Genomic DNA, 64,740 nt, shown 5'->3' with positions numbered 1-64,740 from the left:
TTATACAGTACAGTTGAGTGGGTCTCTTTCTAATTCTGCTTTATTCAAATGAGAGAAGTATTTGTGTCAGATTTAGAGATGGGCCCAACTTGGGGCAGGGCCAAAATTGGGTTTATGGTGGTGGGTGGTTTCAAAATCTGAACCCAGATCAGAATTTTCCAGAAAGCCCTTATCTTTATAATGGATCAAACTAAAGCCCGAGATTTGATCACTCCTGGGTTGGGGGAAGCCCTGTATATCAGAAACCTGACATAGCTGGCTTTATGCCATCTACTTGGCCTCTTGCCAGAGTAGGCGGCATGTTGGAGATCAAAAGAGGAGTTGCTGAAGCCCCTTGGAAACTGTTACTGTTGGCATAAAATTTAGGCAGGTCTAAATCATGCCAAGGACCAAACCAACTCCCAGTCAGCCCCTGGATTGGGAAGTGAAAAGTGACTTCAAGCCACCTTCCTCTCCTCCACAGGCCCTGCAGATTAGCCAGATGTGAGAATCCTACCCACAGTCTTCATGATGGGTAGTGAGCCCCAACTTGTGCCAATCTAGCTTCTGAGGGGTCCTTCTGTACACAGCATTGGCTTGTCTCTATCTAGAAAAACATTTCTGTTTAACTGGAGTGAAAGGTTCCATGGATAGCGGTCTAAGCACACGATTGGGGCCAGAAACTAGTTGTAATTGCATTTCTCACATTGACTCGCTGTGACACCTTGGTTTGGTCACAAGTTAATTTCTATTTCAGTTTCCCCATCAATAAAATGGGGCTAATATTACAGTTCACAGGGGTTCTATGAAAATTAATTAGCTCATGTTTATAAAGCACTGTGAAGATGAGGAATGCTAGTAATTATTTATCTGCTGCAGCATTGTGCATGTTTAGCACTCAGGATAAAAGTTCTTTTCTTCTGTACTTAACCGAAATATTTAAAGAGTAACAGTTTTCAGCTGGCTAAAGCCATATGGAAAATATTTTATAAGCTGATGTTTTCAGCAATGTGGCCACCAGCAGAGGGCTCTCAAATACCCATTTTAATTAACTGCAATTTCACATTCACTTGAGCAGAGTTTAGAAAGCTGCTTTCAGTAACATGGGTGCTGGCTTCTTTTTAACATCCTCTGTGAGTAAGAAAGACCAAGACATTCAAATGCTGAGGTTATCCTGTAGACTACTGACCTTTCTGAAGATGGTCAGTAGCCAATATAAATTGTGAGTTTGATTCCCCAGCCCTCACTTGCTCTTCAGTTCTATGGTGTAATGCTGAGCATGTGTCTGCATATATTTGTTGACTAGTAGCTAGAAATGAAGGGACACACCTAGCTACATTACTATTAGACAAAGGGATTTGGGGATTTCCTCCTGTGCTCCCCACTCCCATTTTCCATCCAGCTCAGCAGTTCACCTGAATCCCTGCCTGTGTTATGCCTTCCTCCAAAAGGGTGTCAGTCATCTGCTGCAGGCATCCTGAACTCTTAAATGTGGCCCAGAATCCTGTGATGCTGCAAAGGAGATTAGAGGTAGCCCTCAATCCCAGCTGTTTTTCTGTCATTTTCTCATTGCTCAGTTCAAGGGGGAAGCTCTTGTTTGATCTCTAGTCTACACCTCTGCTGGCAAGATTGTAAATGGGCATATGGCATGGAACTGCTCAAAGGAGAATGCCGACTTTCACTGTTACTGGTTATTACTGCGATTAGATCATAGGAGAACAGATTTGGATGTCAGTATACAGTGTGGTGGTCTAAAGAGATAAACTGCAGGACCTACTGAATTCTGAAGATCCCCCACATCCCATGGCAACTATTTGGACCATGGTATATGGCAACCAAGGAATTTTGAGCTAGGCTGAGAATCATTCTGGAGAGCTTCTGTGTTACTTCTGTGAAGAGGAACGGTCAGCTCAAGCAGAGACTCTGGAGCTGTGAGGGATCTTTACATCTAATCTACAGGCATTTCTAAGGCACTATGCCAGCACCAGTTCTATTTTAACTCCATCCCACATACTGCACATGCTGTATTAGATTTGGATTTGGGTGGGAGGACTACATTTAATATCAACTGTCTCCAACATGACAACACTGCCTCCTCAATCATCATGATGAACTGAGTACCCACTGGATGACATCTGGGCTACCCTGGCACTGCAGCAGCATCCAACCAGGTTCCAGCTGCAACATCAGACGCCTTATCCATAATCAAATAATGGACTATGTTAACCTCATTAGCCTCTGATCACCCACTGAACAGCATGAAATGGAGAGCAGGGTCTTTATCAGCTGACACCCAGAACTGTTGAGAAGACACTTCAGCTGTGACTAAAGGAATCAGTAACAAAATATCTTGGGCCTGTCCAACTCCCAAAGAACAATGTGTTCCTACTCCTACCTACAACTGGAACTGACAGAGTCAAATTGTAGTAATTAGTCCCCCTTGAACCTTTATATCCCCAAGCCACAGCAGTGTCACTCAACCCTCTCAGACATAGTAAGCTGTCCAGTAAAAGGTCACAGTACAACAAATGGGTTCTCAGGTGTAGACCTCCATGGCAGATTGCATGGATCTGCAGGAAGATGCAACATTTGATTTTGCAGACTCCCCTCAATTACCTAGATTAAAAAACCTCCCCAGAGTCATCTACTCTCAACTGTTCAACTCTCATGAGTCTCTCAAACTCTATGGAGTTGACGTCCAAAACTGCAGGAGCCCTGACTCCTAATTTTCTGGCTATTACCACTAGACCATACCTTCTCTCTTACATTAGGAGACGTGGAAGAAACACTGAGCAGGATACCTTTTTTAAAAGCAATTCTCATGTGAGGGTTGTTAGCTAACCCCACTGATGTTTTCCTTCGGCTTCTTAAGGCTAATACTACTGGCTCCACAGTGACGCATGGAATTGAACAGACAGACTGAATTCTGAAAATAAACAGTAGTAACTTAAGTTTGACATTGTAAATGATGCTTATTGAACCCATGTCCTGATGAAAAGGCTAGGGGCAGGCAACATGGTACAAGGAAGACAAAATAGAAGCTTAATTAATTTAACAGGAAAGCAAAAAGCTTTTATATAAAAGGGAGCGGGCCAATTCTCAGCCAAGAGTTTAGAGGGTTCTCAGACCTTCCAAGAGCAAACAGTAACATGTGTGTAATGCTGACTTCCTTCCAGCTCTCTCAGTGCCAGAAATAACTTCAACAGTTAAGGAAATTGGTTAGGGAAGTGGATTGGACTGAAGCACTTATGCATCTAAAGGCAGAGGAGGCCTGGGATTACTTCAAGTCAAAGTTGCAGAAGCTATCAGAAGCCTGCATCCCAAGAAAGGGGAAAAAATTCGTAGGCAGGAGTTGTAGACCAAGCTGGATGAGCAAGCATCTCAGAGAGGTGATTAAGAAAAAGCAGAAAGCATACAAGAAGTGGAAGATGGGAGGGATCAGCAAGGAAAGCTACCTTATTGAGGTCAGAACATGTAGAGATAAAGTGAGAAAGGCTAAAAGTCATGTAGAGTTGAACCTTGCAAAGGGAATTAAAACCAATAGTAAAAGGTTCCATAGCCATATAAATAAGAAGGAAAAAAAGGAAAGAAGAGGTGGGACTGCTAAACACTGAGGATGGAGTGGAGGTTAAGGATAATCCACGCATGACCGAATATCTAAACAAATACTTTGCCTCAGTCTTTAATGAGGAGCTTAGGGATAATGGTAGCATGACAAATGGGAATGAGGCTATGGAGGTAGATATTACTATATCCGAGGTAGAAGCCAAACTCAAACAGCTTAATGGGACTAAATTGGGGGGCCCAGATAATCTTCATCCGAGAATATTAAAGAAACTGGCACATGAAATTGCAAGCTCATTAGCAAGAATTTTTAATGAATCTGTAAACTCAGGGGTTGTACCATATGACTGGAGAATTGCTAACACAGTTCCTATTTTTAAGAAAGGAAAAAACATGTTATCCAGGTAACTACAGGCCTGTTAGTTTGACATCTGTAGTATGCAAGCTTCTGGAAAAAATTTGAAGGAGAAAGTAGTTAAGGACATTGAGGTCAATGGTAATTGGGACAAAATACAACATGGTTTTACAAAAGGTAGATCGTGCCAAACCAACCTGATCTCCTTCTTTGAGAAAAAAGAACAGGAGTACTTGTGGCACCTTAGAGATGAACAAATTTATTAGAGCATAAGCTTTCCTGGGCTACAGCCCACTTCATTGAATGCATAGAATGGAACATATCGTAAGAAGAGATATATATACATACAGAGAGAAGGTGGAAGTTGCCATACAAACTGTAAGAGGCTAATTAATTAAGATGTAACTGTACGCCTCTTACAGTTTGTATGGCAACTTCCACCTTCTCTGTATGTATATATATATATAGATATATATATGTTCCATTCTATGCATCCGATGAAGTGGGCTGTAGCCCACGAAAGCTTATGCTCTAATAAATTTGTTAGTCTCTAAGGTGCCACAAGTAGTCCTGTTCTTTTTTGCGGGTACAGACTAACACGGCTGCTACTCTGAAACCTGTTCTTTGAGAAAGTAACAGATTTTTTAGGCACAAGAACAAATGGATATAAACTGGCCATCAGGAAGTTTAGACTTGAAATTAGACAAAGGTTTCTTACCATCAGAGGAATGAAGTTCTGGAACAGCCTTTCAAGGGAAGCAGTGGGGGCAAAAGACCTATCTGGCTTCAAGATTAAGCTCGATAAGTTTATGGAGGAGATGGTATGATGGGATAACATGATTTTGGTAATTTATTGATCTTTGACTATTAGTGGTAAATAGGCCCAATGGCCTGTGATGGGATGTTCGATGGGGTGGGATCTGAGTTACTACAGAGAATTCTTTCCTGGGTATCTGGCTGGTGAGTCTTGCCCACATGCTCAGGGTTTAGCTGATCACCATATTTGGGTCAGGAAGGAATTTTCCTCCAGGGGCCCTGGGGGGTTTTCACCTTCCCCTGCAGCGTGGGGCATGGGTCACTTGTTAGAGGATTCTCTGCACCTTGAAGTCTTTAAACCATGATTTGAGGACTTCAGTAGCTCAGACATAGGTGAGCGGTTTATTGCAGGAGTGGGTGGGGAAGATTGTGTGGCCTGCATTGTGCAGGAGGTCAGACTAAATGATCATAATGGTCCCTTCTGACCTTAAAGTCTATGAAGAGAGTGAATTCCATCAATGTACCTTTTACACAAAGCCAGTTCCTCAAAAGAAAGCAGCACATGCTGCTAAACTGAAAGGTAAATGAGGAACAGGAAAGGAAACTCCATTTGTGAAAGTGTGACACTCTCCCCACACTTCTGCCCCAGCACATGAGAACGGCTGCCACCTTGTAAGGACATGAGCTAACCAGGGGGAAATGAGACCCAGGGGGATGAACCTATAGCCAACAAGCAGCATGGAAAGGGGAAAAGGGTGAGATTGGCCTCTCTGTGGTCCTGGGCTGGAACATGTTGGCATCTTACATCATTGGCATTGTCGTTAATTTCTTGTCATTGTTCCAGATTGTTGTCTCAACTACAGAGGTGTAAATTTAGAGTTATTTAATATGTATGCCATGCAGCTGAGATTGGAATCTGGCCAGTTAGAGCAGAAAGCTAAAAGCAGTTACAGTCACCACCCAGGAGCCGGCCTGTTATCTGAAGGAACCATACATGGGGCCCTGGGCTGATAAAACCACGAGAGACTCACATTGCCCAGAGGGTCAAGCATTCAGACACCAGTTGTATCTATGTTGCCTCCAGGACTTCAGCTTTCATTTAAAGAGAAAAGTTTCTAGCCATCATGGTTCCAAAGACAACCTGCCAAACGTGACCCAAGCATAACTAATGCAGTGCTGTCTGCCTGAGTCAGTAGCCAACTTGAAACAAATCCTCTGGGAGGAGTGAATTCCCCAACCCAGAAATCTCACCAGGGTCCTAACTCTAAAAGATGATAATGACACTTTCAAATACCAGCATTAATTTCTTCATTGTTGGAAGGAAGCCTATGGGGGCAGGAACTGGAACTAGCTGCAGAGGGAAGAAAAGAGGAGACACAAAAAGATGAAGGGAAATAGAAGCACAGAAAGGAGAGTGGGGACAGAGAGAAACAAAGGCCAGAGATAGCCCTGGGCTTAAAGAGGAGGATATTTTCAAATGATACTTAAGGTGCCAGTAAGGTTCTGAACAAATGATTAAGGATAATAATAACTAAAGGTTTAGCTGCTAACTAGATTCTACTCTTGATCTTTGTGCAGACCTCCCATTGCCATCAGTGGGAATTCTGCTATGGGTCCAGAGGAGAATATAGCCCTAAATTTATAGCCTGCCATTAAAAATGGAATTTGGTCTTCTCCACAGAATGAGTTTGACATCCCTGATATGGCTGAATAGAATGGGTTTTGTTCTTTATATATAAATCACCCCCTCCCTCCTATGCACTGCGCTGCTTCCTGAAACATTTAAAATTTGTTTTCCTTTGGTTATTTGTGGTTGTAGCCACCAGCTGGCCTGTCTCAATGCTGAAATGCTCTGCATATTATTCCATTATCCCATTAGGTTGAACATGTCCTTCCTCCCTCAAGAGCTGTTAAGACATCAATCGTACTGGAGAGAGACAGTCCTAGTCACAGGCAAAGAAAGCCCTGCGTCCAACAGGCACTGCCACCCCTTCCCCTTCTCCTTGGGGAAGACCCACTGCCTGTAGACAACCAGCTGGGTGATCCTGTATCTCAAGGGGCACAGGTGACTTCTCACTCCATGCCAATGTCTTGTGCTCGTGCCTTAAGAGGCGATACTCTGGTCATTTGGTGCCAGGCTCCCTGACTAAGTAGGTCACATTTATGTTATTTCTCATTTATGTATAAAATCTTATGAATACTACTAGTTGGTTTGAAGCCTGCTGCTTTATCTTTTCAGATGGCCATTTGCTAACGCTGCATTATTTCAAGGTCTCGCCCTATCCCTCCCATCAGGACTGGAAACTATATTCTAGAACTGCTGCCTCCGTTGCACAGAATCTTGGGAAACGGCCCTGACTCAGGGCAATGACTTTTAAATTGGGGTAACGGTCACCTTTATTTCCCCTCTGAACCCACACTGTCCTCCTGGGTAGTGTGAGAGAGAACATTCCTGGCTGGCTTCCCTGACCCTGAAACTGGGCTTAACAGATCATTCCTTGTTCGTGGAATTCTCTTTGCCCCTGCACCAAATGACAATGATGCAGCTGGTGTCAGCAGAGGAGATCATTCAGACAAAGCCACTTAAACTCGTAAGTGGGTCTGTCCACCTGGCCACACTTTCCTGTCCTGCCTTCCACATTAGGGAATTGGCAGTTGACCATGTCTCCACCCACAAACACAATGACATTAAATTAAACTCCCCCTGGCCCCAGCATAATGAGAACTAGCAGCATCAGCTCAGCTCTAGACACTGAGCAACATAAATCATCTTCCTGATGCTTCCATGAAGCCAGCCTGGGCTTGGAGGCAGGGGTGGAGAGGAGCCTTCTGACATAATTAGACAGTCATTGAAGGACAAAAACAACCCATCTCCACACAAGCCCAGTTCTCCCACCTCACCCCAGCACATCACTTCACTGGCAGAGCACCGTCTGATGCTCAGAGACAGGGGGTGGGGGTGGAGAAGCAAGACACACGCGCACACACGGCTTCTGCCAGGAGGACCAAGAGGTTGGAATGTCTCAAGAGGACAGAGCTGCTGGTCTCTGCTGCTGGACTCACTCCAGATGGAATTTTTCATGGCCCTGACAGGCAGGGGATTGCATGGTTCCCCCAGAGAGGGATGTGATGGGTAAAAGTTAACAAACGTGCATCTAACGGGTGAGCGTGGGAAGTTAATGAATTAGCAGAAACCAGTGGCAAGGGAAAGAGTTTACTATTGGCAGCTCCCAGTGCAGGAGAGGTGAATGGATTATCGTTTACAGATGATCCCGTAGCTGGCTGTGTCTGGGAATCTAGCTTTGGAACAGCCAAGATGTTTTACACTGAGCAGCCGCTGCCCACAAGAAACAATTCCTAACACAGCCAATCAGCAACATTGGTGTCGTTGTCGTTAGGGGATGCCAGAATGCATCTCGCAGTGCTCTGCAACTCGGCTCATGCCCAACCTCAGTTCTTATACGCAGGGTACTATTTTTCCTCTCCATCACTGTTTGGCTCCCTTCATTACTGTATGTCCAGATACAGGCCTTGGGAAGGAAATTATAACAATGATAATCCAGCTATCTATTTGCAGTGTTCATTCACCCCCTTCATGTTTTGGCGTGGGCCCACATTTTCTAGTCTTCTGTAGAATATTTTTCATAACAAAGGGCTGGTCAATACCGGAAAATTACATCATGTTGATCATAAGAAACTTTGGCAGCTAAAATAAGGTGAAATATGATTTAGCTCTCAGTTTAGACAGGAACTGTCATATTTAACATCATGTCAGCTGGTCATGGTTAACCCTATTTTCTTAGTCTACACTGAGTGTTTAACATGTTATCAGAATTCCTCAACATTGCTTTGTAACACAATTGAATTTTCCAGTGTAAACAAGCCCTCTATGGTAGTAATCTCAAAAAACTATACAGAATAGTTTTCTTTGCATGATACTTCAGTTTTGAGTTAGAAATGTGCCTTACCCAGGCTTGAAGCAAAGAAGTCTTATATCATTGAAAGGGGTGACTTCCTGGCTGAGGGTATAAAAAGCACATTTCTAGCCCTGATGAATCACAAGATATCAGACTTTGAATTAGTGGACCAAGATTGAAAATTGCCCATCCTGCACCTCAGCCCTGTGCAATGTTTTAGATAAGGGAAAGGAGTAGAGATGGGGGTAGAAATTCACTGCTGAGAAAGAAAGAAGGAACCCTTTAATTCATTTTAAAATAGCAGCTGTTTGAATCTGGTCAGAGAGTTTTGGAATGTTAGAATAAGTTCCAGGGGAGATGGAATAGAGGTCAGTGCCTAGGGGAGGAAGTCAAAGGTGCCTGTAAATGCTGTGTACCACGTGGCAGTGTAATTCATCACAACTGTCAGCACCATGTACGTGAATATAGTGTGTGTGTACAGTTTACTGATTGCATCAAACACATTGACTATTTATGTAGTATTCAGACTTGGGGGTGGGGGACACTTTTTTTTTTTAAAAAATCCAATGGTAAATATACCCACATGGCCTTTCTACAGGATCTCTCCATTTGTCAAAGCTGCAGCTCATGCCTCCTCAGGATGGCAGAGCCTCTCAGTCTTGGGCTTCTGATGCATTAGAAGCCCATGAAATCCTCCTGGCAGAGAAATGCAGGGGAGAGGACAGTGATGGACATACAAGTTCTTTAAAGGTGGAATTTTCAAAAGTGCTCACTGTTGACCTAACTCTGCTTCCATTGAAATCAACGCATGTTTTACTATGGACGTCAGTGGGACCAGAGTTAGGCCAAGGATGAGCCCTTTTGATAACCCCACCCTAAGTCCCTTCATTGGCTCCCTTACTCTCCACAGTTTAGCCCTGCCCTATCTTCCCATCCCACTGCAAGGGTAACTCCTGCCTTTGCTCTGCCAGCTTCAAATCACTTCTTTGGCTGCTTCACCCACAAGCCCCTTTGTACTTGCTCCCACATTCCCGTCAAAATCCACAAAGCCACCACCTTATCTTCCCCCTAGTCCCTCCTCAGAGCTCACACCTTCCGTAATGCATACAGGGAATTACTGCTCCTGACTGGCTACGAACTGTACACAGCTAGTCTGGGCTAAAATATCCCAGCACTTGTTACCCGTACTCCCCCATCCCTCCTCCTGCTTGTCTATCTCAGCGACCATGTCTGATCTCTATCCTCTAAGCTCTTTTACTGTGTGTTTATGCCACATCTGGCACTATGGGGACCGAGACTGTTGAGGCCTTCAGGTGCTACCACAATACAAGTGTTTAATACATTCACTTCCCTTCTTACACACACAGCTTGGATTAACCAGTAAAGACTCTCTCCCTTTATTAGTTCAGCAACAATCAGATATATGCAAGAACCCAGGGCATTTTTCTCAGACCCATTTAGACCCATTTACAGGACTGGAATCTGGCGTTTTCTATTTATGTATTGGGCTGGCCTGCAATGACACCTTATTGTCCAGTCTATGACAAAAGATGGGGAAAGGCACTGAAAACCATCCAGTGCCAGACCTATTAGGGTGATTTACCCTATTTAATTAGCAGCCCTTTGGGTCTGTTAAGCCTCCAGGTAAAAATATCACAACGTGTGCATGTTATGACATGTTAGCAACTGTACTGATGGGAAGAAAATGGCACCTTTATGAGCTGCAAGGTAAGTGAGCAGAGTCACACCAGGTGTCAGGAAGCTGTAGAGAATGCCCTTTTGCTCTCAGAACTACTTAGACTGCAGAGGCCCAGCCTAAGTGAGAGAGATTTGAATGTATTATAGGAGAGATGGAAACTTCTCACTGATCATGCCCCAGAGTGCTGCCTTGCCAGAGAAAGATCTGGAAAAACTGCCCACAACTGAGACCAGAATGAAGGAGGAACCTCTCCCAAGGAGGGAGGTGGCAAGGTAAACATGCAGCTACCTCAAAGAGAAAAGGACACACTGGCTTTCCCAAGGCAAAGAAGGAGAACGGCTCACCCCTTAAGATAACATAAGTGCCACCGGGAGAGACTGACCAGTTGAATTACAGGGAACTTCTTCTAAATTTTCAGTTAAACTCAGACAAGTGAGGCCACAATGACTAGCTAGGAATCTAAAAGGGCCCAATGTTCAGAGTAAAGTTGGGGCATTAGGTTTTCAAAAGTGCCTATGTCAATGGGATTTGTTCTCCTAAATCACTTAGGAACTTTTGAAAACCCCTGCAGGAAGAGCCAGAGCAGGTTCAGACAGCTCTTTTCCGCTGTTCCTGACAATGCACATCAAACGGGCACATCAAAGCAGTGGCAGACTCACTGCTGCTGATGGAGGGATGATTGGTAAGTGTCCAAATGAGCGCGCCCTCCAGCAAATTAAGAGTCTGTTTCATTGCTCTGTTTACATAAGGAAAAGATTCCTGAAGATAACTATTAAAATAAGAGTCAGGACCAGGGGACTGCAGCTTTAGGCCAGTAGTTCTCCTTCAGGACTCAGAGAGAAGCAGGCTGAGCCCAGGAGGGTCTGGGGTGGAGGGTTTCTGGTGGCAGACATTGGTCAGAGGGAATGTTCCACTAACACCACTCCTGACCTTTTGTGAAATCCTACAAGAGATTTCTAGCTGAAGGAGCCCTGCCAAAAGGACATGGGATTTGCCTTCGCTGAACAGATGCACGGTTCTCTAGTCTGGCATTCTGTCTCCGGCACCACATGCTATACTGGAGGCTTCAGAGAAAGGAGCTAATGGTGGTTTTAAACTTTTCGGAAATAAGGCACTAAACAGAGGAACAGAGTAACCGGCACAGGAGTGATGAGCTGATCGCCCCCTAACTACTGGGGAAAGGGAGTGAGTCCTGTCTCAGATCCCTGCCACGACCAACTTTTTGACCATGATTCATGTTCCTCTGAAAAAAAGAAACCTCAGGGGTTTTAAATACACAAACTCTACTTGGGCTGGGTTTTGTGCATGTTTTATCTTCTGTGCACTAGTGTCCGTGTCTTAGTCTATACAAGTATGATCTGGGGCGTGTGTGTGTGTGTGGCCTATAGATTCTTCACAGGTCAAACTCAACTGGGTGTGTAAGAAGGAAAATGAATTTGTTAAACATTTATGTTGTGGTAGCACCTAGAGGCTTCATGGGAGTAAGTCCCATTCCTGTCTCATGTTCCTGGTCAAATTTTCAAACAAGGTTCCAGTCGGGGGGCAGGGATAGCTCAGTGGTTTGAGCACTGGCCTACACCCAGGGTTGTGAGTTCAATCCTTGAGGGGGCCATTTTAGGGATCTGGGGCAAAAATTGGGGATTGGTCCTGCTTGAGCAGGGGGTTGGACTAGATGACCTCCTGAGGTCCCTTCCAACCCTGATAGTCTATGATTCTATGATGCTGTCATGTGCTGACAGGACAGGCACAGCTGTGGTGAGAGCAGGTGGAAGGGAAGGCAGAGATGGCAACTGGCAAACAATCCTGAAGGAGCAAGTGAGAATGGTGCTGTGGAGAGGAGAGGATATGGCGGCGGGCATGTAAAAAAGGAACTTGTAAGCAGCGACAGACAAGAGCTATAAAAAGTGTCAGAGGAGAAGATCTTCAGAGTATAAGTCCTGGGAGGAATGCAAGAAAGATGGGGGGCAGGGGAGTAGGTGACAAGGAAGTGGAATGAACAGGAGAGCAGACTGGTGAATGCAGAGAATGTGGGTGGGATGTTGGGGACTATGAGACCTTGTACATTAAAGAGTTAACAGGAACACAACTATCATTGCTGTGCTTAAAGCACAAGAGTGAGAATCAGGCGCTCCGGGTTCTATGTCAATTTCTGCCACAACGGGGGGTAGTTCTCTCTTCTGGGGGCAGCAGCAAGGCTGTCTGTTGCTGTCTGTAAAACACGGTGAGCTCTTTGGACAGAAGGCGCCATTCTAGTACAAAGCAACCGGTGGTGACTTTGACATTTGACCTCAGCTGTGATGAATGAGGAAGCACAAAGCACTAAGAGGAGCACTAAACAAGTAGAAACGTACCCAGACCAGTCTGACTCAAAGGCTCAAGACAAATGTGTGTGCACTTGACAAACATGCACTCTGGTGGTCAGCTTCTGCACTGACTTCCACAGTGAACAGCCTCCTGGAGCCAGTGGGGTTCCCCTTAACTTATCTAAGGCTGCCCGAGGGACGCTTTCCCCCAGGATTAACAGCAGGCCCTGGAATGTGGATGTTTACTGCCAAGATGGCATCCTCCCAGTCTGTGCTCCCTGTTCTCATTCTCCCTGCTTTCCATTCAGGTGACCCTATTTCTCTCCATTCAGGTCTCTTCTCTCTCCACTGGGAGTAGAGGGGAACAGCACGGGAATGGAAGTTGCAGGCCCCCTGATCCAGCCCTACATAAGCACGCTCACTCGCTGCTGAGTCTGCAGGTAAAACCATGCATCTTCCCACCCTGCTCCCACTGTGGTCCTTAAGGAAAGCAGCTGTGGAGTCAGTTCACACGTCCAGGCGTGCAGGCTCCAGCAGAGCCCACCTAGTTCAAGCTTCTGTCCTCTGCTCAGCCCAGTCTTGGGCAACCTTCACAGACACCCTCACCTCCCGTAGCATGAAGCTTTCTGGGAAGTGGGAGAATGGGGAGAGGGAAGAGGACAAATGGCGGCAAAACACAATGTAAACGGGAAAGGGGGAGAAGAAGAAAAGAAAAAAACAAGAGAGGAAAAGAGTGACAGCAGCCACTGTCAGGATCTGGTATGAGGGGACAACACACACCTGTCCACTAATTTACGCCAAAATTTAGTTCTCTCCCCTTCTCCCCTTCATGCAGATCCCCCCAGCTCTCTACTTTCCCTGCCATCCCCTCCCCAGCCCCCTGACTTCACATTCAATTAGCTTCAGGAACATTTGCTACAGGAAGATGCTCAGAATGTATCAAATTAACGCATTATGAAAATACAGTCAGGAAATGTCCATCTGATCCTTATTCAGTTAACAGGAGATGATAGAGTGTGGATGTCAAGCTAGAAGCAGGGGACAGTGTTCTACCTAGACATATGTTTTCTGGGCCACGGTGTCATATCATCTTCCAAACGCTTCTGCTGCCAATCTCCATCACCTCTTTCTGCTTTCACCCTTGTTTATACCTTCAGAGAGGGGATAGGAGGGAGATAAGAGACAGTGAAAGTACTCCTCCCTATTACTCTTAAAGAACATGCTCGTTCTTGGCATGACAAGGCCAGCATAGACCAATGAAATTTTTTTCTCCAGGATAGCTACAAATGGCCTGTGGCTCCTATTACATCACTTTCCTTTCCCAGCTGTTTTCATAGCGACCCCTTCCTTTACTGACACTTTTCTACTATCTGAGACCTTACTGGGATCCCAAGGAGAAAGGCCAAAAGTCACTATTATTAGAAGGGTGGATTAATTACTGTGAATTAAGGGCTAGATTTTCAAAACTGACTAATGATTTTGGGTACCCAACCTGAGACACCTCAAAAGGGCCTGATTTCCAGAGGGTGAGTGGCTCACACATCCTGAAAATCAGACCTCTTTCAGGTGTCCATTTGGGCCCTCAAAAATCCAGGCACTGGAAATGAGTAGTCACTTTTGAAAATGTAGGCCTTAGCCCTTGTTTCTGTTCATGAACAGATCCTAAGCTCCAAGAACACAGTAGTTATTTATAAATATTCCCCAGATCGTTTGGAGAAACAATTTTCAGCTCACTAACTCCATTTGCTAATCTTTATTCACATACTATTATTTCTGTTCCTTGATTAGATGAAAGAAAAGGAGTACTTGTGGCACCTTAGAGACTAACCAATTTATTTGAGCATAAGCTTTCGTGAGCTACAGCTCACTGCATCCAGATACATGCAAATAATAAACACTGATTCTAATTTAACTGTCTAAAACTATGCCCATGTTGTGGCTGAAAGAACACTAGCATCAACAGTCTTTAGCAGGGCACTAACACTGTTTCCCTAGCTGATGTGCATGAAGTTATCATCCTGAGATCCATGCTACAGTCTAACCCCACTGGTGCATAGGTAGGATATGTTTAGCACAGTTTAGTAATGGAGTCTCCGGGGGAAAAACACCACAGCCGTCCATGATGCACCGCGGAAGCTGAGCTGGCATGTGTTCAATGCGTCAGCTGTGGTGTGGACAGGCCCTAATAGAGATGGAGTCCATAAGTCCAACAAGGGCTGAATGTGCTCCAGATAATGAGCTGCACATCACCCAGCTCTCCACTCTTGCTCATTTAAGCAGAGAACCTCTGAGATTCCACTTTGAGCAAGCGAGGGAAAGTAGCTGAGCGAGCCTGCTTAGATCTATTTTTATATACCTTCTCCATCTGTTCCTCTCCACAGCTGGCAGAGCCTGGGACTGCAGCGTTAGATCTTCATAACAAAAGCTTCCTTATGAAACATGGGGCACTCCTCTCTCCCCACCGGGTTTGGTTGGCTGGGGCAATCTATTTTGGGAGACACAGATGGCATACCCATCTTCTCACTGAGCAGCAGAGAAGAACAAGCAAATGCTAGCCAGTGATAAATGCTCAGCCAAATACAACATTTTCACCACATCAAGGGTCTGACAAACCCACAGAGCCTGGGGGCGGAGTTCATGGCTTGGGCTGACACACAGGTCCCATCAAGGGGAATGGGATTCATGGGTGAGTCTGAGTTACTGGACAGTTTTCACTAGTATAAAGGCTTTTGAAAGGCATAAAGACATAGCGGAACGCTCCCTGCCATGGTACCTTCATAGCACAGAGCTGAATGTCCCAGCTCCATCCTGTCTGTTATTTGATTCTGCTGATGCTATGTCCTGTGTTTATTTCTTTTGTGCAAATATCCAGGCGGGGGGTGGGGGGACCAGGTTTGACCTGCTGGAAAGCCATTGCATCCCTAACTGCAGCACTGACCAAAAATCAGTGAAGAACTACATGAGGCAGCTTCTACCTACCTTAGGATGCGCAGAAGCAAGGGGAAGTCAAAGGCTGTGGATCTTGAACGAAAACAGGTTCCTGTGCATCTCATCTTGAAGGTGATGTCAGCAGCTGTGTCTATTCAGGGAGAAAAACAGGGACACACATTTTAACACTGAGATATCTGACACACAGAGCATCGGATCAAATTGAAAAACAGCAAATGAATTGCTAAACACCTAGGGATCTCCCTTCTTAGACAGGCAGAACATGGCTGTACTGGGGGCAGAGTAGCACTTCTATCAGGGCCTGATTCATAAAAAGGCCTTAATGTAAATGAGATCCAGGCCCTCAACATTTAGCCTTGCTGGTTCTGAGCTATCTGCATTTTACAGACCTGCAGGCCCAAAGGCCAGAGCAGCTTGACCCGGGGTTTGAAGGGAAGAGAAGGTTAATCTATCGTTACAAGGGTTCCATGCTGAATACACCATTTTCCAGAGTGAGAGGTGAATCGAAGATCCCTATGGGGGGAAATGAAACAGAAGGTGATATCAACCTGCCGACACCGCATCTCACACTTGAGTGGTACAATGAAATCTTACTGTGAGATTGTTTCTGATGGTCATCAAGAAGGCCATGCTGCATTAATATCATGGGAGGTGCAATCATCCTGGGGATCTCTGATAACATAGGGTATGCTGTCTGGATCTCGTTTTGTGGAAAGCGTTAAGTTTTGACATCATTTTAAAATGCAGGAATCAGTATGGAAAGGAAACTCCTTGGGGAGCAGGTGTTAAGAGACAGCAGCCAGCTGAAAACTGCCTTTTAGACAACTGCTATCCACAGAGTTGGGGGCAGATCTAAAGAACACAAAACCCTGGTTTTTGGTTACACACATGTATGTTGCATTGGTTAGTTCTGCAGATTGAAAGGCTTTAGTGCGAATGAGAGATATTACTGTGTATTTCCTCTGGAAAGAAATCAAGATGTTGGGTCTGATGAATTCAGAAAGACACAGCTGTAGGACAAGCAGCTGGCCTTAGGCTTTGTTTATGGTGTTGAGCTATTAGTAATGGGAGAAGAGAATTTTTTTATGCCACCTTTAGCATCGTCTCCTGTTGAAAGTAAAGGAGGGTCTCTGGAAGGGGTTGATGTTCTCCCTCCCCCTCCCCTTCTGTTCATGTCTTCAGAAGAGATTTAGAGAAAGGCAGGGAATACCTACATTATTGTGCCAATCCCAAATGGTAAGCACCTTAGTAATGAAGGAGCCAAGAGTGTGTTGCTGCAAGGTGTGAGCACCCCTTTGGCAGGTATGAAGCACCCTCATCTCCTATCAAAATCAGTCTCTGATGCTGAAGGCACCTTACAGGAGATGCGCAGCACCTTTGGAGCTAGGCCCCTGGGTATAAAGCTGGGCATGAAGATCCCAGTTCAGCTCTGGGGTTACACTCTCATTGGCATCACTGGAAAGGGGAGGCCATTTGTGCTAGGGCTGAATTTGGGGGAGGAGTGGGCTGTATAGACATATGTGGATGCAGCCGAACGTTTGAATTTGCTTGTTAACATACCTGTGTCTGTAGGTTCACAGCCAAAGCAGCATCATTTGATTACCCATCACAATGAGGTCTTCAGCATCCCAAAATACAGAGAAGTTTTCCAACATGTTCTGGACTATTGTACTCAAAGAGATGTGTGGGGGTTACTTGCCCACAGTAATGCTTGTTCTCCGAACATATTGCCCCCCAGAGCCTCACTGTAGGGTCTACCTAGAGGCACCCTCCCTGAGCTGGGTGACTAATGATCCCTGCTGGTGTAACAGCAGCATGTCTCTCCCCAAGGATCATCTGCTCTTGCTGCAGTGTCCAGAGAATAGCACTTGGTGTCAGCTCAGGAATGTGTCATTAGTTGTAGCTCCACTTCCTGACACAAGGGAGAGTCAGTAAAAGGCACCGGATCTCTCACTTATAATTCCACACCCAGTGCTGCAGATGGTTAAAAAAGGAGTCTCTGTAACAACAGGTTGGTTAGAGTAGGTCAGTGATAACCAGCCTTATTACACTAGAGCACCACATAAACTGAAGCACAACCTTGTGGGCCAAACAGAGTCTACATATTTTAATAAGATTTGAAGTCACCTGGACTGATTTATATTTTACGTTCAGCTTGTTTCATATGTATTTAGATAGACAACACTGTACATAGACAATGTGTACACACTTGTGTAAACTAAAATGATGTAAACACGACGACAAAACGCTAATGAATCAGCTGTTAGTATATTATGGTGAAGCCTTATGAAATTCTCTGGTGGACCATATACGGCCTGCAGGCTGTAGGTTGGGCACCCCTGGAGTAGGTGGTGGCTCTGCCATTCAAACTGATCTGTGTGTCTGCATGGGGCTTGGTCAACATTGACTTACTGTGTGTAGCGTGGAACTTAACTGTGACCATTTTTGGTCTCCATGAAAGTCTCCTGTCCATAATTTCCATAGGATGCTATGTGGCCAGCTGGCAGCTTCTTTTACTTGTTTCTTACAAATGGATCTTTGGTTTGAGGCAATCCATTCGAGAATGAAGTATTCATCCAAAAAATAAGACAGTGCTTAGACAGTGCTGCTGTGTGGAGCATTTCTGTACGTAGCTAAGAAGTTGACCAGTTTTTCTTCCATGTCTTCTGTTGCAGTTTCCATTGATACAGTAAATCCACACGTCAGGAAAACACAAGATCAATCTCCAATGGCAAGCATTTCTGTCTGGGTTCATGTTTGTGGGCACACCCAAGTGACCCAGAGCACCATCCAAGTTTGCTCCTGATTCACAGTGCTGGTTCAAACTTTTCAGTTCTGCCAGAAACATCTACGGACTTTACAGATTGCTTATTCTGTGGATGGAACCAGAAATATTTTCATTGGGACAGCAGTATTGGAGACAAATGTCTTCATGAGTTAGCTGCAATCACCATATAACTCTTCTTCTTTGGCTTTAGTGGTACTATAAGTACACACAACAGTCCACAAGTTCACTTATGGCTCAAAAGGGATAATACACAATTAGCATCAAGAAACTGCTCCAGTATTTCGTTATATGATTCCCAGCCCTCTTTATAAAGATCCATATGTATCAGAACCCCAGCCACCATGTCTAGGACCAGACAGATTAGGCACACTCTTACTTATGCCAATATTTAACAGAAGAGGGGATGTGGCAGGAATTCATCCAAAAGCTAGCAAGTCTTAAAGCTACAATTCATGCTGCTTGCTATGAGCCAAGTTTTCCAAATGACTGAACGATTTAATATCAGTGGTGTCCATTGTGCAGCAAGGGAAGGGCTGTTTGGAAGGAATGAAGGCAGGAAGCAATAATGGAGGAGTTTTGTTTAATCCTCAGAGCTGCTGAGCACCTGCGACTTTCAGTAATTCCGAGGACTGGACTCGGCCACAGGGGCTGGAGGGTCTCCACCCCACCAGCTTTCAGACCACTGAGAAAACTATTGGTTTGTTCATTAGTTTCTGTTTATGGCTCAGTTTTAAAGGCAGAATCAGCACAGAGTCGAAGCAATCTTCTCCATCCAGGATCAGCAGCAACAGACACATGCACACACCAAATGCAGTGCCTCTCTCCTACAGAAGGCAGCTTCAGCACCTACCACAGCTTAGTCCTTTAACATGCCTCTGAAATAGGCATTTAAAGTTAAACAGAATACATTGCTAAGCAGAACATTCTGCCAAGTCCTGCCACCAGGACTGCATGTTATAGGGCACTTGCCAACTCCTTAGTCAATTTTATTTATTATAGTCTAGGAAAGGTCACAAAGAATCTCAAAAGATAAAAATCTGTTTCTGTCAGGCTGCCTTCCTTATTTTCATTGGCCCAGGCCTCTGCGTTCCACACTAACAATAACAGGATACAGGTTCAAGAGGCACTATCAGCGCAGCACACACTTAAATGGTCTGGGTTTATTTTTCATTCCTTGTATAGCTGATCCTTACTGCTCAATTCTCTGTTCATTAGATTTCTCTTGGATAAGATTACCATAAAGTATAAGAGCCTGACGCCACCCTAAAACCCAAACACAGACACATTAGACATTTGCAGCCCAGTGAGTGCCAGCTCCCTTCCAAAGGATGCAGCTGCAAGTCCTTAGTCCAGATGTAAACTCACCTGTCTGGGGCATCCTTAGTCCAGATGTAAACTCACCCGTCTGGACTATCCTCAGCTCTCATAGGGACATTTTACACTGCAGTTCCCATGTCCATACTTTTCTGAAGTTGCAAGACCATTTTAGTGTCTCTATCCCTTACCCTCCTGTCCCTCAGAACCATCCTAGCTGATACCAACCGCTCCACTTGGCTGAGAACACCTCTTGCAAGGTACCTGAAATCATCTTTGTAATGCTCTCCTGGATTCTGAGCAGAAGCTTCCTGTCTCCCTGCAGGATCTTACATGGGACAGTTCCTACCGTGTAGGATCAAGGTGCCAACTTGGCTGGCACTGCACACTGCAGCCCTCTGATCCCATCCTGCTCCTGTTGTGGATCTCAAACTCAGTCTGTCTGTCAGTGGCTTTAAAAGGAAGAGTTGCTTCCCTGTAGCACCAAAGTGCTGAGCTTGCTTCCCTTACAGGCACGTGAGGCTTTCCCCTCAGCTGCATATTTAAACTGGGATTTTCAAAGAAGCATAAGGGAGTTAGGCATGAAGGTCAATAGGAGCAGTACGTGCCTAACTCCCATAAGCTCTCCTTTGAAAATCCCACCACCACCCCCATTTTATGAGGAGAGAACATTAATCTCAGATATTTTAAGTGCCCATCATTGCACACACATTGTCCTCAGGGGAGTCAAAGAAGGGATGGGGGGAAATACGGTCCTCTAACTACTCATTATAGGTATGTCTACACCCCAAATTAAGGTGTAATTGAGGTTGCTTTCATCTTGCTAGTGTAACAATAGCAGTGAAGACACAGTGGCACAGTCTGTGACAGGTCAACAACCCACGTATGGACCCAGGTTTAATCCTCACTCCAGAGCAGGGACTTGAACTCAGAGCTTCCCCCCACCCCAGCGAGAAGGCTACAGGCTAGTCTGGAGTGTATTGCTCTCAATCTTGCCTGTTGAAGCTGTTCCACTTCGTATAAATACTTAAGTGTTCATTGGGCCAGAGCAAGTGAGCATGACTATAGCCTGGTGATTAAAGCACTTACCTGAGAGCTAGGAGATGTGGATTCAAATCCCTCCTCTGAACCAGGCAGAGAGAGCAGCCCACCCCAGAACAGCCGGTCACCTGGGGGTTAGGATGCTCACCTGGGAGGAGGGATGATTGGGTTCAGCCCCTGCTCCAGAGTGGGGATTCAAACCTCTGTCTCCCACATCCCAGGCAGGTGCCCTAACCATTCTGCTAAAGCCTCCAAAGGGAGGGAGGGAGGCAGGCACACGCACACAGTTTGCTGGCCTGCGAAAGGTTTTTCCCAACCAAAACTAATCAGGTCAAATTCATGAATCGTTTCAGGTCGATTGAAACAGCATTCTTCAGCGATTAAGCTACGTGACTGAAAAATTTCATCCACTTCTCTTGCTGAACCCCTTCACCTGCCACAGACTTCAGTCTGAAATCAGGGGGAGCTGAGGGGGCTCTGGACTTTTATTGGTTCAGTCCCTAAGAGAACTACCGATGGGCTCCTAGACCAGGGAAGAACCAGGTAGGGAAATTGCATTAGTGATAGCTTTAGGATGCTGGCTGTTGGCTAATACCAGCACCACCACCTTGGGCACACAGACGTTGGAGATGGAAAAAACACTCAAGATCATCTTGCCTCCCCATTCGAAGGGCAGGTCATCGTCTCTCACAAAGCATGTAACATATTAAACTGTTACTGGGGTAGATCTCAGCCCGGGACTACAGTGAAAGCACTGTGAAGTCCCTTTGTTTTCTGCCTTTGCCTATGCTGCTTTGGATGAACGAGCCAAGCTGTGGGTCTTGAAGGTTAGATTTCCTGAGCAAGCCAATTGTGTTTTAAACTGGGTGCTCTCTTTGTTCTCCCAAGGACTCAGCTTTCTTCCTGCAGGACACATACTGCCATTGTTCCTCCAGGTACTCCCACTGTACTTGGGCAGGTTCCCATTGTTCCTCCAGGTACTCCCGCTGTACTCCAGCAGACTCCCATTGTTCCACCAAGCTCTCTCTCTTTGATGCTTCAGAACAAAACACAGTGTTTGTGAAAAACATTTTCAATTTCACTCTTGACTGAGCAGGTCAGGCCTTGCTTGCCCTGAGTCCACAGGGACACCAGCTCACTTCATCACCTCCTGCTACCTGATGTTATGGATCATATTCACTTTCACTAAGCCCCCCTTCCTGGCTGCCAGCGGAGGGGATGTGGACACAGTTCTTTCTGCAGCCTGTCAATGCTGTCCCACACCAGCCTGAGAGGCAGAAGAGGGGTCACTCCCTCCTTAGAATTCCCAGCACTAGCAAAAGGCCAGGACTGGAGAGGCAAGGATGGTGCAGATCAGGATTGAGGTGTATTGACACAGCCATATGGGGATCCAGCAATGGAATAACAAGGGCACTGCAGGCCGGAGGTCCAAGGTGCATTGAGGTGCACTGATAAAGTAGGGGCACCCAGCCAGACGGGAAGTGCGTGCTAAAGTCACAGCTGGCAGGGTTGTCTAATGGTCCAGGTGGTTTCCCCACTCAGGTGTCTGGCTATTTAACAACTTGCCATATGCCATGACAAGACCCTGTACCTTGGCCAAACCACACAGTATGCCACTCAGGCAGACAATGTACAGATATTACATAGCACATTAATGTTATTCCTCCCGGTGCCAGGATAACAGATCCCAGTGAACCAGGGATGCAAAGGGCTTCTAGCCTCTGTCTGGGTCTGTCATCTTGGAGCATGTTAATACTTTCAGGGAAAGTCTAACAGAAGGAGCCGGAGATGGGAAGAGGGCAGAGGAAACGCTCTTCCAGGATGAGCCCAGCAGAAATGCTCACAATAATACATTGTTAAACAAAACCAGAGGGCGGGCCAGCTTCTGCAGCCCAGGACACAAAGGCACTCACACGCCTTTAGAAATATATTTTATTATTTTAATGCTCATTTTAAAAAAATGTAACCAAGACATTACACTCAGCATCACCAGCAGCGGGCTCCTCAGTTCCCGGCTGTCTGATGACTCATCACATTCTAAACCATTGGTCGATGCACTTAAAATATAATTACATGCACAGAATCCACCCCCTCTTCTCCCACTCCTAAGTGATAGACATTGATAGAGGGAAAGGGGGAGCAGCCAATATATCATTTATAAAACATTTAAATTAAAAGGGTAAGAGATACCACATATGCACTGGGGTGTTTGGGTCCCCTTGCCCCACGGGTCAGTGGGAAGGTGTAATACAAGATGGAGATGATGGTTCTGAGAAGCAGAGGAAAGAGGAAAAATTCTCCTGTGAGTGGGAAGGAGGCAAGGAGTGAATGCAACAGTTGCTCTGGGATAAAAAGGATCCATTCCTGATTTTGGTACATTGTGGCTTGAACTAATCTAACTTCCAAAGTAAGGCTGGGAGGTACAAGAAACAGATTCAGGCCTGATTCTTGCATTCTAGGCATTTGGGGCCCAGATTGTCTTCTCACACCAATTTCCCACTGGTGAAACTTCATTTTAGTTACTCCTGATTCATGCTGGTGAAAGGAAGATCAAAATCAGACCTTTGACCTCTTCCACTCAGCACTGGAGCGAGGTGCCAGGGCCGATTCTCCTGCCAATGGTAACTATGGAGAGGACTGATCTTTAGGCAGCTTCCTTATCAAAGAACGATGGAGTATTCTACAGCTGTGATGGCACACCCTGCTCAGTAGCACTGCTGTTATTTGGTTAGCCATTCCTGTAGAATATTGTTAGGTTATTTATTTATTTTTAAATAAGGGCTCATCAGATGTAGATCAAGAAGAAAGGCCTTTGCTACATCTGGACGTTCTAAGAAGATGAGCAGCATCTGTGAAGGGGGAGCCCCCCCAAAATCTGTTCTGCCTCAGCCACATAATGACCAGGTGGGAACAATCAGCTACACCTGCTTGGGGAAATCAAGCATAAATATGGAAAGCATGGGTTATCCAGGATAGCCATTCCACCTGTGTGTGCCCCCGTAACCCACAATGCATCTCTCCAAATCTTCCAGCATGTTCCTGTCCCCTGAATGCCCCAGAATCCTCCAGCACACTTCTGCCCCCCACCCGAGCTCTCCAAAATCTCCCTATTTTTTCCAAACCTGTCCCTAAACACAAGCATTCACTCACTGACCAGCACAAATTACAAATTCATTGGTAAACACTCATTGTCTGAAATAGCTCTTCCTGTTTCTTTCCACCAATTTTCAAGTGTCATCTGTCATTCAAACGTCTTGGTCTTGTCGATACATAGCTTTCTGCTATTTAACTCTGCAATTGTACTATTCACACAGTCCGTCTGAACCATGCTATACAGAATAAAGTTGTGACGCATTGTGCGCACACAACCAGACAGCACGCTATCAAGCAAAATGCCCTAAGAATGGCTCTTGATAAACTCAATCCTCGCAATCAGCCAGAACCTCGTCTAAAACTGTGCAAGGAAAATAAACGCTGGAATTTGCTAGTCTCTTGGGAATGATGAAATTCATGGAATCTTCCTCACACAGAATCAGACAGAATCAGACAGACAGAATCTGTGGGGAGAGGGACATTTTTAGAAGAATAGTTCACTGAACTGGAACAGACTCCCTCTAGCCCCTACCTCCTTCCCAGTGGCCCAATCCCCTGCATCTTGGCTTCCCTAAGAGTCTTCTGCTCCTTCCCTGATTGCCACCTCCATGCTCCCCCGCCCCCCGCCCCAGGCTCCTCTTCTTCCGAACAGCTGTGTTTCATCAGCTAACCATTCTCCACTGCAAAGGAAGTGAGGAGGATGTGGGAGGGGGAGAAGCACATCATCTTTGACCTTTGTATTGACCACTGATTTTTGAAGTTGAGAGAAGAGTGGTATAACAGATAGATAGTTGAAAAGGACAGATAGAAGAGTCAGGAGAAAAGCATATACTTTGCACAGAGCTCCTCTTCTCTGGCTCTCCTCAGACTCTCGGCCTAAACAGCCATCAGATTACGGTGGTGATGCCCAGTGTTGCCAATCACAATCAAATAAAGAGCCTCACAATGTGTGATGGTTTTGCTACAGCCCCAGCTCCTGGAGTCACGTTCTCACATTCAAATCTGTACTTCCAATTCACAAATATGGAGACAAACCTGAAAACATGAATCTGAAAAAGGATCAAAAAGAGGAAGGCAAACAAACAGAACCCAAAATGCCTTGCTTTTTAAAAATCTTGTAGTATTTGGGGACCTGACTGATGATTTTTCAGTGCTTAGGGTTGGCAGCACCTTGACAGGGAGTCCAATACTGTGTCTGTGGAGTTTGCTGTCAACGTCACTATGTGCTAGCAACGCTGGCTCCTAAAGCTATTGATTGCCCGTTTAACATTGTCCAGTGAGCATAGGGACACTTGTGTCCAACCAGTGCTCCTGAGCATGGCAGCCCTCATCTGCTTGTCTGACATTTCCCCAGCAAGATATCCCGAAGGTCCACCCCTAACACATATCAGCCGAAAGACAGACGGGTGTAATCTGATGGGCTCCATGTCATCTCCTAGTCATCTTTTCTGGATGATGATGATAGCATCTACAAATCCCAATCATGGACCAGGAACCCATTGTGGTAGTCGCTGTATGAACCTGGAACAAAAGATGGTCCCTGCCCCAAGGAGCTTGCATCATCCATAAATCCTTACAAGCTGAGCTGCCCTCTGCCTGGGGAAGGGATAACAATCTAGTGCAAGCTCCCCCAGTCCTGCCCACAACCCGTGAATCAATCCCAGCCTCAGCTTCCCTTCAGCTTTGGGGGCTAGGGAGACCCCATTTCCTTTCAGCTCTGCATGTTAACAATGAAAGAACATTTGACACAGCTGGTTGAATGCCCTGAACAGCAATACTGGAGCCAATTCCAAGACCGCTGAAGACCAAGTGAGCTTATATGACAACCCAGTTAGGATGGAGGGTTTTCCAGTGGGACCCCCCAAGTTTGTTAAACCCACATAGATCAACTCTGTCCTTGTAGTAACCAAGCTGCATGTTTGGGTGTGAGGAAGCTCGGGGAGAAGTGGAAGGCAGCCAGCTTGTGTTGGTTCTTGTAAAGTTTGATGTAATACAGCATCAGGCAGATCCCAGAGTGACAGCCACCAGAACGTGACAGCACACACTTTCTGAACTTGTGTGTGTTCCAGCACATGAGCAATGCTGATATTTTCCCACACTTCCTTCCCTGCTTTGCTTCTGTGTAGACCTAATTGTTATGATATGAAGGCAGGATGTCATCTTGTGTTATTCTTAGTAGCATTTCAGCGCCTAACTGAGTTCTGAAAACATCAGAGCCCTTCATGTATTCCTCCACTGCTGGAAGGTTACAGAAGGTCGGAGATGCACAATCCCCCACATAGCATAGAGGAATATATTCCACCAGGAAAGATCACAAGTAATAAAATCCCAAACGCAAGCTATGGAGCCTGATAATACATTCCTCTGAGAGACTACATGGAAGACTCATGCCAAAAAGGAACTGATTCAACTGGACTGTGATGTCTATTGTTTTAATACAGTGGTTCTCAAACTTTTGCACTGGTGATCCCTTTCAAATAGCAAGCCTCTGAGTGCGACCCCCCCCCCTTATAAATTAAAAACACTTTTTTATATATATATTTAACACCATTATAAATGCTGGATGCAAAGTGGGGTTTGGTGTGGAGGCTGACAGCTCATGACCCCCCATGTAATATCCTCGCGACCCCCGAGGGGTCCCGACCCCCAGTTTGAGAACCCCTGTTTTAATACTTGCTTTGTCTTTTTGCTGAGCTCTTTGGTGGCAAAAGTAACTTTTTATCTGTCTGATAGACATACTTGCTGAAAGCCCTGTACTGGCCTGGGAGCTTCACTGCTAAACTCTCTCCAAAGTCATACACCAACCCTCCCACCCCCATTCACCCAGGGAGCACAATGGAAAGGAAATGCCCTTTAAATAGCTTGTCAATAAGGAATGAAGAAGAATAAGCATTGGGTTTCCTTCTCTTGTCCCCAAATTTCAGAATCTTTCCCCTCAAAAAAAGTTACCCTGATCTGAGGTCTGGGATGGCCAATGCTCAGACCTGGACCAGTGACAGGATTGAGTGGAGATATATAAATGCTTCAGGGTCAAAGAATGGATCACTGGAAAGGGGAGATTCCTAGGTTACCAGTGGGACAGATGGCACCTGCCTCTAGCCCCAGAAGGCCCTGGGATAGATTTTTTTCCACACCAGTGCTACAGTAATAGCTATTTTAGGTGATCTTTGGAATAGTTGTTTTTTTTTTTCGTAACCATACATGGCAGATGCAGCATACAAGCTGGTTGGGCTTGGATAAAGATTTTATTGGCCCCCTTTAGGATGAGTGGCTTCACCAGTTACAAGTAAGAGGCCATTCCAAACACATGTAAAAACCCTCTGTAACGCACCACACTGTCACGTACCCTGTATTAGAGACAGATTAGATCATGGTCTATCAGACAGGCAGGCAAGGCTAATGCTATGTCTGCACAGATCCGGGTGGTTGTTTTCCAGTTCTCTGAAACAAAGCTTCTCTCTCTCTCAAACCGCACTCACATGCCCCCCACTTCTACTGGTGCACACATATGCACGCGCACTCATTTGTAATGCACACCTACATGCTACAGGGCTTCACGGTTAACCAGATTCCAGGAGTTGTTTGAAACAATATAGAAAAAAAAGGTTTTAATGAACTTGGGCTCATTTGAATTCCAACTTTAAAACAACGTTCAGTTTTAAAAGTTATTTTTACTTTCAGGAAAGATGAGAAATTAAAGTTCACCCAAAAGAGGAATTCTAGAGAAAACGTAACTAAGGCTGTGGAATGAATGGGCATTCTGCGTACACAGGTGCAGAGATACAAAGATAGACAGATGAAAGAACCAACCACAAAGACATTGCAACCATGGACCTAGTACCAGCCTCTGGTCACCTCTCACTGCTACCAACACACCTGCCAGCAATTCACAAAACCTGCCATCACCACCCGATCAGCCCTTCCCACACAGACCTGCCCCTGCCCTGCCGTTACCCACAGCACACAGACACCTGCCAGTGTCCCTTTGGCTAACAGAACTATCAAATCATCATATATATTGTTCTTTCAGTGAAATGGAAGGGTCTGAAATATAGTTACGAGTTTGCTTCAACGTGTCAGGATATAGCTGGGACACTATAGGCTTGGATGGAGCCACCCACTCTTGTAAACATTAATAACTGACAACATAATAGCACAAGTAACTTCCCAGTGGCCCATCTCCATGGAACACAGGGGAGGTAAAACCTTCTGTCCATATTCCAGCTCACTGGAATATCACTCATAACTGATCTAGCAGTGAGTGAAAAATCAGGAAACCTGTTGCACTATTAAGTTTTAAAAACTGATTTTAAAACAGAATCTCTCAGTTGAAGATGCAGAAAGTTACCACCAAGTGAATCCCTTCACTCTCCAGGCAGCATAGGCATCTTTCCTGACCAGTAGGCACTGCTATACCCGCTACTTTTGTTGAGGCCACAGTGTTAAAAGCCCCACCCCCTCTTCCTCCTCAGGAAGTAGTAAATGTTTCAGCCACACCTTTATTTCTGTTGGTAAAGACACTAAACTGATGAACAATCACAGACACACAGTACAGCATAATGTCATAACACACCCTGCTGGAGCAGAGTCTCCCAATGCTAAAATTCAGACGTCAGATTTGACCTTTGCTCTCTTCAATCTGAGCTGGGCCTTTGACAGCTATAGTGTCCCTCCTCTTCCTTTGTTTAAAACGGTGCCTCTCGATCTTTTTCCAGTCTAGATCTTCAGATCTTCCCATCAGTCCTGGGTAGGGACCCCCTATGTGATAGCGACCTGACCTCGCTCCTCTTTTCCCCTCATCCTCCTTTTCTGCCATAGCAGAGGCAGCCAACAGAAAAAAACAAAAAAAACAACAGATTTCGTTCCAGTGGGAAGACATTGTGAGAATCATCAGGAAATGTCAGCTGCCACCAAGGTTGAATTCTCCAGTTCAGAGTAAGAGACACGAATGCCAATTAGCTCTTCACTAAGAAGCTCCATGTTCCTGCACGCATCTGAAAGGTTCCCATTTTTGCAGGAATGTGGGAGATGCCCATTTATCTCCATGTCTAGTGAATTCCCATTGTGGTGCCATTCCAAATCTGTCTTGCATTTACTCAAGTCCTGCATGTCAGTATCTTTGTGGATAGCACCCAACTCCCCATTGGCGTATATGTTCAGGGCGTACTCACTGATCCTAATGCTGGCATTCTCTCCATCCCCACCATAAGTGGAAGTCCTAGTACTGGCAGTACCAGTCTTGAACTGCTTCTTGCCTACAATATGCTGCCTGAGAATTTTACGGAAGGTGAGTCGGAATTCCCTGATCCGGTAGGCATAAATCAATGGGTTCACTACAGAGTTGGCATGAGACAGGATAATGGCCAGGTACATCAGCCAGACGGGAGGACGGGCACAATCTGGGCAAAAGAGTGTGAAGCAGTTTATTATGTGGAGTGGAAGCCAACAGACGGCAAACAACCCAACGATAATGGCCAAAGACTTGGCCGCATGGACTTCCTTCTGCAAAGTAGAGCGTGAGCGTTCCCCATGTACCATCTTGTTCTCCATCTGTTTGAGCTGCCGCCTGGCTGCCAGAAAGATTTTCAAGTAGATGCCAAACATGAGGAGGAGGGGCACCAACACACAGGCAAAGAAGTTGTAGTAGACCATGTACTCCATGGTGACCACTGTCTCGAAGAGACAAGCTACCATGCTTTTACTGCAGTTGCTGGACAAGGAGTCATTGGTGTCCTGAGATTCCCTCTTGGAGCATTTGTTCCAGCCCAGCATGGGCGTCAGGCCGATGATGAAGGATAAGACCCAGCAGATGGCAATGATACCTTTGGCTCGCGAGCTGGTCACCAAACCATTGTACCTGGAAAGCAGAGGAGAGGAGGATTAAACAGCGTAACTGGTACAAGCACCTGATACCCAAGTAACTTCCCAATGCTCATCTCCATGGCATGTATGGGGGAGGTACTTTCATGGAATACTCCAGCTCACTGCAATGTGCTTATCCAAAGCATCACTGAACTGCAGTGCTGAGCCCATTTCCCTCAACCCAGTGAGGGCCAGAGTGATGTTGGACCTGAACGAGGAGCCCCTCTAATCTATCCTTTCCACTCTTGGGTGGCGAAGCCAGCAGCACAGGTCAGCTCCAAACAAATAAAGCCGATCAACACTTCCCTTCTCTGCCTTACAAATACTCACTCGTGGTTATGAGCCTGCTTGTCAAAGCATAGAGGAAGCAACCGCCCTGCTCTGCCCCTCTGCCTGCAGGGAACTGAAACACCCAGAGCTGCTGCTCTAACTTTATCTCTATGTACTGCCAAAGGCAGAAATAGCTACTCAGCATCTCTATTGTATTGTGTCGCTTGCTCCCTGTCTGAGTGCAGGTAGGGACCCAGGAGTACAGTACAACTGCCCAGTGTCTCAGAGCTCTAGGATACTGTGCTAGTTGCCCAATTCATAGATCTTACAGCCGGGTCTCAGAGAAAGGTCACCATTAGTTCAGTATCAGAGCTGACAACACAGCACTCCTTTGATGGCAGTCACTGGGAATTCAGTATGGCCAACCCAACGCCGATCAACTGAGACGGGATCCAGAACCAAGTCTCAGCAGCTGAGCAATGCTGACAGTTGGGCCTTTCACAAAATACCCAATGCCGCATGGCTGGCTGCCTCAGCTGAAGAAAGATAAAGGACTCTGAATAACAGGACCTACTGTGGTCTGGCAGAGCTCTGTGGTCAACACATCAGTATACCCCTCACGCCTGTGCTTTCGGCAATAAATCCACCCCACTATTTTGAGAGAAAAAACAGAAGCACAGTAAGAACCTGACACACCACCAAAAGACCTTTGTTTGTTTCAAATATTAGCTGATCCCTGGGGCTAGCATGCTGCTGTAAGCCCACAGCTGAAGGTACCAACTGTACGCTTTGAAAATATAAGTCGTAGTAGTGTGTCACATCTGAGTACAATCTCTTTTCCCCTCTTAGTACTTCACACAGAAAGGGAATGGCAGGGTTCCCACATTGTCCGTTGCTGGGTCCCACACTGTACTTGACCCTGTGCGTGCGTGATCTGACTAGGGGCTGCTCCCATGTTCTCCAGTAGTTGCATTGCTTCTTTCCCCATGTCGGATTCTTTTAACAATCAAACTTTAAAAAAAAAAGAAAGAAAGAAAAACAACCCTCGCTCTCTTTCTCAATGGGTTTGTTCTTCCCACACACACTCCTCTCCTAAGGCAAACTAAAGCTCTGCAGGGAAGGGGAGGAGGGATGCTGCTTGTCTCAGCCAGAGAACAGAACTGGGAGCTGGCATGTGTTCTTAGCTCCTGGAAAATACAGCCAGGCATGAGATGGGAGTGCAGGATGATCATTCATTTATTCTTTAATCTCATTTCAAAAGCACAAAAAGTGGGAGACTGGGGGAAAAACAAAAAGCATGCTGCAACTCTTTTCTCTACAAGCTGGCGAGAGGACTCAATCCAGATCTGGAAGATAGATAAGGTTTCTCTAGAAACTGGTGACAGTTGTGTGAATCCTCAGAAAGTGTCAAGAATACTGCCAATCCAGGAGGAGAGAAGTGGAGTTACTCTTAAGTTCAGTTTTAACCGACATGAGTGGAATTATACCTGTGCTTCAAAATGTATATTTAAAATTACAAAATGGGAACAAGAGATTGGCAGATGGCACTTGAAGCTTTAAAAAAACCCCTAGAATTGGCTGCATCTTTGTCAGGAGGAATTTTGAAATTGTACAGCTGTTATCCCACGGCTGGAGAGGTCCCTTCCCTGACACTAAAAATACATTTATTGCAGCTCCCAGTGACCTCTTGCCTCCCTGTGCTCTTACCCTCTGGGGATTTCCATGCAACAGGCTTCAAAGGCTTGTGAAACAGCTTTTAACCCAAGCATCCTCCTTGCTGTACTGCCCTACAGTACTGGGCTGGCAGTAGAATTAATCAGCATAGAACTGGGTCCTTCTATAGCACCTCTCATTCCGGGATCTCCAAGAGGTTTGAGTTGTGCCTCAAACATTCCCGTTTGACAGGTCCATAGAGACAGAGAGAGATGAAAACACACTATCTACAAACAAGTTTGCAGCAAGTCTGAAAGTGTCAGGACAAGGTGACAAACCTCACCACCTCTGTAACCTAGTAAGAAAGTGAACTCAGGTCTGTAGAGATTGAAGGACTACACACAGACTGGATTTATTGCTGTAGAGCAGCCAAGTGCCTTAGAGATGGGAACCAAATACAAATGTTTAAATAGATAGAAATAAAATCATTAATATAGGATCCAAGAGGGTGCAGGCTCTGAGCATTTAAAAAGTCAGATTCCTGCCCTGAAGAGGTTATAATCAAAGGGACTGATCCTATCAACAGTTACTGCAAAGCTTGACCCCCATTGATTTCGCTGGGACCATTCATGGATAATAAGTAGTGAGTCTGGTAGCAAGTGATTCTCCAAGGCAGAACATCTTCCAGATGTCAAAAGCCTCGTTACAGTGAGCTGTTCTGGTGCTTCTCGAGCAGCCAGGAACTAACACATGGCTAGTGGTGTTAGCATACAAATGAGGAAATAAACTACATTCACTCCAAGCAGGGCTGTTTAATTCTACGCCAGCAGGAGCAAGGGTGTGAAAAACAATGTTTGCCCCAAAACAGGTTACATCGGGAGGGAAGAGCATTACAAACTATGGACAGAAAAAAGGGTGTGAACCCAGGGATGTCTAAGGGCGCATCTGACTGCTCAGATCCAAAACGTGGGATTTAAAACAGAAAATCAGCCATTTCAGCAGCCACTTTACTTGCACAGGGTTCAATTATCAAGCGTGAGCTACCATACCACATCTGAACTCCAAGATTAGCAATAGGGCAACTAAAGTGGACATTTAAGAGGACTTTTCAGCATCTCAGGTTTCAAGCAGGGCTCACTACATCCAATTAATTTCAATCTGTGATGATGAAAATGTGACCTTTCATTCCAATATGAGCTCATAGCTGCAAATTCAACACTAGCCAGCAGGAACACCTTACAGAGAACTTCCAAGTGACTGGGAACATGGGTCTCCGCAATCCTAAGAAAAGGGGTGCGCACAATTACTTGCACATCTAGGTTATCCAGGAGCAAATCAGAGTGGGAAGAAAGATTTCCAGTTCAGCATGTTGTTATATGTATTGACGTTGGATCATCACAAATAAAAGGATTTCTTCCATCGTTGTTTGCAGTGTTGTTGTAGCCGTACTGGTCCCAGGATATTAGAGACAAGGTGGATGAGATAAAATATTTTCTTGGACCAACTTCTGTTGGTGAAAGAGAGAAGAGCTCTATATCAGCTTGAAAGCATGGCTCTTTCACCAACAAAAGTTGGTTCAAGACATTACCTCACCCACCTTCTCTCACAAATAAAAGCTTGTTACCTTTGAGAATGGGGACAATGTGCTGGACAAATGGTAATTTGAGAACTTTTCTGTTTGATTGCAGGAAGAAAACCTGTCTTCTTCTATCCAGTGCACCTCACCTACCTGCTATTTCATCATGGGAATACCTTTTATACCACCCTCCCCCCACACACGCAAAGTCATATGCTTGGACAGTGTGCCCTCTTAGCCTTTTCTGGCAGCAAAGGACTTGGGAAATGCCTATTGTTCTTGGCCAACAACTTTGCCCTAGGGCTAACCAGGACCAACCAGTTTTATTTATAACACCCAGGTTTTGTTGTACCAGTGAGCAGAGGCTCTCAGTGCACCTGGCATATTAGGGACATGAACGACTTACCCCTGAACGATTCAACATCTAGTGCTTCTCCCTACCTCAAACATGCCCCAGTACCACTTCTGGAGTGCAGAACTTGTATTAGCGCCTGTCAGACTTTGTAGCCAAGTCCATAATTCCTTGCATCATCAGCTAATCACTTAGAAAAACTTTTGGAAAGTCTGTCAAATTTTGTACCATTTTCCACCAAAAATTTTTTGGAAAATAATGTTTAGAATTTGTGGGATATTTTTAAGCATAATTCATCACTGATTGTTTGACACACACTTTTTAAAAAAAAATAAATTATACCCAAGCGTGTGTATTTTCCCCACCAGCTCTCGGACAGGTCAGGAATGTTGAATCTTTAACAAAAGATCTTTTCCTCCAACTGTCTGTCAAATATTTGTGTTACTTAGGTGTTGAAAAATGACATTTTGAACAGTGTGAATATCACTTCCCCTTTCCATTAACCAGGTTTCGCTTTCTCCTCATGTCTGAGGTCAGAAATCTATTAAGCAGTCTATTGATCCATAGATTGTTCCAGGGGAAACAGAGTTGACAAGATCGACCACTGCTACTGGAAAAGACAAACAAAGGGGAACACACAGGTCCTTTTGTACACCAAGCTACACACAGGTTTTTATACTGATTCAGCGATGTTGCTCATGGGTGCAATTTGTTACCGAAATAGCTAAATTGGAACAGTCCCCTTGTGTGGACACAGCTATACTTGTATAAAGGTGCTGATATTGACGTAGCTTATTTCCATAATGTAATGGTATAGCTTACATCCTAGACATGTGCCCAAACTAGGGGGCTATAACGCAACTTTACTGGTTTTCAAATCTATCTGCTAAAGGATATAGTTATAGTGGTACAAAAGGCCATACAGACCAGCCTTCAGGTGAAGAGCACTGCATTAGTTCACAGTGCAGAGAATGTCTTCACAATGATAAGGGACAGAAGCCTTTTATTCTTAAAAGGATGATTTTATTAATCAATAGGAGTTCTGGATGGCCACGCTGCTCACAAGTGGCAAAGCCACAGCTAAGCCATGCAGATAATCTCAAATGATTCACCCTCAGAGGTGGTGATTTCAAAAGTACATAAGTGACTCAACCCTTCAAAAGCCAAATTTATCGCATCACCATGGAATTGTTACATACCACACTAAAAGGGGTTTTGCAGATACATTTGGGAGACATTAAGCCTTATGACCTCAGTCCTGCAAACATTTACATATGCTTAACTTTAAGCATGTGAATAGTCCTAAGGGGACTACTGACATACTTAACTTTAAGTCTGGTACTATTTTTATATCCTTCCACCTGTAACAGGCCAGGTTTCCTTAGCACCATGAGTCCCACTGTGAAGACCTACAGGAAGAGAAAAATATAATTAACACATCCTAGAAACCTCTAAAAGAGGCGTAAAACAGCTTCCCTAGACATAATAATTAGGCTTGGAAGGATTTGATTTTTATAGATAAATTTGGGTAAATGTTTATTTTACCCCACACACCCCAACGAAAACATATTTCCATCTCTAATCATTGAAGTTTACCAATAGGCAAAATTAGAAAAAAACTTAGAGTTTGATTTACAGATATTAACTTTGTATAATTATGACATGTGATGTTGATAATTTGTGTTTTAACAATTATAAAGCTTAACTATTTGAATCTCAACATTTACTGTCATTAAATAATTATTTTCTAACTCTCCCTGAATTTCCTGCAACTGTGAAAATTTAAATCAATAAAATTTTTAAAAAGGCTTAAAAATTAAACATCCTTATCTGTCAAAATTATAAAACATAAAAATCTAATTTTGGCAACCTATAAATAATTATGGGATTTTAAGGCCTAACTTTTAGGAGCTTCAGGGCATAGAAGGAAGGGTTGAGCATCCTTTTCAAACCCTGGGACTCTCCCTTTTCCAGTGACAGAATGCCCCTTCAGTTTCTAGCTCTCATGGATCACAAGATGCTAAACCTACCAGTCACTTATACAAGAGTGAATATTTACACTTCTGTGCCTTGGGCCAGTGTAATTTGGGGGAAGAGATGCCACCTTTCTGGGGAAGATGGTAACATTTGTATCCTGGATACTGCCTGGTTTAATAAATAAATACAGTGTGGCCTGACATGGCGTGCTATTGTACATCATCCTTGGTTGCACACTGCTACATATTTGCATTCTTCTGATTTTCACAAGCATCACAAGTCTTTCGCAGACTTTCCACTAACTTTAAGTTCTGCTGTAGGGGGAATTAGCTACTCCATATGTTAGTCTTCTACCAGTTACATGAAATTATGCAATCTTTCTATTACATATAGGCTTAGCACAATTAGATTTTGATGGAAAATATCAATGTTTATTTTTAAGCATTTAAAATTCTTATTGCTTTAAAGTTCCACAGTTGTGCAAAATGATAGGGGTGTATGTCAGACAATAATTATTAAATAACAGCAGACACTGAGATTAAAAAAATTAAAGCTCCATAACCAACACAAATTGTCAACATTACATGTCAAAATATATCCAGTAAATATCCTTAAATCAAATTTAGTAAGTTCTCAAGCAACATTTTGCCTATCAGTAAATGTTGATTATTATAGATATATTTGCTCATCAGTTTCTGTGTATGGTGAAATCAACATTTACCAATAAAAATTTAATCTTTTCAAGCCTTCTGCTCCTCAGTAAATATGCTCAAATTCATCTGATGCACTATTAATAGAGATGAGTGAATAATTCAGACTCATTCAATGAGGTTTGTCTCTCTCTGTGGCATTCGCCTGGGACACAGCACTTAGAAGAGTACCATTCAAATGAAATTAGCCATTCTGCAGCCTACTTGGCTGATCGTTCTAAGAAATTAGAAGCCTATTGCTAAATTGTGCAGCCATATTTAATTCCTACGCAGAACAGGCAGCAGGCCTATCCTTCCCCACCTCTGGGCCAGGTCTACACTAAAAAGTTATATCAACCCAGCTATGTTGCTCAGGGATGTGAAAAAGCCACACCCCTGAGAGACACAGTTAAGCCAGTCTAACTCCAAGTGTAGACAGTGCTAGGCTGACGGAAGAATTCTGCCGACCCTGGTACAACCCCTACAGCAACGGAAGAACTCCTCCCCTTGCCTACACTGAAGCATTACAGCTACGCCATTTCCAGCGATAACAGAGCCTTAGAGGTTACAGCATGCTCCCGGTGTGTCTAGCCTGCTTTGCTGACTGGGGTTGCCGTGGAGGCTGGGGGAAGATGACTGCCTCCTCCATGCTCCCTTTGGTCTGGCAAAAACACCCACAGGGGCACTGGGAGAGAATGGTCAAAGGGATGAAAACTGACTCTTGCTCCTGCCCTTCCCCATCCTTTGTGCATCTCTGCAAGGATCAGCCGAGAACTGGCCCCTGAGGGTTTCCTTATTGCTAGAAAGGCACAATACCTGGAAATTAGGCTTTATCTCGTTATTTGCTTTGGGGTATAAGTCAAAGAATTACCAAACGGGCAGCAAATTGCTTTAATTCATCAAATAGTCAATTAGCTGCAATACTGAATGTGCCTGCCCCCAGGGCAATCTCGGTCTCTCCCCACTGCCAGGTTCCTCCTCCATCCCTCCATTTATGTCTGAGGGGGGAGGAGAGGAGAGGGCAGGAGAACAGCCCACATCCACTGAGCAGGATCAGGCTGCAGTCACCACCTCAGGAGTGTCTGGGTGGCAAATGAGAAGCAAGAGCCGTTACAATTTCCTTCTGCAGATGAGGGCATCAAAATAATCTCCTGGGGGGTACGGGGTGAGGTGTGGCAAGGAACAAGCGAGAGGGGAAAAGGAGAGAGAATGATACATAGGAATGGAGAGACAGTTCAGAGGTGTCACTAGTCACAGCCTGCTCTGCTCTGGTCCAGGTTGCCCTTGCTGGAGAATGGAGGGTATCACTCATTTACAGGCTTCCTCTGTGTCTTAAATGCCTGAGAAATGACGCAGAGTCATTGTCAGTTAACTACTCCACAGAGCTCCCCACTTTGTAATAAGCCCAGAACGTACAGGGTTTGACCTGCGCTGGGTGACAGTCAAGTCCCATCCTGGCAGCATGTATCTGCAGGACTGTGATGATCAGATAGAGTGGCAGCTCCCACACACAAGATAAAATACCCCCCTGGCCCACGTGAATCTGGCCACTTGTCCATAGAGCAGCAAACGATCTGTTTCAGTTTGCAAGCTCTAATTTTGAAGGTCCTTTTCTTCCCCAAAAGGATGCAGTGTGTGGGGTGCCCGCTTGTGGGATTGACTTGGGATAGGACCCGGCCGTCACCAAATAGCTTTCTCTGTTAGAGACGCTGCACCTGATCCACTCTGGATCCTCTTGCTCATGTTGAGCAAAAAGCGCACTCTCCCTCTTAGCCTGTGTAGGATTAAAAGCGCCCCCCCGACCCCCAAGAATGCCTCCCATTCCCATCCGCATGCTTACCCTAGAGCAGGGGTTCTCAGGACAAATTATTTGGTGGCCTCAGAGTGTGGCCACCAACTCTTGCTGGTGGCCACTCACACTTTTTCCTAAAATACTTAATTAGCTTTAGGAAAAACAAATAAATATGCAGATACACATGTCCAAATTGTTGTAATTTATGTATTACTAGCTAGTAAGTCTGCTGTGATAAGTGATATTAACCAACATACAAGTATCACTTATCACAGCTGACTTATCAGCCCCAGCAAGTCTGGGGACAAATTAAGCCTTGGATGGGAGATCGGGGGAGGCATCAGAGGCCAGGGGAGATGGGGTTGGCTGGGGGAGGCAGCGGGGTCTGGAGCCTGAAGCCCCGTGGCCGGAGCCCAGGGCTGGAGCCCAAACCCTTGCAGCCAGAACCTGCCTTGCCCGCCACTCCTGGGCTGAAGCCCAAATCCTGAGCCCCACTGCCTCAAGAAGGTGGGGAACTCACCGGCTGCCAACCCTTGCTAGAAACCCCAGCAACCAACACCAAGGCTGTCCATCCAGGAGCACCATGGAGGGGGCGGGGCCGCTGGTCCTCCCGCAATCACAGCCCAGGAGGCTGTGGCCACAAGAAAAGCCCCTGGTGCCTGCATGTCGCCGCATTTGAGAAACAGTGCCCTAGAGAATCTCACTGTAACAGCACACCTCCACCGACCAGACAGAGCCCCTGCTGTCCACAGTGGGGTGATACCGAGTGACCTCTCTTTTGTGCTCAGCTTTCCCACAATGATCTGTCTGGCACTGTCTGCTCCAACTCAGAACACAGATCATTACAGCTAAGTCGTGAGTCTGTCTCAGTGCAGAACGTAAGCTCCTAGGCAGGGTCCAGGTAATGCCATGGGCACATACTACGTGGGACAACGAAGAGCTAGAAATAGAAATGCAACATCCAGGAAATCCAGCAGGAAGGGGCAAGTTTTGAGGTCTAAAAAGCATTTTCAGATTACAGTGAAAGTGGCATCGTTTCCTTTAACTCTCTCTTCCTCCTTGATTACAGCACCTAGGATACTCTAGAGATGCCCATTCCATCTGCACTCTTCTTCCCCGCCCCCCCCCAGGTCCCACCCACTCTGGGCTTACCTGAGGGGTATCCGGATAGCAATGATTCTGTCAATGGCAATAGCCAGGAGACTGAAGATGGAACTCTGAGTCAAAACCAGGACGAAGCAGGCGATGAAGAGGCAGCCATAGAAGAAGGCACAGAAGCCAGTGCTGATGGTGATGGCAAAGGGGATCGCGAGCACGCCCACTGCAATGTCAGCTGCAGCCAGGGACACCACAAAGTAGTTGGTGACGTTTTGCAGGTTGCTGTTCAGATAGACTGCCCAGCAGACCAGGGCATTCCCCAAGATGGCCAGCACTGCAATGACCAGTTCCAGGATGATGTAAACTACATCCGAGAGGAAGTTTTCTTTCCCATATACTAGCATGGTGAGGTTGACCAGGCCAATGCAAGAAGGTGCCAGAGAAGCTCAGCGTCCATATCTGCAGTGCTACAAACAGCCACCAAGGCACTTCAAAACGGTTTGGGTTCTGATGGGCACTCAGCTGCCAGCTGTTGGCCGGAGGCTTACCTGGCCCCCTTCTCCCTTCAGTTGATTTAGCGGTCTACCGCAGAGGGCATAGAAAGACGGAGTGCAGGGTTTGCCAGCTTCATCAGATAGGATAAACCTTGCAGATTCTCGGCATGTTCACAATAACGCAGAAGCACATTAGTGGTCCACTGAACTCCAACAGATACGGCCCCAGGAAAAACCTCATGTAGATGAACCCTTTGCCCTCCAGATCAGAAAGCCCTGCAGATGCTGGGTGTTTGAAATGTACTGCCTGGCACAGTCATGTGTGGTGAGGATCTTGGGTGTCCTGTTGACAATCACAGGTCTTGTCACGATTTCCTGCCACCTCTCGGGATCATCATCTTGTTCTCCCTTTTTTCCTTTTGCTGAATGCTCTAGGACTCAGGGAATCTTCCTGTCAGCTGTTGCAAACGTCCAACTTCTCCACTTGTTTCCTTAAATACAACAAAAATAACCAAACTAAGTAATCAGCGCCAGTGACCAGCTAGGAAAAGCAAAATCTCATTCAAGTGGCATATCCAAATGATGTTAGAAATAAAACAGACCTACATGAACATCACGGGCAAAAAAAATCTTATACTTTATCCCCCTCAAAAGCTGCCTGGTTGAAGTCAATATTGCACAACTATGATGCGAAACACAAGGGCTGTTTTGTTTCTGAGGCTACCAACTGAGCTGACAATTCAGCAGCTGCTTGATAGTCTGCCATGAAACATGAGCGCCCAGCTAATTATGCCTTAGCTTTGTGCCTGGATTGGAAAAAGGTGGAGACTTTTACACACATACACCTGCCTCCATGCGATCACAAATAAATGACTTGTTACCTGCGCTAACACACCAGTGTACTTTATCATTACACGAATGCTGCATGCAGTTGCACAGGAATAACACCACGTGATCACAGACAAACCACGCAGTCTAACATAAGGAGGCTTACACTCTGTGCATATGTAACAGTTCTGACATTTCCTTGGAGGGCTGGGGAAATTCCAAAACACGACTGACAACACAAGAAATACCCCCCAAAGAACTCAGAGTGTAACATCCTTCAGTACTTTCCTCCCCAGAGGAGACAGACACACGCACTACTCCAAGGACCCACGCACAGTGCAGACTCCCACACTCTCACACACACACACCCTTGCCTATGCACACAATCCCTCACACCATAAGCAAACATATAATAGCTAGCTCTGCGATAGCATTTTTCATTCCTAGGTCTCAAAGCACTTTACAAAGGAGGTCAGCATCAGAATGATGGACACACCCAGTGATACACACATACTTATGCAGACACACGATCATGGGTATACATACTCTCCCCCTGCACAAAGGTACACACACACAGACACTCACATAGTATCACACCCACCCACCCCTGCAAAAAGCAGCAAGCTGGGCCCCAAAGGGACACATTCCCATGCACAGAGAAGCTCTTAATGCCATACACACTAACACAGTAATTTGTATTTCTGGACACACCCACACTATCCACACGAGTCAGATACATGCACAGCACTTACCGCCACTCCCATCACACCCTCTCTTGTGCAGAGACACACACACACATTTGCACGCAGATAGAGACTCCAATCAAAGAGTCACGCTCAAGAATGAGGCTTGGTGAGCTTAATTTAAGGCTATGGTCCTTCTCAGTCCGTCACAGGTGACTACAGGATGCCGTGCTTTGGCTCCTCTGTGGTGAGTTTTAAGCCTCATTTGCTGCAAAAGATCGCTGGGGTTTTGTCCTTTGTTTAAGGGAAAAGTACAGTTATGGCAAAAGAACACGAGTAGGGATGGGAAAGAAAGGGGCCTTGGTGTCAGCTGCTAAATCACCACTGGGTTCAGTTTCTGAAATACAGATAAGCCTCCCAAAATGAATGTTTTGGTGCTGTAACAACAGACGACCCTGAATAGCACCACCAGCTGGTTTTCACATCTTCACAAAAGATAGAGTGATCTGAAGTCGGAAACAGAATTTCTCAAAATAAAATAAAGGAGTAAAGATAGTGAAAATACAATGAACTTGTGATTCACATCTAATCTCAAGGAGATGATCTAATTGTGCACTTTCACTGGTTTCGATCTCTATTGCTAGTACTGTGTTTGAAAGGAAAGGGAGAGGTTCTTTCTGGTTTAGAAGTGCTACAAACATACCTTTTCATCAACTCCTGAAATCCCCTTTTGTTTTTATGTATATTTTGAGGAAGTCAATAGGGGAAATGAACTTGCAATGTAGCGGGTAAGAGGCAGATAAGGATCTTCCGTTTTACCAATAGTCCCTTGAGGAGGGACAGTCTCTATTATCTTTCTCTGTCCAGTCCCTCCAAAAGCTCTTCTCTCCACCGTATGTCAATAAAGTTAAAAGTATAGTCCTGTTTTACCTTTCAAAATGTCATTAATTATCCATTTCAAATCCTGCCTGAAACACAGTGAAGGGCCCACTTGCCAAAATGCATTCTAGCCTGAAATCCAGCCCTGGGTAATAGAGTTAACAGCAGATGAACAGAAAGAAAGAGACAGAAAAGCAGGAACGAAGGCAGAAAAGTGAGATGACAGGAGACAGAGAAAAAGAAGCAGAGATGACAGAGTGAAAAAGAAAAGAAGAAAAACGGGGAAACAAGTGGCAACTTTAGGGATAGGAAAAACATTCCTCAAAATGTTATGAGGCGTGTCTATTGGAAGTGCCGTGCTAGGAAAAGGTTAGCCATTTGAATTGAAGGGTCACAGCGAGAGCCCACAAATGAGGCCTTTGAAGTGGGGAAGGGGACATCAGATTAGTTCACATCTCTCCAAGAGTGCAACACACACACACTGAGAATGACTAATACGTTGAGTTTAACAGGCCTTTTTTTCAAACAATGTGGGGCTTCCTAACTAACATTCATATCTCCACACATATAAATTTAATGAAACTCAAGCTTAAGTACCAACTCACTGTTAGATAAAGACTTAGTGAAATTTAACAACTGCATATGGAGTATCTCAGCCAAAACCTTTGACCCATAAAAAAACCAACTTTAAAAAGAACAGATCTGTCACATCAAGCTACGACAGCTATAAAAACAGCCATGCTTGAAAAGAACTAGCCATTGAAGTAATCAAGTTAAACAGGATGCAGAGAACAATAAAACTGACATCTACCTCTTACATCAGTAGAACTCAAAGCACTTTACAAAGGAGGTCACTAACGTTCCCATTTTCCAGAAGGGGAAGCAGGATTAATAGGATCTCTTTTCCCAAATCAGCACTTCTTTGTGCAGGCTGATGAACTCATCTTAATCCTATTTGTGCTTTATTTCACTTGACCACTTCAGCAGCTAATCTTTGTCCAACATGGCTATCTTTAATCTGATTAGGAATGAGATAGCAAGTTTTTATTGGATTTCCCTGATGCTCATCATTCCAGATAAGTCCCACCTAGTTCAAATCCACACAGGGAGAGATGGACTTTTCTACAATTGAGCACATCCTCCTGGAAAAAGATGCTGTAATTTTAAATTTAACAACTGTCTTTAATTGTCTTATGTCATGAGAGTTCTGGTACATTCTACTTCACCCAGTTGCATCACTGACTGATTTCCTTTTTATAATTTAGTCTCTGGAGGCTCTGAATTTGGCTCATGCCTAGTTCTCTGGTTCCGTTTGCATGCTGCAGTCTTATTTTTCCATCATAGTCTTCACTGTTCACCTCAGTGTTATGTTCAGAAGGAGGACAACTGGTTCTTATACGCTGCTTCGTCATGGGATGGAAAGAAAGCATTCGAGCTGGGTAGAGTTGATATATCTCAGAAGACAAATGACTGGAGGTGAGCAAACATTCCAGCCATGACATGCCAGCATTGCATCTCCTTCAGCACCAATGTTTCTGTGGTAGCAACTGGCATTATGTACAGTGTTTGAATTTACGACACTCCAGCATCATGACTGCTGCAAGCACACTGGGTACAATGGCCTCTGAGGTGCAAGTGCCATACACCCATTCATTCCCCATCGCCTTCATTTTCCATGTTGTGGGGCAGGATTTACCTTCATCCCACCTGCAGCCTGACTCTTTGACTGCAGAAGCATTTAAAGCTTGCTTTAGTTCCAAAATTAGTTTGCAAACCAGGCCCCAGTTTGTTCAGTTCATATTGCTAGAACTGAGTGAGCTGGAATGAAAATAAATATGGACATTAAGGGAAAGACGTATATTTTGTGGGTACTGATTTCTCCGAGGAGCATCTATTCCATGTATGACAACAGTTCAGCAGCCAGCACTGATGAAATTAATTTAATCACAAGCCTGCTTTACTTACAAAGGTACTAGGGGTGGTATATTTAACATTTCAGTTAGGTCCTCAAGGGATCAGTATTGTTAACTTCTTGTGAATTGGGAAAAATAACCTGTACCATGCAGCCTGCTGGACAGCTACAATTAATATTGCTTCTCAAACTCATGTCTTGTTCTGTTAATTGGATTAATCCCTCCTTGTTACCCTGGGCTATGTTCCTGCCTTTCTCCCATTATTAAATAAACCTTTCTTGCCACTTACAACCCCCCTCAACTGCTCCCCTGTTCATTTTTAATGACTTGGAACACTCTGTTCTAGCTCAGGTTTCAGCCCCAATGAGAATCTGTCCCTTGAAAATTGAATAAAGAATCTGAACAGCATGTTCCAATGAAGCTGTTCACATCTGGAGGCAGAACAAGCTTTTGTTCTGAGCTCTTCCAATTGACTTTGGACTGAGCTGCTTGGGGTTTTTATCCAGAATGAAGGCTCAGATAGTGTTGATTCAAACATTCCTCATATCAACTCCTCTCCTGCTATTGTCCCCTTGAGGCTCAGTTTTGACCTCGTGCTGTTGGATACACATGCCTGCATTATGCATCATCATGCTGGTGATAAGTGGACTTGTTCTTCTCACCATCCAGCCTCCTCATTCGATGAGCATTTTATTGCCAACTGTGGAGTAACAGGTTTGACAATATCCACAATTTTCAATGATGTAGCCAATCTCAGGGGCATTAGCAAAATCCCACAGGGTGCAGGATTTCTCAGTCTCTGATCCTCCAGCCATCAGAATGTGACCCCTCTCTGGGAGCCAAAAATCTTAGAGTCCATTCCCTTTGTAGCCAGAGTGCAGGACCAAGCAGCGCGAGACAGTGCACGAAATGGCCAGGTAAATGTACATGTTGCAATGAATCTCAGCACAGGGGAACTTCCCTGGCAGTGTGATGCATGAGGGAACCATGTGAATTTCTAACATGCAGAAGCTGGAGCTATTGTGATCTAGCACTGTGTGGACTGAGGTGAAAGAAAAACCAAAACCAAGCACCTCTCTCAGCCCCTTATTGCTCCTTGAGTCCCCAAGCCCACACTGATAGGCTGAGGGCCTACCACACCCCAGCCTCCTCACAGCACTACCAATCCCACCTCCTTGCCTGGAGCCATTCTGGACTCTGACTGGTCCTTCCCCATTCCAAGCAGGTCTCTGGACCAGAATGGGTTCTCCCGGCCGGTTCCAGGTCAGTGAAAACCAGCACTAGGGAAAGTGGGCCATGTCAAGATAACACAGGGAGGGAAGACGTGGTGTCCCTACCAAGAGAGAGACCATAATTGGGACTCACTCCACAGACAACAATCTTGAGCTGGCCCCATGCTCCCTCCTCCCCAGCACAGTGCCTCCTAGTGTATCCCTGGGAAATTACACAGTCCCAGGGGCCTAGTTTCCTAAGGGCAAAACCTAGGACTTGTACAGGGCATTATTCCCAAATACCCTAACCCTGAAATTGAGCCAGGAGGTTGGTGCTGTTAATAAGCCATATGTTTCCTGCTTTCGGAACTCAGAAAGGAAACTTTTAGCCACTTGGGAACATTCTCCTCCCTTTGAAGATGCTTTAACTTAGGGGAAGATTCCATATCTTTTAAACCTATTGAAATGTCAAAGACACATTGCCTCATGCCATATATTTAGAGGATCATCTATCACACAAATTAACCAGCATCCATACTTTACCTGTAGCTGAGAAACATTTTAAGCAACAAATGTACTGAAAAAATCTGTGTTTTGTTCCTTGTGAATTGCTTTTAAATGCTGCTCGCTAGTTTGTTTCCTGCACTTAGATACCAAGGTTTTAGATGCCTTATTTACAATTGTTTCCCAAGTTCCCCATCTACCTCATGTCATGCTACACTGGCTGGCTTCTCTACATCCTGCTTCTCTACGTCCTGAATGGGCTTCTCTACATCCTGGCTAACGGATGAAGAGGGTGGCTGGGGTGCGCAGGCAGGAGGAAGAGTTGCTCTATCTCAGCAGGATGTGGCTCTTCTGGTTTCCTTATTGGCTTTTTATTGGTTACATTTTTAATTGATCTTTTAGTCATCTGCTTCCAGTAATAAGAGGAAATTAAATATTAACAATAGACTGTTTCCCTTGTGACTGTTCGTCATTAACGATGGATGAAAATAAAACCAAGCAGGCAAGAACACCACAGCACATTATGAGCCCGATTTTCAGGTGCTCTGAGCACCCACAGGTCCCATAGCACCCACAGCTTCAGCTGGAGCCATGGGTGATTGGCCCCCTGGAAAATGTAGTCCTAGACAAGTATAATAAAGATTGAGCTATCTACCTACACACAGTATGTGCGCTTATGTACACCCTGACCCTCACAGGGGATAGTCAACATCCCTGTCACAGACCTGGAGAGAACTTTTCCTCATTCTTTTTATTCCAAAGATCTTTTAACTCGTCATCCTACTGGCTGAGAAAAGTGTAGATAAGACACCCATGTGAACCCATCAATGCTGTCCCTTACTCAGCCAGATGAGGAGTGGTGTGTGGAACTCCCACTGCCGGGGCCTGTCTCTGCCGCATTCCCAACCTCTTCCAACCTGAGGAACAGGAGACTGGGATTTAGACTCTCACTTCAGTTTCCTGAGGCTTGGCAATATGGAACACTTATGCCCAGGCTACTCCCTCATCTACGAATGAAGTCCTCCTTCAGTGAAGCAAATGTAGAAACCCACAGCTGAGCAACCAAGTTCCTTTAAGGGCTCCTCCACACCCTCCATTGTTTCACTTTTTATTTGGAACAAAGATGGTTTCAGTCATTTCTAAGACTGAACCAGTCCATTCTGCTGTCCCCCAGGGCACTGGTCCCTCTAAGCTGTGCGCGTGTGCATGCGCACACAGATCCTAAACCCCGCGCACATGGTAAAACTCCGCGTGCACAAAAATTTGCACAGAAGCACAACAATTTGCACAGAAGAAATTTTTTGAGCACACGGCCTGTCAAAAATTAGAGGGAACACTGCCCCAGGGCAGTGGCAGCCTGTCCCTGCACTCCAACCCGACTCCTCTGTTCTACCTGGTTGAGGGGGGCAAAGAGACCCTCCCTCTTCAGAAGGTTGCGCTACACCCAACCCCAGCCCATCCTGACTTCATTTACTATCAATAACTTTAGCATATTGGATATGGCCTATGCTTTAGCATAACTATCCATAACTAATAAAATAATAATTAAGCCCTACCAGACCAGCCCATATACCTCCCTCCTCTGTTTATAGATTCATAGACTCTAAAGCCAGAAGGGACCATCAGGATCATCTAGTCTGACCTCCTGCACATTGCAGGCCACAGTACCTCACCCACCCACTCCTGTAATCGACCCAGAACCTCTGGCTGAGTGGCTGAAGTTCTCAAATAATGATTTAAAGACTTCAAGTTACAGAGAATCCACCACTGACATTAGTTCAAACCTGCAAGTGACCTGTGCCCTATGCTAGAGAGGAAGGGGAAAACCCTCCAGGGTCTCTCTGCTCTACTTACCTCTAAAGTGAAAATCATAATTTAAGAAAGGCAGGAGGGATATACCATCCCAGGTACCAGCCTGAAAGCAAAGCCCATGATGCAGGATGTACCCAGTGTTGCTGCTAGCAGGGGGCCTTCAGCAGAAATATTTTTGCCGCCCCCAACACATAGTAATAATAGGGGGCCCCCTTGAGCTGCTTAGGGCCTTAAGCAATTTCTTAGTCTGCTTATGCCTAACACCGGCTCTGGATGGACCAGCCAACAAGAATGGTTAATCTGAAACTTTGTCTTGGGCTTGGTGCTCCACACTCCAAGAGCTAGAAGTGGATCAATTTTTACTGCTGCACTGGAAGGGGGGTTGGAACGGGAAACACCTGACCATTATTTTCTGAGGGGATATTGTAAATGTTAAACAAAAACAAACAAGAAGAAACTTCCCCCACAACAACTCCTCCAACTGTAATGTGCACCAAACCAACCAGTGCCAGTAAAAGTCCAGGAGGGACACAGCAGGCAACTGATAGCACACGAGCTAGATTAAAAAACAAACCCAAAGAAACAGGCTCCTTGGCACCCACTTTAGCTGAGTCTCAGTAACTGCAGTAGATAACAGGAACTCTGCACTCTCCTGCTCAGTAACATGAGGGACCCTGACCTGAGCCCTTGGATCAAGAGTAGACAAAATATTAATATTCTTACAGTGTCAGTTAAAAAAAGTGAGTGGCTAGATAGTTTCACACAAGAGTAAGAAAGATGTTGAAGAGAATCCTAATGAAAACACAGAAAGAGAATACTGTGAAAGTGCCCTTTTCACTAACAAGTTACCGCCAGTGTTAGTCAGAAGAACATGTGGTCTCTTGTGGGAAGGTGCATGGCTGTTGATTGGACTCAATGCTAGTTCTGTTTTTCAGACTCCTCTTCTCCTATTACATCCAGTACACCATTTGCAGATAGTTATGGCTCCACTCAGGAGCACTTAAAGAGCAAAAGAAAAGACAGGGTTTTAAGTAATTCATGAAGAACTAGGCCTTCCTGGAGCACAGTAGGAATTTTCTCAATTTTTTTCGCCATATTGTTGAAACGCATCTGTTCCAGTGTATTTTCAGGGGATGGAATTGACCTCTCTGTGGATGTTCCCTCACCTCTTTTTAGAATGCTCATGGTATCTATAATTCAGAGTGGGGTCTGCCATACCGTTCATCTACCCACCCATATATTTTTTTTCTCAATTTAATTTTAGTCCAGTTGCTCTCCGAGCTCATCTCATCATTATGTCCCCTTTTGTACCCGAAGTGTCATCCATGAAGAATGCCCTCCAGCCTCGCAGATTCTCACTCGTTTTCCTCTGGAATGCTTCTGGCATGGCAATAGAGCAATACCCGTCAGATGGCTAAGAAAGTTCTCTGCTTGGCACAGTCAGGGTGGAAAGGAACATGTCGGAATCCAGTGCCGAGGATACTGTTGCACCAGCTAAACTAAGCGTGTTTCTTCCATTGTGGGGAGAATACACCTTTCCCCCCTTACTTCTTCACTGAGCCTTTTTAGGTCTATGCAGACCTGGATGTGCCCTCCTGCTACCCATGATGGGCACACTACTTTGCTGGGTCAGTAACATGCCCTATTGCACTGTTCTCCTTGACTTGTCCTGCTCTTCCTTCAATTTGGGAAACAGGGACTGGCACCCTTCAGGCTAGACTTAGTACATGAAGCTTGGCCCCTCACATCAGCATCCACCCTGTCATCTTTAAGGTGGACATTCTGGCTGAACACCGTACCTGCTTCCTCTGTGTGTTCCACCAGGTCCATCTCAATGACTGTAGTTTGGTCTAGAAGGTGACTTGTGCTGGCTCAATTAATACGTGTCAAACCCACTCTCCTTGGGCCTCATAGTGAGGATGGGCTTTCAGTTGACCCAACTTGGCTACTGAGCACTACTCTGGGCTGCTCCAGCTTAGGGGGCATCTCCATAAAAATCTCTTTATAAACTGGTGTCACTCTGCCCCGGGATCAATGTGTAAATGTAACACCATTGAAGACTAGAAGCCCAAGCCTGCCCATGAATGTTAGCTTTGGACATGGCTCCCAGGAAGTAGGCATCATTCACCACTGTTTGTACTATCACCCTAGGTTTTTGGTTTCCAGTGTCTTTTCCCCTTACATTAATATACATCATCTGTCCTGTGTTATCCCTTGTTACACCCGTAACATTTCTGCCCCATGAACTCAGTGCAATTAAGAGGGGTTTGTTTTGGTTTTTTTTAAATGATGCTTCTGTTCTCTCCCTGGGAATTTATTCTTCTGCTACTTGCACTGCAATTTTATTAGTTTCTTGCTGGATGACACATTTTCACTAGCACAGTCTGCGGAGCCAGTTCCAACACCTTTTCTAGAGGGCGCTGAGATCGATTTTTTTTCTAAAAGTTTTGTTCAAAATCCTAACTACTAGCAAATCTTAAGTGTTCTTCTTTACTAATTCAAAAGTGACAGTGCTCACCCTGTGCATTCAGGGATCTAACAAAAACTTCCCTTCTTTCTCTGGGTCTCCATGTTCTTTGGTAAAATCATGCCTGCTTATGTATTACATTCTGCTATGTTTGCTAAATCCCTCCTTTGGATCTGCTCAGCCACTAGACTCTGATGCTGCATTTTGGGGAGAGCCTGTATTGCTAATTACATATGACTTAAAAAGTTTGGAAGCACCATGTTTGGAGATCTAGCTTGCCTTTTCACAAACCACCTTATAAAACATTTTATTAGCACGTGTTTCTTGTTAATTGTTTATGAGCTAAAAGGTTTGTCTAAAGGAAGTGGAAAGGCAAAGAGGTCAGAAAGCAACCACAGATTCCTTCCAGTAGTGACTTCCAGAGAAAGGTCCTTTGCTCCTCTTAATATTTTTCTTGCTTACAATAAAGACTAATTTTTTAAAAAAGCTCCAACCCTTGATTTAAAGGCATTCCCATCCATTTCTCACATACGTGACCCAAACCCAATCCTTATGGTCAGCAAATAGGAAGTGAGAAGATATTCCCAAGACAGATTTCTAAGTGGGCTGTGGGATTTGCTCTCAAGTACAAGGATGTTTGTAACGGAGATGGGTCCAAACCAACCCCCCCAGGGAGAAGATTGAATTCAGAAGTGTTGAGCCCACCTTGGTTGTACCAACCCCTGTAAATGGAAGGGGAAGCCAAACACAAACTATGCAGTAAGGCTGTAGTATGAATGCACGGGAGAAGTCACTGGTCCCCTCAGGAGGATTGTGTATCTGCCCCTTCTCCGGGTAGGCAGGGAGAAACAGACAGCAAAATGAACTGTAGCAAAGGGCCAATTGCATTAAGACCACCTCAGCCCATGGACCCAAAGGATACAATTTTACCTCATCTTCTAACAACTGTAGCCATCCACTAAAAGTTCATACTACCCAGCCACCCCCAGAGTGGTTCCATCTTTGTACAGTTACATAACCTTTCCCAAGTTCCTCCTCAATCTTCCCTGTCCACCTGCATTAGTGAACTTGGACCCCAGCTAGACAGGCAGCTGACACTTCTGTTAAGTGTCCAAATGAGCCCCATCTGGTTCTGTAAAGACAGGACTAATCTGGGCTTTTTAAGTGATTAGTGATTTCGGGCACCTTTGTCTTTGGGTGCCCAACTTGACAGCTTAAAGTGGCCTGATCTTCAGTAGGGGGATGCTCAGCAGTTCTATAAATCAGGTCCCTTTAAGGTGTGTCAAACTAGAAACCCAGTATCACTAGTCATTTTAAAAAAATGTAGACTATAGGTTTTTAACACATTGGAAATGAATGTGTCTACTTTCTAAAGCCCCCCACACTGCACACAACTATAACCATATTGGCCACTGCCAAAGTCAGACTGATAAAATGCCCTCTAGATGCTATCTGGCAATATTATTTTCTCGAGCAGGGGTCTCAAACACGCGGCCCGCAGGCGGCCCATGGAGTTATTTCCTGCGGCCTGCCATAGCTCCCCTCACCCCTGCCTACCTCCCAGTGCTTTCTGCCACCAAACAGCTGTTTGGCAGTGCTTAGGACTTTCCAGGAGGGAGGGGGAGGAGCGGGGACACGGTGTGCTCGGGGAGGAGGCGGAGGAGAGGCGGGGATTTGGGGAAGGGGTTGGAATAGGGGCAGGGAGGGGGCGGAGTTGGGGCGGGGACTTTGGGGAAGGGGTTGGAATGGGGGCAGGGAAGGGGTGGAAAAGGTGGGGCAGGGGTGGGGCCTCATAGAAGGGATGGAGTAGGGGCAGGGACGGGGACGGGGGAGTTTTTGTATCTTTGTATGAAAAGGTGTCAGTGATGTGGCCCTCGGGCCAATGTACGAGTCCTCATGTGGCCCTCGTGGTGATTTGAGTTTGAGATCTCTGTTCTAGAGCACTGTAGAATATGGAGATTGCTGTATGGACTAGATACATATGAACATTACAACTCTGGTAGCAATTTAAGACTCCTGCAGCACTCCTGTGGATCGCATTAAAAAAAATCACACACCTCTTGGCGACCTTTTATTAAGGGGAACGTTTCCTGCTGAAAGTTTCAGAATTCCTCCCACGAGTGCCCAAGTGCACTGATCTCAGAGTGAAAATGAAGCTTTTATTACCATGCAATATAAGTTTTGTTAATCCACTTCCCATGACACATCAGCCTCAGGTACTGATTTGTACCCGGACTTACTTGACATGTCTAGAAAACTGAGTGTTAACAGCCAGTTAAAGAGAGGTTCCCAAATAAGTCCCAGAGGCCTGAGCATTCCCCTCCCAGAAGATCAGTGGTTCTGGGAATGACAAGAAAAGAATAAACCACTACAAATTCTCACCTCCTCTCAACCCAACATCTGGGGATACATGCAAGTGAGAGATGAATTACAAAACAGAATGGGCACAGATTTAATCCCACCTACGCTCCCATGCTACCACTGCAATACCTGTTCTACCCAGATACTAGACACTTCACTTTGGAAACACTTTTCCCCTTCGTTATGCCAGCAGTGACTGAAAAAAAGGGGCGAGAGAAAAGGAAGGAGGGCATGGTAATGTCACCGCCCAGGGGAAGGGGGACAGGTTGGGAGGCTCCAACACTGGCTGAGGCAAGAGACCAAGTGCTGTGTTACTGTCCCAAGTGTGAGAACACGGCAAACCTTGCCACTCCCAAAGGGAAACATTCAGAAAACAGAACAAGCCTGAATCACACTGCACCCTGCTCAGCTTTTCTGCCTCATTCACTTGAATGGGTGAGGAACTGGCCCTTTAAGATACACAAAGGGTGACCCCCGGCCGAGGCCAGCTCAGAACAATTCCTGCTGCCTCACTGCGCTCCCAATTGGAACAGCTTGCTGCCTAAGGATCCTGAGGGTCCCTCCCAGTTAGGCTTGGCTGGGATAACACGCAGGGTCCACAGCAAATGCAGGCACTGAATGCAGGATTCTGCTAAGTCAGCTTCAGAGCCTAGCAACAAGTTGGCAGATACAACAAGCCTGATCCTGCAAGGTACAGAGAGTGCTTCCTAGCAGATAGTGAGCACCATTCCCTCCACTGACTCCAGGGTGGTAGAGTGCACTCAGCACCTGGCAGGAAACAGCCCAGCAGGTCATTTCCCACATCACCAAATTTCTCTGAGACCCACCTTTTCCCTAACTGTCCTGACAGGCTAGTTCAAGCCTTTGCACTAGTAGAAGCTTGGGTCTCCACCTGCACTCTCCAGTCCACGCTTGAACCTCACTAATGATTGGGTCTCGCTCACAGCAAATTGTTCCATTGTCTCAATGTCATTGTTAGTAAAATGTTCCCTAAACAACTCTAAACAAAATGTTCTCTTCACGTTTCAGGGTTCGTTACATCACGCTGTAACACCTGGAATCATTCCTCTTTGGCAGTGCTTCATGTGTAATCAGGCCTGACGAAATTCCAGGCCCCGGGGTCAGGGCCATCCCTTGGGGGGCAGGGCCTGGGGTGGAAGTGACGAATGTGTCACTTCCAGAACCCCCACGCCAGCACAAGGGCCCCCCAAAGTGCAGGGCCCGAAGGGGGTCTCGCACGCCTAGTGCCCTGCAGCCCAGGCCTGCGGGCAATTGCTCCTTTTGCCCCCCCCCGGTCAGTGGGCCTGTTTGTAATGAAAGAGGTGCCGAGGCTCAAGCAATTTCTTTTATTTTCATAACGGATGTGCCAAGCCCAGAGGGCCAGGGCTAGGAACGGCCACAACCTGGCACAAATTAAGTACTTCATCCTGGCCTTTATCTTACTACCTTTCCAATGTTTTACAGCTGTTACTATGTCCCACCCTACGCTTGACTAAGACGAATAAGATCAATTGATGGCATCTGTGGTAGAGGTTGCTGCATATACCCCTGTTGCTGCAGCACTTGCTGGTTGACAGGATGGCTGGATGCAGAGTAGTTGGCAGTAGGGACTGGTTGGCCTTGTGGAGGTGGCAGAGGTGGGGCTGTTGCTATGATATAGCCAGACTGTTGTGTGGGTTGAAGGACTGCAGTGGACTGGAACATGGTGGGGTGAGGATCAGCACCATCAGCAGATGACTGGCGGGCAAGACTCATATGGCTGAACTGTGATCCTAGGTTGTCTTGCTGTACGCTGTTGTCCTGGACGCTGCTGTGAGTTGCACGGGGAAGATGTTCTAGGAAACTGCATTGGCTCTGATCCTGGAGGCTGCAAATATCCTGCTGATGAACTTAAATTATTCATTTAAATTAAGGAAAGCATCTATATTCAGCACAGCACTTAAGCACATGCTTAAAGTTGAAGTCCTTTCCTAAAACAGAGCCTTATAGCCTGTTGCCTCGTGAGAGCAGTTCCCAAGTTGGTCTTTATAACAACTTAATTCAGTCTCGTTCTGTTTGCCCATTTCTCCAAATTCTCGAGATCGCTCGGTTTGTGGCTCAGCAGCTCATTTTATAATCCCACCATAGCACGTTCATCTAAACAACTTTTCAATTCCCACGTGCCTATAAAAGGCCTTTATTAAATATCACATCCACCAAATTCCCTTGTCCACTAAATTTTGTAATCATATCAGAGTACGCTACCGGAGTGTCTTTATCATTTCGTTTTTATAGAATTCACGCTGTCTATTGCTCATCAGGTTATCTTCTATGGAGTCACCAACAACAACCCTTATTGTTCTCTCATATTTTCCAAGTCCATAGGCTGAACTTGTTATAAGTGATAGAGCAGTTCCACAGTTTTCTCTTCTAGTCCTTTAAGGATTGAGAACATATGGATGGCATCTGGGCGTGATGATCTCACTTGTAGCCCAATGCCTCAGCAAAAAAGGAAGAGGAATGAGAGTTCCCCACCCCATAAAAATGGATGAAAAAGACACTAGGCCCAACAGCAAAAATTCTTGGACTGCACTAAACTAGTGGGTTCTTCTGGAGGCTGTCAGTGGGTGTTGGAGAGGGTGAAAATCCAAAACAAAAACTCTTCCCAAAGCTCTTATATTTGGCTGCATTTTTTCTCTGCTTGTTTTTATCAGGATTTACTCACAGGGCCCAACCTAAACCTCATTATAAGGGATTAGACTAAACGATAAGAAGAATAGTTGTTAAAAGCTGATTATATTAAAATGTGGGAGCAAGCAGTGGCTGTTATGGAAAACTATTAAAATATCAGCAATAAAAGATGCCAATATAGAAGTTTTGGCAAAAATACTCATTTTGGATCGATACTTCCCTTCCCACCCATTCTGACAGTTTGGTACAGTCCAGATATCTCCTGCAGGGCAGAGGTGCTGGAACAATTTATATAGTGGGGTGCTGAAGATGGAAGCCATGTATTTAGGTTATTACGACTTCAAGCCCTGGGGTGCTGCAGCACCCCCAGCACCTATGCTGCAGTGTTCTAATGCCTTTCATCAAAAGCATGTTCCCTTCATCTTTCCTTGGAATGGGGAGCTTGATGTTTATATGTATATTAAAAGTCCATCCCACTGAAATGGATGAAAGAGACTGCCCGCCCGCTTTCCATGAACTCATGCTGCCTGGCATATGTAGTTTTTATTTTCAATACACCCGTGTACACACAAGTAGCCATTGTTTTATATATAAAATTTGGGGGGTTACAAATTGTGATTGTTAATTTACAGTTTGAGCTACTTGCCACATCAGAAAAGGTTCTCTTTTATTTTCATATTATTCATATACTTTGAATATTTAATCACATTTGTACTGGGTTTCTTTCTTTCTTTCTTTCTTTCTTTTTAAACTGAGATTCAATATAAGTGAATTCTTCCACAAATCTAATCCAATTTGGGGATTTCCCATACCCCTGCTTGTTATTCTACCTAATCCTTTTGTAGGCGGCTGTAACGATCTGATCTTGTAGTTTTCCATTTTAAAGACAAAACAGAAAGGACTGTGCCCCCTGTATAACTGCATGTCTCTATTGCATGCAGGAAGTTGAATTTGTCAATTACCACAGTTCTTCAATTACTGCAAGAGGGGGACTTAAAAGCCTGAAAACAAATACGTTCAAAGACAGAGTTACCTAATAGATGCCCATCTGCTTGGTACAATAATTTTGGTTTAAATAGTTAATAAAAGTTGCCTTAATTACTATTTACCCAAATGACTCACATTAATCTTTTTAAGTTAACCCCTTCTGTTTTCTCCTTGTGTCACACACAGACACACCAGAAAGACTCTGTCAAGCACCTTCTTCAAAACGATGGTGCTTTTGGGTTTGTCATAAGGCAGAGGCACATTGCACTCGTGGCTTATACCAGTGTTTGTACGGCACAGTGCTCAAAAACAGCATTACAGACACGATGGTGCTTTATAGTGTAACATCTGAACAGCACTTTGCCTCTGCATGTTCCACACCCTGTGTGTGTCACTGCCGCTGATGGGTCTTTCTCCTTACAGAAAGGATGGGCTGAAGGAATCCCACCCATCTCCTGGCTTCTCAGTGTCTTGGAATCACACCCACTGCCAACCAGCACCTTGGATTCCCATTAGAAACACCCTCTTTTCCTTACACCAGATCTGGAGGGAGGAACAGAGGAAGCTGTGGCCCTTTTGCTGATAACTTCAGACAATTCAGAAAGCACTATGTAGGGTCCATTCAGAACCACCATAACTTGGATCTCACCCTTGTCATGATCTTCTCCCACTTGCTGAGATACCGGCCACCTCTAGTGACAGCTTCACTAACAACATTTCCACGTACTAAAGCTCAGAGGTCTCCACTTTCAGCAGATAAAGATTTTGTTGAAATGCTGGACAGCATTGAGCCTACTGTAAATATCACAGAGGAAAAATGAACCACCTCATTTATTTCTGGTTGTTTATTTAGTCACATCACTTGATTTCAAAGTTAAATGACAAACTCACCACCGTTAAATGCTATTGTGCATATACTGGTATCTGATACTGGGGAAACCACAGTTTCCAGTTGACTAAGAGCACATACATTCAAGGAGTCAGCAGCAGTGCTGGGTTTGAGGGGAACAAAGTTAAGTCCTAGAAGTCTGAGGATGATGCGGGGGACAAAAGGCGAGAGTTTGAGCACTGGGTGGCCGTGAGAAGTCAGAGGGCTGGGGGAGCAAGGAGGATGAAGAGCTTAGACTCCAAAGTCAAAAGAAATCAGGGGGGGAATCAAAAGTTGTGGACATCTAGGAATTCTGATGACAATGAATTGTCCCAGTCTTGCAGTTGGAGGTTTAGGTGAGAGACAAGGGGGAGTGGACGGTTATTTGCCTTTCCCCCAATGTTCAAAGGCTGTTGATGGAAGGGCATGCCTGACTGTACTACTAACACCCGAAAGGGAAGAGATTCAGATCCAACACCCATGCCATATCTGAAGCCCGCACGCGAACTCTTACTTTCATCCCTCTGAGGGATGCTGGCAAAGCTGGATCTACCAGGATCCTGCTGGAACAAGCCAAATTTTGGCCCCAATTCCAACACCCAAATAGAGAAGTCGAGGTACTCCTACTTCACCACAAGAGTCTGGACTCTGGTGCACCTTGGCACGAGTGCTGTAAAACCTCAGCCCCAACACATGGAGCCTCCTGAGTCTATCCAACTTCCACCCTCTCCCCCCAGATTCCATGGCATGAACAAGGGGAGCTGCTCCTACCCTGCCAGACAGTTCCCAACTTGAACCCATTCTAGTGCCTTAAATTGCACAAAATCCTGGATCTAGCGGTAGGATCTTGGCAGGCTTTGGCCCACAAGCCCAACTTGTATGGTCTAAGCAGAAGACAAATCTAGCCCTCCTATTTCTCAGGGAAAATCAGGATCTGGCTGTATCTCAGCCCAACAGAACTGGGAAAATACATAACTAGCTCTGAGATCCTATTGGGTCTGACCAATTCTCAACCTCAATCCCCCAAATTCTACTGATCTTAATACAGAAGAAAAAAACCCAGCAGCTCCTAGTTCACCAGGCTTTGCTACAAACTGAGACAGCCCCACTGAAAAGCCATTGTGTTTGGCAGCAGGGTCTTTCTGGAGAAAGGGAGCTTTTTACCCCAAACCCAAAACTTAAACCAGCTAAACAGACAAGAAATGCGGCTACTCCATTTCCACCACAAAATCCCAAACCCCAGTAGCCCCTGCTCAGCAGCATCACAGACAGAGTCAGCATCTGGACTCTGCTGGAGTTTGCATTTTTGGCCCCAGGCTCCCAAGTTGTATTGTTAAAAGAAAGAAGGGACTGATGCTACTTGACCAGAAAATCCCAGCCTCTGACATACAGCAGGGGCTGAGTCTGGGGCCAGAACAGTACCAACCCAACTGGATCCAAGGGCCAGATCAGAGTTTCTGAGGCACTTCCACACTGGGAAGCATCAGAGTCTGGACTCTGTCTGCGGCTCTGGACTTGGGAAGGAGAGGGCTAAAACTTGGCTGGATCTGGCAGGATCCAGGAGCCAGATTTGGTTTGGGGGGCACTTGTGCTGGGATGTGCCAGACTCCAGAGGCATGGGGGGGGGGCTGGATCCAGGTTGTGGTGGGGCCGTAGGGGAGGCTCTCTCTCTCTGTCCCACACACACACTCCCCCGGCCCCACGCGCAGGGCATCTGCAGGCTCCTCTCCGCTGCTCTCTCTCTGCAATTCCCAGCGCCCGGGCGGCTCGGAGCGCGATGCCCTGCGGGGCCGGGGGGGGTTGAACACCCGGAAAAGTCCCGGGGAGTGAGTGACTGGCTGGGGGAGGGGAGCCGCGAAAGGGGGAACTTCTCCCCTGCCCGGGGGTCCCCGCCCCGCGCGCGGCACCCACCTGTCCTGGGCAGGGTGTTTCCTCCGCCCGCCCCACGCGCTGCAGCCGGGCTCGCCTGCCCGGCTCCGAGCTCCTGCCCAGCCCGCTTTGGTGCTCGCCACCGACCGGCCAAGAAAGTTTCTCCAAGGCCACGGCTGCTCCCGCGCCAGCAGCTGCGCCCGAACCGGCTTCTCCCGCTCTGGCCAGCCCCTCGCTCGCTCGCCCGCTGCAGGCTGGTGACTTGAGGAAATTCAAACCCACGGACTGAGCCCTGGCGCCGCGGGGCCGGGAGACGCGGGCTGGGGTCTCTAGGGCGCCCCCTGGAGGGTATCACGGCCCCAGGCACGCGAGCCAGGCACGCCGGCGGGAGTTCTCCCCGCGGCAGCCACGTCCCAGGCGCTGGCTCGCCCAAGGTAAAGGACGGACGAGCCCGGCTGGCTCAGGAGCACCGGGCGCTCTGAGCCAGACTTCCTGGGGAGGGCCCGCTTTGTCGGCTCAGTCACACCCTCGCCGGTGGGACTAATGTCACTGAAAGAAGAGGGGGGAAAGGAGAAGGATGGAAAAACACGGACCCAGACAGAGGAATCCTATTTCAACGCAGTTTGCAGATACTCCAGTCTCCAAGGGAGTTGAGCCTACCTCAAGAAAGCTGTCTAGATCGGAGTGGGGGTTGGAGTCTGAGATTGACTTCCATCTAAAAACCTGGAGCTCACTTTTCGGGGGCGGGGGGTTGAGCCATCCTAGCCAATTCTGGAGCTGGGCTATCATTTTCTGTTAAAATCGAATGGGTGTGCCAAGCAGCCTCTGGAAAGGTTAACACTCTCTCCAGTTCTAGAGGACTCTCTCCATAAAAGTAAACACCCTGCCTCCCACTTTCTCTATGCAGTCCAACAGAAACGGTTCACAGCTGGCCTTGTAGAGTGGTGCTGTAAAACTTCTTCTCACATTCACCCTGGGAAAGCAAGTCCCTTGTTACCCAGGTCACGCCCCTGTCAAGTTTCAGTAGTGGGGGGTTTGGTTTTTTTGTTTGTTTGGTTAACTCTTCCTACTGCCCTCCCTTTCTCAGCTCCAAGTGAAGCAACAAAGTGTACATTTAACAAGCTCTCTGAACCTTAACATGGTTCTATTAAGTAAGGTAGAGGCAGACATGACACTTTAAACCCTGATTACAGGAGATCGGAAACAGGATGCAGTTGTCACTGGCCTGCTTTAATATCCTCCTCTCTTCTAGTCAGCGATCTAGCCAGCACGGCTAGATAATTTTGCTACATTTTGCTAATGAGGCAATTTGATTATATAGGTACTAAAAGCAGGGAAAATCGATTTTGTCCACATATCATTAATAGAGTGTCAATAGTAACCAAATGGATGATAGAAAAGAGCCTCACTGTCTCTTAGTAGGCTTAAAGGCAACCTGCAAAGGTTTGTTTTTAAATTAGGATCAAGTATTTTTGCTGCTTTATGATAAAGAAGGCCTGAAAGGTTCTCTCTTTCGGTTCCTGCTTGTCCTTTACAGTAGAATTGTCAGGAAAAGATGGTTGCTTACCCTACAGTAACTGTCAAGTGTAGTAGGTGGCTTTGTTTTAGGTGTCGACCAGGCCTCGATTCCCTCAGAATTTCAAGTCAATGGTGCTGAGGATTCTGAAAGAGGGGATGGAGGATGGGTTGTGGGAGGATGGGACGAGGAGTTCCATCTGCATCAGCTGAACAATTGTAGTACTGCTCTCCCAAACGTGGTCAGTCCCAAGCGTAATGCTTGTCAAAGGTCAGAGGGTCACGGCTTTGCAGATTTCTGATCTGGGCACATTCCTGAAGCAGGCAGAGGATGCCACTTGAGCTCTAAGGCTCAAATGTTGGATGAGAGAGCTGGGCCAGCTAGCTGGTAACATAGCAAGACACATTGTGTTACCCATTTCGACATTCTCTGTGAAGAGATGGCCTGACCTTTAGAAATTGTCAGGTTTCTCACTCCCTGTGGCTCTCCAGTTCTGATCAAGGACTTGGAGAAGAGATGTTTTTTGTTTTCTTTTTGGGACTTTCCTTCACGTTTGGAGCTATGCTGGAGCTCTGTCTGGCTCAGTGATTCAATCTCACCTTTATGTGCCACAGGTGCCAGCTTTGCTGCCTAGAGTGGCAGTATGGCTGGGGGAAGGATAGGTTTTCGGCACGGGGAACTTCACCCACATTGAGAGGTTGGTATCAAAGTCATTGGTGCTGGCTCTGCTGGTGTCCTCTGCCTTCTTTCCACTTCCAGATACCCAGTGCTCAAGAGAGCACTGGCCGATGCTGGCTTATCCAGCCTCCCTTTGGTAGCGTTTCATTTTATGTTTGTACAGCACCCAGCACAAGGAGACCCTGATCCTGATTGAGGCCTCTGGATTTTACGGTAACACAAATAAATCAAATCACATGGGAACATTCACAGAAGCAAGAAAGTCAAGACTCTTACCTCTATAGAGTTTAAGCCTGGAAGGGACCATTATGATCATCTAGAACCTGTCCTTCTGCATAACACACACCAAGAAACCTCTCAATTTCTGCATTAAGCCCAGAGTTTCTGTTTGAGCTATGCCATATCTTTTAAAAAGTTAATTCTAAGATTGAGTGTTAGAGAATCCACCGCATTTCTATGCAAGTTGTTCCAATGGTTGATGACCCTCAGTGACAACGATGTGTCTTATTTCTAGTCTGAATTTCTCTAACTCCAGCTTCCAACCACGGGATGCCTTTTTCAACTAGATTAAAGAGCTGTCTACTATTCAAAATCTCTTCTCCATATACGGACTTGTAGACCATGATTGAGTCACCTCAGTCTTTTTTTGGATAAACTATATAGATTGAGCATAAATCTCTCATTATAGAGCATGTTTTCCAGACCTCAGATCATCATTGTAGTTCTTTGTTGATCCCTTTGCAATTTGTTAACATCCTTTTGGAGTGTGGACACTGGAACTGGACACAGTACTCCAGTAATGGTCTCACTAATCCCACATACATCTCCCTTATCCTATTTGATATTCTTCCCAGTTTATACATTCAGGAATTGTGTTCACCCTCTGAGCTACATCCGATGAAGTGAGCTGTAGCTCACGAAACTTATGCTCAAATAAATCTGTTAGTCTCTAAGGTGCCATAAGTACTCCTTTTCTTTTAGCATCCCACTGGGAGCTCATATTCAACTCTTTGTTCACAATGACTCCAAGTCCTTTTCAGTTGTTGCTTTCCAGGATGCAGTTCCTCATCTTGCGTGACTTACATTCTTTGTTCCTAAATATAGGACCTGCCTGTATTAAAACCCATGATGTTCAAATAAGCCCATTTTACCAAGCAATCCAGGTTGATCTATATAACTGACCTGTCTCAATCATTACCACTCCACCAACTTGTGTGAGATTCGCAAGTTTTGATAAAGATCTTGAACAGCATTGAGCTGAGAACAGGTCCCTGGTGGAACCATGCTAAAAACACCTCCATTGGATGACTATTCCCCATTTACAATTGCTTTTTGTGATCTAGCAATATCCATATACTAGTGGCTACACTGATTTTGAATTTGTTTTTTATCAGAATCTCATGCAGAACTAAGTCAAATGCCTTACAAAAGTCTAAGTGTATTATGTAGTTACCTTTAGCAGCCAAGCCTGTGATCTCCTCAAGAACCAATAATACATTTGTTTGACGACCTATTTTCCATAAAACCATGTTGATTGGCATAAATTATGCTACATCTTTTAATTATTTATTATTTGCATCCCATATTGGCCTTCTCATGATTTTACCTGGGATCGATCTCAGACTAACTGGGCTATAGCTTGTCACGTCATCCCCTTTATCCCTTTTTAAATAGTGGGGCATTGGCTTTTTTCCAGACCTCTAGAACTTCCCCAGTGTTGCAATGTTTGTTAAAAATCAACATTAATGTACCAGATAGCTCATCAGCCAATTCTTTTAATACTCTTGGGCACAAATTATCTAGTTCCACAGATTCAAAGGTGTTTAATAGTTGCTGCTTAACATCCTTTTAGTTATTGCTGGAATAGAAAGTATTTCATTATCACTAAGATATGATTATCTTGCTTCTTCCAGAAATATTTGTTGAATACATCTGCTTCTTCTATGATTGTCTAGACCTATCCCATTGTTAGGACTTTGCTTTTTCTCAATATATTTAAAGAAGCCCTTAAACCCTATCGACCATAAGCTTCTTTCATCAGGAGTCTGCATTTCCTAACTGCAGATCTGTATTCACTGCTATCAGCTTCCTCATTTTCTATTTGTAACTTTTATATTGTTGTCTTCACTTGCCTTCTTACATCATGATAGCTTTTACAGCAAAGAAGCCTTCTTCTGTGACTACAGAATTATGTTTTCCTGAGCATCTAATAAAGCATTCTTAAATAACTGAGTTATCATTCACTTTTTTTTGTTTAAATATTTATTCTCCCTCAATTTTGCCCATCATTGTTTTAAGCTTTGGGAAATTGGTGTGTATGCGCCTGTGTATGTTCCTGGGGTAGGCACTATATTCTGATTGAACATAGCAAATGGATTTAGATCACAAGCAGTTACACCTTCATTTTTTAGTTCAAGATACTCTACCCTCTAAAACTAAAAGAGTAATAACTCTAGAATAAATGTTACTGTTAACCTACGCACTACTCTTAAATCACACTAGAGACCTTTCAGCCATAAAAACTGACCCAAAATACTGAAGTCTGGAGGAAACTAGTGTAACATGAATCTTGAACAAGTTTCCTTCCAAGACAGAAGTGAACTCTGTATAAAGAAACATTCACCTTTGAAATGTGCCATGCAAACTATACTCTATGATCTACTCTCTGCTTAGTTGATGATGCATCAATGTTTTGCTTGGGTAAGTTATTGGAAAAAACTTCCGGCCAAAGTTTCACCACTCCAGATACTTCGGCTGCAAGGTGGTGAAAAAAACAAAACATACTTCCGAGCTCTGTTGGCAAAATGTTGAAGCTGCTTTGAGATTGGAGTGAGCATAGACTCCTACTGAAAGTGTGATCACTCAGCTCATCTTGAACAGAATAATGCTTTTGATAAACAGACTTGCATCTATGGATCCAGAGATATTTGTGGCATTGATAAAGACTTGTGTTTGTGCCTTAACTTAACCTTTAGTCAGGCAGGAGGTATCAAAGTTATCTAGCGGTTAGAGATATTAGTCAACACAGGAAGTGAACCTGCTAATTAAACCACTAAGCTAACTCAGCTCTGGGTAAAGTTTGCTCTGACATCCAGCTTCTAGTGGAGAGGTATTCATATGACAATTGCAAGGCTCAGCAATGGCAAAGGACTGAATGGTCGTGGTCTGTGTCACATACAACTTGTACATGGTAGGTTGCAAGGGTTCTGCTAGAAGATCAGGCTTCTGTATCAAATATGGCCTGGCCGTAGAGCTACCATCTCAAAGAGATGCACACTAGAGGTGTTCAGTATAAGATCCTTTAATGCTCCACCAGGTATGGCTAAGTTAGGTTGAATAAGGTATGTGACACAGCACCACCTAGTGTCCAACAGTAGAATACAGTTTAGCATTCCATTCCATCTCCCCCTTCAAGTTCTTCATTTCTACTATCATGCTGTCTTTGAAGTTCAGGATGGTTCAGTCTGCTGTGTCCCCTTCTTCATGGCTGAACAATATAATAGAGTTTAGAATTCCATTACAGTCTGGAGTCTAATATACCTCAGTGACCAAAACAAGCTTCTCACGGTAATCATGCTGTATCAGAGATAGGACCAGGGTGTTTTAGCGTTCCTTTGTGACAGAAGATGCTGTAAACCTTACAAGCCATGCAGGAATGGACTAAATTTCTTTCCAGTTTTCTTGCTCCTTTCATCAGACATCTTCTCCAACATGTGGCTCTTCTTTTCATTCTCTACCCAAACTGGATCTTCCTGCATCATGACGGACCACATCCAAGCCATGCCCATCTATGGAAATGCATCAAGTGGATGCATGTATAATGCACACACTGGAAGTGTGTATAATACGCATATTTTAAATGCACTTATCAGTGTTTGATATGTAGCTATCAAAATGGGGTTTTGTATAAATAATTGCTTCCTGAACTGCCTCAAAAAGCAGTGAAAGGCACTTTTGTTAAGCATGACAGGAG

The 64,740-nt window shown here is 45.3% G+C and overlaps 1 protein-coding gene across 1 annotated transcript; it reads right to left on the bottom strand.

Annotated features, from left to right (window-relative positions):
- Nucleotides 1-28,471: 28,471 nt before the first annotated feature.
- On the bottom strand, nucleotides 28,472-59,073 carry ADORA2A (adenosine A2a receptor). Its single transcript, XM_074972483.1, has 3 exons — nucleotides 58,616-59,073; nucleotides 39,082-40,012; nucleotides 28,472-29,615 (listed from the first exon to the last, which is right to left on the bottom strand). The coding sequence occupies exons 2-3, from the start codon at nucleotides 39,429-39,431 to the stop codon at nucleotides 28,649-28,651; spliced, it is 1,317 nt and encodes a 438-aa protein (XP_074828584.1). The 5' UTR covers nucleotides 39,432-40,012; nucleotides 58,616-59,073; the 3' UTR covers nucleotides 28,472-28,648.
- Nucleotides 59,074-64,740: the final 5,667 nt, after the last annotated feature.

This window comes from Natator depressus, chromosome 15 (assembly GCF_965152275.1).
Source record: "Natator depressus isolate rNatDep1 chromosome 15, rNatDep2.hap1, whole genome shotgun sequence".
Lineage (NCBI taxonomy): Eukaryota > Metazoa > Chordata > Testudines > Cheloniidae > Natator > Natator depressus.
Note: the sequence above shows the minus strand (reverse complement) of the source record. Positions and strands in the feature narration are given on the sequence as shown.

Excerpts from the sequence above, each read along its gene's own strand:
- ADORA2A (XM_074972483.1), bottom strand. The coding sequence starts at position 39,431 with ATGCTAGTATATGGGAAAGAAAACTTCCTCTCGGATGTAGTTTACATC. Across the intron at positions 29,616-39,081 it reads GCTATCCGGATACCCCTCAG|GTACAATGGTTTGGTGACCA; the intron begins GTAAGCCCAGAG and ends TCTGCTTTCCAG.